This window comes from Lagopus leucura, unplaced genomic scaffold, assembly GCF_019238085.1.
Source record: "Lagopus leucura isolate 7727_CA_CO unplaced genomic scaffold, USGS_WTPT01 Super-Scaffold_100022, whole genome shotgun sequence".
NCBI classification, from domain to species: Eukaryota; Metazoa; Chordata; class Aves; order Galliformes; family Phasianidae; genus Lagopus; species Lagopus leucura.
Window position 1 is genome coordinate 4,707,585 of NW_024962275.1, and position 66,483 is coordinate 4,774,067.

The following is a 66,483-nucleotide window of genomic DNA, read 5'->3' on the forward strand; positions in this document are numbered from 1 at the left end:
ATTTTAGCTGCAGTGTTTTATTCTCGTGTCTGATGCACTGTCGAATCAGCAGCGAGGGGAGTTCATTTGCACCTCTCATCGTGCCATCTGTGTCAAACTTTTATCTAAGTTTGCTTTTATATATTTAATCTGGGTGGACAGTATATTATTGTCAGCCTCTGTGGAGCGTTGGGGCAGTTGCGGCGTCTGTTGTTCAGTAGCACTGTAGAAGGAGCGTTAGCTTTAGCTGCCTGTCTTTGAAAGAGTTGTATAAAAAAGGCCACAGATGGGGTTTTTATAAACTGGGTGAGCAGCTCCCTGCTGCCTGGATCTGCAAACTGAACACAAGAAAAACGATGGACAGTCGCGTATGTTGTAGCCTACAATCTCTATTCTGCTGCCTTCCTTCAGGGTAAAGAACGGGTAACCTTGGTCAGTTTACCTTATACAAAAGCAGAAGGACTGAATATGTGCACTGGTTTATCAAAACTCTGCTTGAACTTCTCCTGCCCGGAAGTGGGGACTGCACAGCTGCAAAACCCTGATGTCCCCAGCAAGTCTCTAACGCCCTTTCTTAACATCTGTAAATAGAGAAGAAACATATTTACTGATACTGAAAGTTGTGTTTAATGCTGAGTATTTTTCAGAAGTTCATTTAGTTTGATGCATATTGTTTGTTATTTTTTTCCTGCCTGAAGTGTCAAAAAACCTAAAAGAAGCCAAATTCTATTTTAACATGATGATGTCGAGCACTTTTTTATTTGTATATGTGTGTGTATGTGTGTTTGAGCACTGATCTCTAGATTTTGGTGGCATCTCAGTGTTGTGATTTCATTGCCAATGTAAAAGGTTCTGGTGTTGCCCATTTGTTTCTGGAGACAGAATTCAACCAAATAAAGTGCTTCCATTTGAAAGCAAATATTGACCTTGTAACAATGAAAGTCATCCACATATTTAAATAAACCTTTAATTCCAGAAGCACAGTTTCACTGCACCCCTTTGATCTTGCAGGGACAGATTAAAACGGTTTTGTTCCTTTTGTTTCCCCATAAAAAAGACAAAGCCTCTGCTGGGGGCTCTCTGATAGAGTGAGGCTTTGGGCCTACAGCTCCCCAGTGACCTTTCTGCCTTTCCACAGCCATTTCTAGCTGAGAAGGGCTCTGAGCTGCGACCTTCTGCTTCAGCCAGGTACCGGTGTGACAGCCTGCTGTGTTCAGAATGATGGCATTCTCATGGTACTTCTTTCTTGGTTTTGTTTTTCATACAGGAATTTGCAGGTGTTTGAGTACTAACGGGGCTCTGAGACGCACTGTCTCTCTTTGAGATGCTGTTCTATCAAACTGCCCAGCTAGCAAAAAGGTGGTGTGGTTTTATGGGTTGGTTTTTTGGTTGATTTTTTTTTTTTCTTCTGTTGTTATTTTAAACTTTCTGACTTCACCTATTAGCTCAGTTCACTGGAAGCAGCTTCAGCCAGGAGCCATGAAGGTGTGCAGCTCATGGTCAGTGATGCTTCACTTGAAGTAGCTCTGTAGAGATCTAAGGTCAGATTGCTGTTTCAACAATTTCATTTGTTCTTTGCCAGCACTAATTAACATCCCTGTCAATTAAGGACAGATCAGTACTGTTTATCAGTGTGCTAGAAAGGATGTCAAAAGCAGAGAGGAAACTGAGCTGAGAGATGTGCTCCATGTCTTGGTGCTTTTCGGAAAACAACGAGCCGGAGGGAGCATCAGTCTGGCTGTACCTCTGATTTATCTTCACCAGTAGAAGCACTGCTAACTTCACATAGAAACAGAACAGAATGACTGAAGACAGGAACCTGAAGCCAAGGTGAGCAGCAGCTAGGAGGAAAATGAAATTGAGCTTTACCTCCACCAGATGTGTTACTGAAGGTACAGGATGCTGTTTGGCCATTCAGGAGGGTGGAGATGCATCACTGGCAACCACAGGCACCAGGATCAGGCTGAGGCAAAGGATGGCCAAGGGAAGCTGTGGGGTGAAGTTCCACTATGCTGGCTGTGCACCATGGAAGGAAGAGCTGTTCCCCTTCCTAGGGGTCAGGTTAGTGCAGAGTATTTGTCATCGGTGTATCCCAGTCTCAGCTGCATCAGAATGAGGCTGCAGTCTAAGCCTGGGAGTAGTGAGCAGGAGAACAGCATGTAAATCAGCCCCCCTCCCCTCCTGCTGCTTCCATAGGACTGGGGAGGGAGCAGAGCATCTGAAATCATGAAGCTAGCTCCGTCATTCCAATGCATGAACAGTTCTTTTGCAGTCAGCAAGAGATCTGAGCTGATACAGCTCAGCCATAATATCTGGCTTACATTAACAGTGAGTCCCAAAGCTAGCTGTGCTGAGATGTGCTCAGAAATACCAGACACTTACGGTGGGGGTCTGAGAAAAGCATCAATGATGTCACGTTTCAAATGAAATATAGATGCAGGACTAAGCTCTGGGTATTTTAATGGACAGAGGATAACAAAAAGTTAGGTTTGGCCAGTGCAGCGTTTGTCTAGACGCTGTATAATCCCATCCCTGGGGAAGGGAGTTTGTTAATGTCTCCTGGAATGTTACAAACTGTTCTGCAGTTGCTGAGGTTACGGCGTTTGTTTGCTGGATGCGAGTTTTGACGGTTGATTTCAAGTTGCTAGAGAACGAGCTGCATGTCCTCACTGCCCCAGCTCCTTGGGCAGCCCAGGCTCCAGCTAATGCTGTGTTATTCACCCAGCTGGCAGCCACTGCTCGTCTCCCGCAGCCCCTTCACCCCGGGGTGCATTTCTATCACCTCCATCTTTCAGCAGCGCTGCTGGTCACCATGGCAGTGTGAGCCAGCCTGTCACTGAGAGCACCGTGTTTCTGGGCCTGCAGTCACAGTGCTGCTGGCTGCATCGTGCCCATGAGCAAAGCAACGCACACATGTGTTAGCAGGGAGTGTGTGGAGCCCTGCAGCCACACAGCACTGACAAGAACTGCACAGGCTCTGCTCTAGAAAGCTTGAACTTCTCAAGAAACTCCAGCCTCCTCCCCTCGCACGTGGCTTCCCTCACGCTGCTGCTCTCACCCAGCACGTGCTTCCCAGCCAGCCCAGCTTTCTGAGGTGAACTTGGCTGAACCAACAACAGCAGGAAGGCTTTGTGCACAGAGGCTGCCTGGGGAGCAGGCGCCCTCCTCTGCCCCAGCTCAGTATCAGCTGATGGACTGCTCAGGAGTTACTGCAAGGCCTCGTGGCAGCAGGAAGCTTGGGTGTTTTTTGGGTTTTTTTTTCATTAGCACCATGAACACGGAGGAAGCTGGCAGATGCTCGGGCCCTGCAGGCAGGCAGCAGTCGTGCAGCGTGTTGGAAGCACACATATTTATTGTAACACGTTTTCAGCACAAGTATAACACTGAAGCACAGGAGCATTATTACAATCTGTACAATCCTCTGAACGGCACGGACAACACAGACATGCAGCCCTACAGGCTCTGCAGCTTCCAAGAAGGCTGCAGTGGTGAACAAAGCTGAGAACAATGAGAAATCCCAACAGCAGCTCATTCTTTGACCTCCCCTTGGGCATATACAGGCATCCAATAAACAAGATAGTGAAATTAACATGCTGAACCATTTACAGGATTTATTTAAAGAAGGATTTGCTGTTTACAGCAATCTTTTGGTCTAAAAAAATTCTGAAGGCCACATTTTTTCCTTTTCAAACTCTTCTGCACTCTTCTCCACGCTCTGTGAGTGAAAGCACAGCCCTCCCTTCCTTTCTCTTTTCCATGGGCCCCCGAGCCCAGGCGTGATGCTGTGGAACCAGGCAGGTTCCAGCACTGTGAACGCACAGTTTTGGTCCCCAGCCCAAGAGAGGTCCCCTCTGCCTTGCCAGCTTTGCCTTACTGAGATTCCATTGAAGCTCACTGGAACGCCCTGGTGCACGCTGTTTGGCTGTGGCCTTGTCTTAGGTGAAGGAAGAACTGTGTAAGAATAGACCTGCTGGGATAGCTAGTGTTCACACTCCCTTGTCCTCCTGCCTCTCTCTGCTGGCTGTTATTACAGTCCACAGCAGCAGCAGATGAGGGAGCACATTATTTCTATTCATTAAATGAGCGACTGCCTACACAAAGGACATCTGTACTGAAAGCTAAATGACCTCAGCACACAGGTGGAGGCTTGTCTGCAGAAAGCAGCTCATTCTGAAGCCACTCCACCTGATCAGCCAGGCACCTTCTCCAGTGCTCCAAGAGGGCCCTGCCCACCTGAGCAGACTGTGCAAACAGTCACCCTCTTCAGACCCCACTCATCCTTTGTTTCTCATGACAGATGTGAGGACAGATCTGTGCTGACAGCAGGGTCATTCTGAGAAGGGGTTCTGGGCTTACATTGAACAGCTTTGCCCATTGAACAGCTTTGAGTCTAACCTGTAAGGCTGCATCCCATATCTAGCAAGCTGCCAGGAGCTTAAGGGGAAATAAGTACTGAGGGAAGGAGAACTCATCCTCCAGCTTTGTTCTCTGAAAACATGCTGAATGCATGAAATCAGATACGAGGAGCAGAAAATCCTGCCAGGAAGGTGAAGGTGTAACTTTAGGGCTTAGGGGAGAATGAAACAGATATTTCAAAATTAGTCACTTGCAACTGAAGTTGCAGGAATTAGATAAGGAGCAAAACTAGGAAGTTGTGACAACTGTGCACCATCAGCACAAAACTACCAGGAGACCTCGTGGCTTTAGTTAGCTTCAAATAAACAAGTTTCTCTAGTTGCAATGCTGCTTACTGGAAACCTAAATAGTATCTCATTATCTTTACACAGGGTTAAAAAAGGAAAGTGCCAAAAGCAAAACCTGCAAAGGAGCAGAGAATCAGTTTACTGAGGACAAGCTGAGAGTGCTGATTTGTTGTAAGCAAAGAAGAGGGAAAGGCTCAGGTCAAAACACAGGCTTAGTGAAATCCACCTGCAATCTCACCACCAGTTTTTTTCCCACTGAGGCTACAAAAACCAATTACAGAGAAACTGATTTCTCCCAGTCTTTCGTAGTACCAGCCCTACATCCAGAACCTCATGAAAGGATGGCCAAGGACACCTGCCTTCCCCAAAGTGGTGGTGGGAGCTGCACACGCCTTTGAGTACCACACAAAGGAATAGGTTTGACTCCTCAGGGTTCCCCGTCCATCCGCACACGCAGTTGTGCCGTACCTTCCCTGCCCCATCCTTCACAGATCACACAGCCCAGGTCTCTGCTTCGATCTTCTGCTCCCCATGCAGGTTATCCAGTTCTTGGACCTGGGCCACGTTCGGTCTGACTGCAATCTCTGGGCCGCCTCCATACAGCGTGCTTAAATAAATCCACGTCTCCTCGGAAATCTGCCCGTAATCAGCACCTGAAAAGGACAGCAGCAGTAAGCAGGCACACAGCCATCAGCTGGAGGGGCTGCTGCATTACACTGCGGAGGATGTCGTCCCCCACCACCTCCCCTGTACCAGAAGAGCAGGGCACAGCTGTATCTGTGCTGCCCAAAGGAAGCCCCTTAGCAGCAGCGCTCCCACCGCCCTCAGCAGTGCCACCTGCTGCTGGAAGCCACTGAGGCTCCGTGGCACTTCAGCCCACAATGGATCTTGTATCTTGAGAGGTAACTAAGATACAAATGCAACCTTCACCTGCCCAGCAGTGCAATGAGGACAGCCCAGACAGTGTTGTCTCACAAGCTGCACCGCAGCTTATGCTGAGTAAAGACAAGTCAAGTGCAACACTACAATAGTGGACAAAGGGAAATGATGGAAAGATGTGGGAATAGCAACAACAGGAGATGGAGGAGTGCAGGGCTTACTACACTAAGTCATATCAGCATGTTGGTCATGGGAGCTGCCACTGGAGAACTGAGATGGCACTCAGGGCAGTCAGCACAGGGATGTGCAGAGAGCTCCTCCTCTGTGACACCATCTTGTTCTGTTACTGCATAGTTACAGACACACAGATGCAGTGCAGTATTCTCCCTCACCTTTCAGGACGCTACAAGACAGCAGCACATGCCTTACCTTGTTTAACATGCATGTGGCCACCCGCTTTTGTGAGTGCAATCTTGCTGTTGTCAATTGGTCCAGGAGGCTCTGCGAGAGGAAGAACAAACACGTCCAGAACCACTGTGCTGCCACCCAATTCACATCATTTCCCATGCCAGTCCTCATTCATTATTTCCGTCCCAACCCAGGGACCTGCAGGCACATTGACTGGCTGCTGACTCCATGCAGCCTCAAGCTGAACCCATCAGGTGCACTGCTTTCTGAGGACACCTAAAAATGAACTTATTTTCATTCTACCTCTCAGCACTGACAGATTCCAGTGATCTCTGGCTTCTTACCATTATCCTTCCCTCTGACAAAGGCTTCCCACTCACGGAACCACTGCATGCTGATACAATAGATGACACTTGGAGACTCCTCTGCCAGGAAAGCCTTGTTCAGCTGGGAGAGCAGAGAACAGAAGTGCAGGAAAGATTCAGTCACTGCTGAGGCCAGAGGAGCCCCTTCCTTTAGCTGTAAGGCAGCCTTGCCACTCTTCAGAACAGTCTCTTATTCTGAACAATCCAACCACTCTCTCCACCACCCGTTTCCACTAACTAGTATAGGCAAGAGACTAGAATGGCTTCAAATGTTATTTGTCCATGCACCCACAGGCAGTGTTCCAGCTGCCCCTCCCCATGCTGACAGCACTGGGAACCCCACAATCCATCTCCTGTGAATCATATTCTGGAAAACAAAGGCAAGAGTTTTCCACTACCTGTCCACAACAGACTTCCATTTCCTACCTCCACTCTTCCATTGCCTCTGGATCCCTCCCATACAAACCTTGATGAAGGTGTCAATTTCAGTTCTCCTGCGTTTGGCAAGTGCTTCAATCTCCACTTGGCAAATAGAGCACACATACAGATGATTCACTGCAGGGCCACCCCCAAACCTGAGCACAAGAGAGGGAGGGGAATGCAGAACTGAGGAAAATAGAGTCCTTCCCAGCCCTGAATCCCACACAGATGGATTTTTACACTGCTCCAGACAGTGAGGAGAGGTGCACCTGCAGCTCTTTTCTGAATGGAGAGCATAGACTTTATGCAACACAGTGAGGTCACAGTACTGTTGTGAGACAACACACTGACACAGCTCATTTTGGTTTACATTAGTAGGGCCTCCCTAACACAAGTCTTGTCAGTCCACACCAAGTGCTGCTGCATGCCCTTGAGGTGCCATGGTAAGGCATTATACCTTGGATGGTGCCTCAGATGGAAAGACCCCAGGATGACAGACTGTCTAGGAAAACAAAATGGGACAAAGAGTGAAATGACCATATTCACCTGTTGTAGAGATATTCCCACACGTTCTGGGGCAGAATCACAACCAGGTCATCAATGTAATGGTATTTATTAGGAGGGATCCCTGGAGGAAAGGCAAGAGAGTGAACAACAGAATTCTACTGCTGGTTAAAGACAGAAACAGGAGAAAGACCTTCCTTACTGAAAACTCCCCCATTCCAGCATTCGCTTCCTCTAATGGAAGTCACTCAAGAGTTCACTGACTGTGGAAGTTTCTCAGTTCAAGGTGCTAGTTTCTAATCAAGTGCTTCCTTCCTAATTGTGAATACACACACACGAAGGCTCCCAGGCACAAGAGATGAAAGAGAGCACTAAAAATGTGGTATCAGGTCTCTTCAGGAGCGTGTGCTCCATTCTCCAAACACTGAAGGACAACCTTGCTGATAGGGTAACACAGATAAATGTTGCTTCATCTGCTTTCTACAGATTGGTTTTTAAAAACAAGCAGAGAATTGCACACTGTTGTTTCCCAGCACTAGGCATTCCTCTGTGCCTCTGATCAGGACAATGGAGCAACTGTCTCATTTCTCCTTGAGTGGGCTGAAGCTTTTGCCAGCGAGGCAGATTCTACCACAGCATGTGCTGTGACAGGACTACAGCTGGAGCTTTTTTTTCTGTGCTTGTTAAAGCACCAGCAAACAAGAAGGCATAGCTGAAAGTTGCTTTTCTGGGTTCAGCAGCACCGTCTTACCTCCATGAGAGCACAGAAAGGTGTGATTGGTGATGGGACCAGGCTCAGCAAATGTGTTAAATTTGTTGAGCCACTCTCGAGAGATGTAGAACTGGAGTAAACTGTGCTCCTTCATGCTGGCAAGGGACACAACTTTCTGACGCTCTCGCACAGCCTCTTCACTGCTTTTCCTTCAGTGGGGAAAGGAAGAGAAAATGAAGCAATTCTTCTACTCTTAGTTTTCCATACACATTTCTAAGTACTCTGCCACCAGGACAGAACTGCTGCATGCAGAGCACTGCTCACCTGTAGAACAAGACGTAGGCTTCTGCGTTCTGTACCACAGTCTCATGGACCTCAGTGACATACTGGTCATCAAACTCGTACCACTGGCCATTGATCACGTTCTGACAGTAGGCTATGTAATGCCCACCTGTAACAGGGAACACTGCAGCTGAAATCCAGAGCGCAGACGAAACTCAGGCTCTCCCAGAAGAGCTGCAGCCCAGCCCTTGAACACGCTTTCCTTTGCTCATACTCCTCTTGTTCTTGCTCACTTCTGCCATACACTCACAAGAAGGACTTACTGCCTGCTGTGCCATGATGGCAGATGACTGACAGCAGATCATAGGTGGTGATCTGGGAGACACACTCCTTGGCCAGGAAAGGCCGCAGATCCAGCCCTTCCAAGGGGAAGGAGACGTGGCTGTTGATCTTGAAGGAATACATCACCTCATGCCGGAACCGCTTCAAGTGGATGCACAGAATCTAAAAGACCAAAGACAGAATACAACAGTTTTGCTGTGGGCAGCATCCTGATCCAAAAGCTTCTCTGTGCACCTTATCTTTGCAAGGGTCTTTTTTTGCCTGTTATGAATCCTGCTGGCTCATCAAAAATCTCTTCTGGTCAATGCAGAGCTTTGTCACCGAAACAAACTGCTGTGTCAGTTCCACCTCTACCCTCTTTACCTCCTCAAACAGAGTCTGCTGAACGAAAAGTAAGAATCAAGGCACTCTTACTCACCTCTGGTAGCCGGAGGACTTTGCAGTACTTTACTCCATTCCTCAATCTGAGGCAGGAAGAGAAATCAGCTGTGAGAACATGCTCAAGCAAAGGGACACCAAAAGGCAAAGCAATTGGCTGGCTGCACCTTGCTCACTTCGAAATTCAAGACAGATCCTGATTTCAGCAGCAACAAATTCAGGCTCCCTGCAGCACCCTTATCAGATGAGGCATGGCATGAGCAGCTTGTCACACTTCTTCCTTCTAAGGCAGTAGCTACCAAGCTACATCCTTATTCATACCCTTCTTGTCTCTTTCCCCCCCTTGAAGCCAGCACTTTTCCTACCCCTCCACGTCAGTGAACTCCCAAGAGTGGAACTCTGGAGCAAGGCAAGGCAGACTTTACATCACACCCAGCAGAAGAGATGTGTGGGGAGAGGATGCAGCAAAAGGTTTAACAGTAGTATGAAGTAATAAAGTTCAGAAATAACCATGCAGATAACACAGACTTACTTTTTACACCTTTCACAACTGTACATGTTGTCCCCTATAGGTGAAGAGAAGAGAGCTGTTATGCACTTACTCAGAGCACACAACTCTAGAACTGATACATTTCCAGCCTGTGCAGAAAAATTACACTGAGTGGCTTCTTAGGGAAACCAGGGTGAGAAGAGATCAAAACAAGCATTTCCCTCAGTAAGGGTGGGAAGGACAATGTAATCAGCCAGCAGAAAAATCTACTGCTCACCACTGCAAGTGAGCAGCAAAACGTTTAAGATCCCTAGGGCCTAAGGAATGGACAGAGAAAGCAAAGAAGCGAGGAAGGCTGAAGAGCCATTGTAACTCAAAAAAGCCACCCAAGAGCCACACAAGCTTCTAGCTAAGAACACTCATTTGGATTCAAAATGAAAAAGCAACACCTCTGAGCAGATGGGAAAACTCATTTCTGAGTTTCTAAGAGGAGCTGAACTGTCAGGTTGTAGTAGTGCCAGTCCCTAAGTGAAACAAATGTTAAAGCAGGCTTTCTAGATGTAACGTGCCCCCAGAATGCTTGTGAAATATTCCTACATGCAGTTTTTCTTGGTTTTGGCTGTCAGACCCCACTGAAGCAAACTCACCCTTCAACTCATCCGCTGCAAAAAAGGCAGCAAGACAATCCTCCAGTGTCACAACAGGACCCCAAAACCAGCTAGGGATACAGGACACCACAAACCTACAGAAGAGAGGGAATCAGGAGAAAGAGTTGCATGAAAACAGGTGGACACTTTGGCTTACAAAACTCCCAGCAGATGGGCTTTCTTCTGGCTGCTGATTATAAGCACATCACCCAAAGGCACAGGGAAGGCTGATGTTCCCACTGTAAATGCTCAGCCTAGAAGTAATTTGCACAGCTACTCTGGTAATGTGCTCCAGAGGGCAAGACAGAGCTAAAGGCAGCAACAGGGGACCATCATTTGCACAAGAGATGTCAAGGGCAATTACAGAAGCAGAGCAACAGCAGCAAGTGGTTCATGTGAAAAAGAAAAGACCAAAACAGAACTGGGGCACCACACAGTGTCCTATTGCAGGGAACACCTCACATTTCTGCTGAAAGCACACAGGGCAAACCCCAGAAGAAAGAGCTCCCACAAGGTGAACCCACCTCCGGATGTACTCCATGATGAAAGCAATCCAGCCTTGCGAGGCGTAGTTGTCCCCACATGCCCCTGTCTTAGCTGGCACGCTTTGGTAGATGGCAGAGTGCAGCTTGGCCAGGTCCTCCTTCCCTGGGATTGGGAGTGAGAGGTCTTGGAATGTCTCCACTGTTGTAGAAACCTGGAAATATCCAAGAGGAAAAGGCCTGGGTTTCCTGTGCATGGAATGAAGCCAGGACTTGACTTCCATCACTTTTTGTCACTGCAGAAACCTGACTTGGCAGTAACAGCAACTTGCTCAGGATAGTTCTTCTTACCTACTGTCAGTAGGAGGACTTTCACCACCTTTATGCAGAGTTGGAATTTGTTTTCTGATGTGAATGTGACAGTGCTAGACCAACTCAGTGGCACAGATAAACAAACATCACTATAGGGGCTGGAAATTTCCTGGCATGGCAGGTCTCAAACACCTCCCACCTGCCAAGATTTTAGCAGGCCTGCTGCATCCCACAGCATGGAAACAAAAAGCTTCATTGCAATAGAAAAAAAAGAGTGGTCTATAAGGTCTATAGAAGACTGCTCTTTGACCAGCAGCTCTCAGGACACTCACTCTGTCACAGGTGAGGCACTGCACCAGGCTGAGAATGGAGCCATCAAAGATATCAGAGATCACACTGCGATAACGAAGTTCTTTCTTCTTTTTCCCAGAAGCCTGCATCTGGGCTGAAAGAGACACAGAGACATCATGTAGCAACACTCAGTCTCCTGTCTAAAGCAGAGTCACACAGTCACAAGACAGGCACTGATCCTGTATGCTTTGGACTATGCTTTGCTCTAAGCTTTACATTTTACTTCCTTTCTCCTTAGCCTGTCTGTGTACTTTGTCTTTTTTTTCCTCTCCTTTAGCATTGACACGTTTGTCAGGTTGTCAGAAGACTCTCCACAGCAGTGAGTGGCCAAGCACACAGTTTTGCTTAACAATAAACCCCCTCCCTATGCACACGTGCAGGGAGACAGAGTGCTTTTCATCAGGCCAGAACATCTGTGGCTGTGCTGACCTCAGCCAAGAGGCCAGGGCACAGTTCTGGAAAGAATGTTATTACTGAACAGCTGTAGAGACAATGGTGTAAGTACATGCCATTGTGTTTGGTGGCTTTGCAATACCAAGAGATTTTCTTCTGCAATTTGCTTGTGATTAAGAGGCCAGTTTGACAAGAACAGAAGCCAGGCTCCAGCCTGAAGCCTAACAATGCTTCCAGCAGCAGACTGATGTTTGCAGTCTATTACTGTGAGCTCATGATGTCAGAGCCCAGGAGCTCTCCCTCAGTAACTTCATCTTATGGTTCCTTGACTCACAAGCACTAAGTGCAGGTCTGGCAGACAAACGTTCACACATCTCCACACTCCCCTGAAGAGACAGAGCTGTGTTTGGGACTTCATAGCTCTTTCATCACTAACAAACACAGCATGCAAACACATCCTTGGAAATCATTTCATGCTCCAGTGGAAAAGCATACTAGAACAGCTTCTCTGTCCAAACCCTGACTTTACCTGCAAGTTTACTGTAGTCTTTACCTGGTACGACTTTAAAAAGCACTGATGTTCCAGGGGAATCAGCACTGCTTAGTACTGCTAATCAAGGATCGTGGAGCATTCTTTCTCTCTTCTGCAAACGAACCCCTCCTCCTCCACTCCACATGCTCCCTTCTGCCTCACAGCATGCACCTGACTGCCCTGCACTACCTTTCTTGAGTACATAGGAAGGTCCAAGCCTGGCAGGACTGGAGCGAGGAGGACTGCTGGAGAGCTTGGAGTGCATTTCGTGGTGGACTGGACTGCAGGGGCGCGAGGAGCAGCGCACATAGGCATCGTTGTCAGGTTCTGCTGGGAAAAAGAGAAGGCAGAAGATGAAAACCCATCCTGAAAGGCAACTGTGTTACAGTGGGTGTCAGCCCAGCTCTGTTCCAGCACAGAACCTTTCCCAGCACTCACAGTTCAGTCATTACTGACTGTCCTATTTGCACAGGTTGGTAGATACAGCACTCTCAGTGCATGGGTAAGAGTGCAGAAGTAATAATTATAAAAAAACCACCAGCCCATCCACCACTTTTTCACACTTGTGACTAATTAGGTTTTACAGCTTGCTCCTGTATCCCTTATCCACACAAACAGCATTGCTGCCTTCAGTGCCAGCTGGCAGAGTAAGGCTCTTATATAACGATAAGTGTTGAAAGATGGGATGTGTTCAGTTTGAGGTGCCTCCACACCTACGTCTTAACAGCTGCTCTTTTCTTTCCCCTGAGATACAGAAATGCACCAACTGTGCATCACCCTTTTCTCCCCACAAAGTCCATGATCCAAGATTAACCAACAGCCACTTCCACATCTTTCTCACAGCCAACATTTCCCCAGGCCAGTCTGTTAGATAAAGCCACATACGTACATAAAACCTTTTTCTCAGCTGGGAAAAAATACAGAAATATCACTTCTGCAGGTCTGGCAGAGACAGCTACCACTGCCTTTAGGATGCAGGCTGCACTCAGCCTTGTGAGCGCTCTAGCCTGGCTAAGCTCCCCAGCTCACTCTGCTTTTCTTACAGAAGCAACCGTGCACAAAGGCAGAACTGCTGCCAGGGACAATGCAGAAAGCCTTGGATGCAAAATCTTCTGAAACCCACTGAAGGAACACACCATTATGTGCTGTCGTTGCACCCAGTGCAGGAATACAACACGTCTTCTCACAAATAACACAACTGGCAGAGTTGTACCTGGTGTCCTGCATGGGCTGGCAGGACGGGGAGCTGGGAGCATCTCAGGTGAGGCTCTGCCATCCATTGCCATCATAGTGGTATCAACATCTGCATCCTCATCCACCTGCTCCGAGTTGCTGCGCCGATGGCCGCAGGAGAACTTTCTGTCCTTCATCCTCTCTTTTTCAGAGATCCCTCTCCCTCCTTCATCCTGGATCAACAGCTCTGTCTCTCCCATGCTCCCTGTGGTCCGGCTTTGACCATCTCCTTCACCCCTGTCACTGCTGGAGTCACAGGAGAGGAACTCATCCTCCGAAGGACTTCGGTCACCCTCGCGCTTGTCATCCTGGTCACCCATATCCAAATCTCGTGTCTCTGCAACAACTGGTTCCTTCAGTTCTTCATGAAGCTGGTCCATCAGACAGCGCAGGAACTCCTGAGTGTCCTGAAAACAGGATTCATTCTGTGTTAGTACACATCCATCCAGAATTCAGGCAAGTAAGAAGCCCAAAAGAAGAGCTGGCTCCATTCACAGCCTCAGCTCTGCCCACAAAAGTTATCAGCTTCTGCAACATCAGGAGACTCTCCTAAAGCAGAGAGTACCACAGAGATTTATCAACATGTCTGATCAGCAACTGTCTTTAATTCCTATTGATGAAAGAACCAATTTTTATCCAGATGCATTTATCTGAAAGACACGATGAAAGCTAGACAGCCATTGCAATGTGCAAACCATAGAATGGCTTAGCTTGGAAGGGACCCTAAAGATAATCCAGTTCCAAAACCCAAACTGTGACCTTATTTATCAGGGTGCTACCACTGCTAAGAGGCAAGAGACCTGAGGAACCAAAGGCAGCAGCCCACAAAGAACACATTCTGAACAACACAACTGTTTTCAGGATCACTGACTTCTGCTTATGGGAATCCCTCTTTTATAGAGGGCAGATTAAAGTCTTTAATAAATAGGCAGTGGAACCAGAAGCCAAAGACTGCACAGCAAGGAGCAAGCTCCTAAATTTACAATGCATGGTAAAAAAAAAGCTGATATGTTGGCTTCAAAGCAGCCGCTGGAAAGCAATCTGCTATTTTGACAACTTCAGAAAGATAATTATGATGTTTCTGTTACTTTAACGAAGCTTGACTCTCAGCCTGCTCTGCCTTGCTTTCAACTTTCTCTTTAGAGCTGACTTTTCCAATCCAACATACTTCACATCAAAGATAAATACAGAAATCCTCTCATTAGTCATTACTTTTATCTTCTGTTTTGACTTGCTGTCAGCACCACAGTTTAGATAGCCTGTCTACTGTCACCTCTTCTGTAAATTTTCTAATCAAACACAGTTTGATGTTTACATTTTATTCTTAAGAATAAACACTGGAAGCCACGATAAAAACCTCAAAGATATTATCTTTAAAGATTTAGTTAGCTGCAATTCCCCCCAAAAAAGAATACAGAACACGGGCATCTTTAGCTTCTTAGTACAAATGCATCCAGACTTCCCAGCTCTAACATGAATAACACCTAACTTCTGTGGCATGTCCCAGCAGATCTCCAAGCCCTTCACAAAGGAGGTCACCGTCACAACTTTAGAGGTGAGAAGGCAGGAAGGTGCACTGATGCAGTAACAGCAAGGTCTCCCACCCGAGGGCTCCATCAGATCATTAGGACAGACACAGAACAAGTGTGACACCCAGTACAAGCTCCTCTCTCTGAACACAAGCAGAGCTGCTGCAGTTTTTGCTGAGGCCCCACCTGCTGAGCATAGCCTCGGAACATGGGGTTGACGAGTTTAATTCCATGAGACAGACTGCTTGGAACAACATAACTTGGCCTGTGTAGATATGGAGGAAAAAACAACAAAAGTTAGTTTGCTTATCAGGCCTGGAGCCAGTTTGTGTAATAAGCAACAGAACAGGGTGTGGTAATTAGTTAAGGACAGAAGATAATTATGCACCCACAAAGCCTGGACTCCATTTATACATCACCCAGCGGACAGAGAAATGAAGAGAGGGAAAACATCTCCCAGTCATTTCACTCTCTCCTTGCAGAGAACCTTCCCTAGAGCACGCTGTAACTTGAAGCTCTGTGCACACCTGGAATTGTCTCCAGTGATTCTCCCCAGAGCAGCGAGTTGCTTGGTTTGATTTTGCAGCAGCATGTTTGACAGGCGGGCTGCTGGAGGACCAGCATTGAGGAAAGTCAAAACCAGTAAGAAATTGACATGATAGTGCTTCAAAGGCTACAGCCCACTGCATGAATACACAGTACTGCTCTGCATCTTGCTTATCCCTTGTTAATAACTAACACAAAGCAAACACACAATGCCATTCAGATTCCTAGCTTGATTTTTCCCCCAGTTTACTAGTTTCACAGAACAGACATCTTTAAATTTCAACAGAGCTGCATTCTTTTACACTGTGTTACAGCAGTCTAGAATTTGAACCAGTAGAAAGCATTTCTCAAAAAGTCACCTGTATTTTTCATTTTTTGGTAAAAGCTCAGTGTCAGATCTCTATCACTTCTTCCATCCAAATCATCAGTCTCTGATGATCACGAGCAGTTCCTTCAAGTGCTGATTAGTCCATGCAGTGTGCTCAGAAATAGCAGAGAATGTTCCCTCATCACACCATTTCTTACTGCATCACCAACAGAAAAGCTATAAAGAAATCTCTTCCTTTTTAAAGTTACAACATTAAGAATGCCTTCTTTCTATCACTTACATCACTGCCCATTTTTTATCACCAGCAGCATGAGATGGGATCTCCTAGACAAGAGGGAATCCCAGCACACCTGTCTGCATAGGATTTGAACTGTCTGCCTCAGAAGATGCACTTAGCACTGAAGATGCCATTTCTTTTTGCTGATGACACAGTTCTGAACTAACACAGATATGAAATCTGTACAGATGAGAACAGAGTGACCACTCACCGTTTCTTATGCCAAACCTCAGACACCAGCTTCTGGTAACTTTTGCATAGTGCTGGTTTCTTATCTGTACGGACCAGACCACCACACTCCAGAAAAAACTGTGTGAGAGGTGGGCTGCAAGAGAACAAGAAGAATTCAGAGCATAGCAATTTCTCCTCTGCCTCTATTTAAAGATTTATCAAAACTTAAATGCATCTCTTTTTGAAAACACACTTAAGACAGTGTTTTTAAACCAAGGGAAGAAGTGATTCTAGATGCAAACTTGATTTCTGCCTATAAATGAGAACAGAAGGCTGATCTGAATCACAGCACAGAGATCCAGAAACTGGTTTTCAGCAGAATGGCTAATGACTATCTTACAGTGTGGGTTGTTGGAATGATACCACTGTACAGAACAGAAATATCACACGTTTTCTCACATAGCAAATACGTTTCGGTCATGGTGTAAAGGAGTTTTACTTCCAGCATTCATCTAAAGACAAATCTTACACACAGCCACAAGTTGCTATTCACTCATTTTCCTACTGCAGAACTTCTGTTTTCCCAAACACTAAATTTTTCATGTTCCTTTTTCTGAAGCTAGCCTGGCTGATCCTTGCACAACTAAGGCAGGTGTCAGATCAGAGGTGCCTCTGCTGATACGCAGTGATGTCTAGTAAAAGACTCGACTAAAGGCCCTAGTGCCTACCAGTTAGAGAGAGCCTGAAGTGCTGCATTCATGTAGCAGGAGTTCCCAAGATTTTTCATTCCAGTAAGGCCTAAAGCACAAACAAGAGAAGCATGAAACACTTTCCAGAAGTGCTGCTTTCTGTATTCTTTCCCAAAGGAGAGATGATGGGACCCTTTCTGGGCTCTGCACTCTGCTGCTAGGATCCTCTCAGTGCAGGTCCTACAGATTGCAGAGTTACCCTCACAGCTCTTCCATCAACTTGATGCAGAGTTACCTCTTGGTTTCAAGTCATCATCCTCTGATTCGGATTCGCCTTCATCAGCCACTGCAATTGGAACAGCTTTCAAAGGGTGAGCAGGCAATGGAGAATCCTAAATTAAAGACAGAAAATAACCATCAGCAAGAGTCCTGCTTCAAAAGTTGAGCTGTAAATATCTTAGATGTAAACTTAGCCAGCCTTTAAAAGGGCACACTCAGAAGAGAAGAACCAGTTGTACTGCCTGTCCTTCTCAGTAATGCATGCAGGGAATGGAAATGGCACCCCTGTTGCTTCCAGTATTAATGACGAAAGAGGCACTGGGAACATGCAGCAGTGTTACAAGTACACACGTGTGGAGACTGACAGCTGATTTTTTATTTTAAATGAAGCTGTCACAGCTGTTGTGGCTCCTCCCAGAAACAGAGACCCCCCAGAAGAAGCCAGGAGAGGTTAAAGAAAAAAATCAAAATGGATATTCGAGTCAATGGAAGCCTTCCTGCAGGGAGATTCTGCAAGGCAAAGCTGCTGGTCCTCTGACCACAGGCAGCCACCTTCAGTGAAAGGGTTCCTGACGTGATAGCAGCCTGGGCAACAGTGGAAATTTCTTGGCTAATTTTGCAACAAGGAAACACAAAGTTTGCCAAGCATTCAGCCCTGCCAGGCTGCCACACACCCCCTGGTTCACTGAACTTTACCGAGGGCGACTGCGTGTGCGCTGCCAGCCGCTGGTCCAGGAACACCTCCTTCTCACAGGCGTAACACCAGACCCGAAAAGTGGTCAGATTCACTGTCAGGTTGTGCTTTTTGGCCTAGAAATTAAAAGGATGAGATAATGATTTGACAGCTGGGTGAACTCGAAGCACACAACAACCGAATTTGGGCAGAGAAGGATTAAGTAATGGGAATAATTCAGCCCTCTCTGTCTTAAGATGGACTGTAGTGAAATGCTTACCTGTGCATGAAGGGTGCTGTGGTCAGCAAAGGACTCCCCACAGCCAACGTAAGGACAGCCGATCTAGTGAGAGAAAGAGCAAAACTACAATGGCACACGAAATGAAACCCTTCACAAAATGGGTGCAGCCCCAACCCCACCAACAGCTGCAGCTTCAGAACTGATCTTGCTATTCTTCTCGACTGCTTTTCCTTCCAGGGCTCAGAATAAGACAGATAACTGGAACTGATGAATTTAAGAAAGAAAACCCAAAATCAGGTTTGCACCCACGTAAGTCCCCATTCCAAGCTAACTGCTCCAACAGGCTCATCTGACCAGACTCCAAAAGTCTGGGTACTCCAATGTCAAAGCAAACTGCCTCTGCCCACCCAAATGCCCCTTGTTGATCCTTTCTGCCCCACTGCCCCAAACACCATCCTCAGAGATCTCACACTTGCAGCTTCTCTTTGCAGCTGCCAGCAGAGGCACCCAATGCAGGGCATTCCTACCATGGCTATCAGGGAAAAACCAGCTGTGAAAAGAGCACTGTTACACCATGATATATTCTGACAGCATTAGCTTTTAATTTATGGAGACTTTTTCTTGGACTCCATCAAAAAGCAGTGGATATTTCTATTGTGTACACCCAGCTTTGCTTCCATCTCTTCTTTTCTGGTCCAATACATTTTTGAATATGTTGAACAGAAGTCCCACCATATCATCCACACAAGCAGCAAGCCGTTCTTACCTGAAGACAAGCCCAGAGATTTGGTCCCACAGCTCCACATGACTGGCAAGTTCCCTGAATATTCATGATTAAAAAAAAATAGGTTTGTTTGCATGTCTGTCTTTTAAGGAACCCCATCCTTCAAGAGCGAGAAACCCCTCTATGTGGCAGGCCTCCCCTGCCTGCAGCTCAAACCATTCCTTAAATCCATGCCTCCAATGACACACTTTGCAGTGTGTTAGATAAGTGACATGTTTGAGCAGGATAAAACATCAGTGAGAAATGCACCAGATGGAACTGACAAAGGCTCACTTGATGGGCCATGTGCAAGGTACAACAACGGTGGAAAAAGAGTTTCTGCCTCTTCTGTACAGTGATTGGCAGCGTTTTCTATGAAGAGCAAGCATGCAGAAGCATGTACAGCAGCAAAAAGGGAAGGGGCTGATAACCACAACACCCTGTACCTTGGATTTGAGCAGCAGATCATCCCTGGTCACCTCTCCTATGGAATCCAGGTGAGGGCAGATGTCTCTTGTATCCTCCATTCTCACTGCAGGAAGGTGTTGTCCTGGGACAAGTAAGGACAGCCCTGTTTTGTTACAGTCAGAACTGCTTTCACAGACAGCAAGAAGATAAATTAGCCTAGTTTTTATATCAGCAAATCAGAAATTAAGATGTAAGGTTCAAAGAGATCAAATCACATCTACGTGTGACGCAGTGCTCTCAGCTCATAGTTCCATATTGTTGTTGACTGGCAGTGTTTGGTACCTCAGCAGTGAGCAGGAAGACGCTCAGCCAGACCCAAAACCCACACCTGACCTCCCAGAAACTGGGTTGTAAAATGGTGGGGAAACAAATGTGGTGATCTGAACTTCATTCCTCTTGCCAAACATAAACACGCAGCACAAAGAGATGCAGATCTAATTAACTTGGTTGCATGAAACTTAGATTAAAAGCAAAAGGGCGCAGCAGCCCAGGACAAGTACCTGGCATCTGGGGGCATTAAAAACATGACTGCTGTTTAAATGAAGCTGCACAAGAGGGAATTGGACTTAGAAGATCTCTAACTGATACCCCATCTTCAGTCTCTGAGGAATTTATCATTCAATAGGTGGGTTTTGAACAACTCTCAAAGACCGATGGAGCTGTTCTGCACAGCGCTGCAGGCACAGAGGATTTCTCAGCTGCGTGCTTATGAGCACCACAAACACTTTCATGGTGCTCCACGGGTGTGTTAAAGACTGCAGACATGCCTCAGTAATGTGCAGATGTAAAAAGAAGACGAAAAGGTCATTCTCCTAAACGTAGCTCAAGTAACCTCGCTTGGGGCTGTTAAAATGAAAAGGGGGAAAATAAAGTAGAAGTGATATTAACAGCACAGACTGGGATCCACACTATTGCTATTGGCTGGAAGGGAAGAAGGTGTGAAAAGCTCAAATCATACAAAAACTAAACCCAAAATTCGGATGAACTTAGGAAGTTAACAACTCCAGGAGCACGGCCTCTGCTCTCTGTTTTCTCATTTCATTAAAAAGAATTTCCAGTGCTACCTGATCCAAATCACTGGCAGCAGGAGAATAATAATAATAACAAAGGGGATAAACACATAAACCATTGCAGCAACTCTTATCCTGGGAGCTGAAAAGCTTGCCCAGCACAAGACAAATCCCACAGATACTTTTATAACAGCATCTCTGCAGCACTCCTGAACTGAAAGAGCAAAGAAGAACTGGAAGGAATCACATTTCTGTACTGCAAACACAGCAGTGACTGCGGGCAGCATCCCAGCAGCCTGGGATGAGCTGCTTAACAGCAACTGGGAGAGCTCAGGAGCTTCACAGGGAAACGAAACGCTGCCACGTAACACACAGGGATTTAGAAGCCAAGTGCCAAGAGCGCAGTGCTGTGACTGACACACAGAACTGGGGCACTTTCAGGCTCCGTGTTCCTCCATCAGAATGGGCTCCTTTTCGCAGACACATCAGCAGACCCAACTCTAAAACAAGCCACCTATCCGTGCCATTTCTGCTCTTCCGGTTTCTCCCATTTCCTCACTCCCCTCCCTTCCCTCCCCCAGAAAATCGAATGAACAAAACCTTGTTTTAAAACTCCGGACCGCTTCAGCTCCCCCACCTGAGCCAAACGGGGGTTTTGTATTCAGAGCGCACAGCACGGCCTTACGGACTGTTACAGCCCCCTACCCGAGACCAGCACTGCGCCTCTCAGCCCGCCCGTGCCGGGATGCTGATGCTCCCGCCAGGAGTTTGCTTTTCTAAATAAAACGAGAAGCGTCACTTTCACCTCCCAGCCACAACGGAGAGCATCAGGAGCGTTCAGCGCAGGCCTTAGGGCCGCGTTGCCCCCAAGCGCAGCTCAGGAAACTCGGAGTTACACAATAAATCCCCGCCGGAGCGCTGAGCTCCGCCGTCAAAAAACCCCGGCGTGCGATGGGAGCGCAGCGCCCGCAGAGCAGTCTGTCCGTCCGTCCGTCCGTCCCGCCGATCATCCGTATGGGACAGCAGCCCGCCCCGCCCCGCAGCCCCGCCAGCTCCCACCGCCTCCCGCTGCTCGGTTCTTCGCTCCCTACTTGCACCGCAGCCCTCAGCCGCCGCCGTTACGCGGAGGGCCGCAGAGCGCAGCGCAGCCCACCCCGGGGCCTACGGGCAGCGCGGAGCGCGGGGCGCACCGCCGTGACACGCGGCTATTGCGGGGGACGCCGATCCCCGGGCCGCCCCTCTCACCTGCGGGGCCCGACCCCACCGCGGGCTGAGCGCCAGGGAGGCCGCGCCCGGCGCTGCGGGAGGCGGCGGTGGGGCAAGCGGAGCCGCGGGCGCCGGGCGGGCTGGGGGCGGGGCGGGGCGGGGCGGCCCTCGGCTCCTGGCTGCGCCGCCGGAAGTGCCGGGTGCCAGGCCGCGGGAACGGCGTCGGCGAGGAAGGGTGACGTCATCATCCCGCGACGCGAGCGAGAGGAGCGGGGTCCGAGCGATGGCGGCCTGCAGGGCCTTTCGGCGGCGCAGGGAGGAGCCCGAGGAGGATGAGGAGGACGAGCAGCTAGCCGAGGAGGTCAGGTGAGCACAGGGGACGGGGCCTGCGGGGCTGCCTGGCGCTGCCAAGCACCGCTCCGTGCCCTGCGTTCTTTCCTCAGCTGAGGAAGCTGTGCAGGAGCGATGCAGGGCAGGAGCTGCCTTGTGTACTTCTTCTGCTTTAATAGGTGGGTTGCTTAAGTGTGGTACAAGAGGAAATGCTTACTTAACCTCCGACCAGAAAAGGAGGCACTGATATGCAGAAACGTAGGGCAAAACCACTGTAGAAGGTTTGGTGTTAACTGCAGGAAATTAAACAAGGTGAATTAAAGGAAACCGAGGCACTGAGCACTAAGGCCACTGGTTTGGGTTTTTTTCTTCAGGTTAAAACTCGAGGAAGCCAAAGAAGTGCAGAGCCTCAGGAAGCGTCCCAACGGGGTGAGGTAAGGGGTGTGAAGGTGTGTTCTATCTGGCAGTGTCGTGCAGCAGCACGTTCTTCTGTTGGCACCCACCTGCTTTATGTAGAAGTAGCTCCATGTCCCATAGTGCCAGAGGTGTGTGTGTGGCAGAGGAGTTTGTGTCAAAGTCTGAAGATGGAGTGGGGGGTGAGTCAAGTGCAGGAACATGGGAATGTGGTGCCAGCCTGCAAAGTCTGTGCTGTTGTCCTAACTATGGGAAAAGAAAAAAAAAAAAGACTCAGAATTTATCATGAGATGTATTTAGTCAGATTGCTTCCGTACCGTACATATAGCAGAGCAGTTGGTTTACTTTGGGCCCTTTCATATCTTCTCCCTAGTTTCCTTCTCTCTCATATAGCAGTTGATGCAGTAGTTGAAACGTGACCAGCAGCCAGCTTCGTTTCTTACTTAGGTGATTCATTGCAAGGCACTAAAATCTCTCTGCCTGGACTTCTCACAGTTCCCCTGCCTGTAGGGAGAGATTGGGAAAATTGTCAGTATAGTATTAATACAAGTGTTTGAGACCTGATAGATCTGGAGAAGGGTAAAGAAAGACAGCGTTGTTGGTAATGCATTTCCTTCTACTGAATTTTGTTTCTTTCTTTATGGCTAACTAGTGCTGTAGCTCTGCTTGTGGGAGAGAAGCTGCAAGAAGAGGCAACACTTGTGGTAAGTGCTCGATATTTTCATCGCTTTATTGCTAAGATGAAAGGATGTGAAAACTTTGGTGTGCTCCAACTGAGCACTGTAGGAGTCTGCTTCTTACAGCCTAATGCTTCTTCTCCACTTTTATCCAGATTTTGAAGACTAGCATTAAACTAAAGGGGAGCTTCATGGTTTTGTATTTTATCTTGCTACAGGATGACCCTTTTAAGATAAAATCCGGGGGGATGGTGGACATGAAGAAACTGAAAGAACGGGGCAAGGACAGGTGAGTGCATATGAGCTCTAAAGATCTTTCCCTGGACTAGAAGTAAGTCACAGCTAGCAATAAATTAACCAAGAATTGTACTGCTTTGAAGAATTTAATATATTGCAGTTTCACTGGCTGCTTGTCAAATTAGTTAAACAAAAAAACAACTGCAACAGTGTGGTTTTCATTTAGGATTAATGAAGAGGAAGATTTGAACTTGGGAACTTCCTTCTCAGCTGAAACCAACAGGCGGGATGAGGATGCTGACATGTAAGTCGAGCTGCATGGAGTCTGATGTTGAATCCTGGGTTGGGTATCCTCTCTGTTTATTTATTTTATCTTGGATACTGAATGTCTCAGAACATCTCCTTGATTCTCACCTGCTTTTTCACCTTCTGGCTGCCAGACTTGAGAAGGCATTTTCATGAACAAAGTTGGGAGGTGCCAGTGGGGTAACATTAAATACCAGCAGCAGCCTTCCTTGATGGCTATGGAAGAGCCTGGAAGATCTTAATCTGAGTTGCAAATATCTTGTTTTATGCTCTTGATGTTAGCTGACTGCTTTTGGAGAAATGATTCATGTCTCTCTTAGCCATTGGGAGAGTGATGCAGCTGTGTTCAGCAATTAGGACCGAGTACAGAAAACAGAACTAAATACCACATATCCCTCGTGGATTATTCTTTAGGATGAAGTACATTGAGACAGAGCTGAAGAAGAGAAAAGGAATTGTGGAGAATGAAGAACAGAAGGTGAAGCTTAAGAACGCTGAGGACTCTCTGTATGAGCTGCCAGAGAACATCCGTGTCTCCTCTGCCAAGAAGACTGAAGAGATGCTGTCCAACCAGATGCTGAGTGGCATTCCTGAAGTGGACCTGGGAATTGAGTATGTTGTTCACAGATCTGTTAGTGATGGCCTGAGTTACAGGGATGAGGGCTGTGATTGGAAGCTGCTGATCGGCAGAGCACTGGTGTGGCTGCATTATATGACCCCCATTTGGCTCTGTGATGGGATTCAGTCTTGGTCTGGGTTGGTGGGGTGTTTAGCACTGCATGTTAAATTAAACACAGCAATAGGATTCCAGTGCAGTGTGACAGCATGACCTCTGGGAAGAGGCACTTACATTTTTGTTACTGCAGTCAGCAGCTCCCTGGAGTTTATCCATGTCTGTCGTGCATTAGAATAGGATGTGTGAAAGATGCTAGCTTCACTTTTATCTTTTAAACAAACCATGTAAGCATCAAAGTTTCTGTAGCCCTGCTGCCCCTCAAAAAAAAATTATGCCAAATACAATACGAGCACTATTACTACATGCAAATCCATTTGTTTCTAACATGTAGTTACTCTTCTTAAATATGAAGTTTTTTGTTCTTTATTTTTCTTCTAGTGCAAAAATAAAAAACATAATCTCAACTGAAGAGGCCAAGGCCAAGCTGCTGGCAGAGCAGCAGAACAAGAAGAAAGACAGCGAAACTTCCTTTGTTCCCACAAACATGGCTGTTAACTATGTCCAGCACAACAGATGTAAGTCTCATGTGGCTGTCCTGACCCAAGTCTGACCTGCCTCTCTGCTAGAGAAAAGCAGTCAGTTGAGTTGGAGTCTGTGCAGGAGAAATTAGTCTGTGTATCAACACAAGCAGCTGTCTGGTTTCTTTCTCTGGGATGCATGTATAGGCTCCATCTGGTGTGCCTGTTGGTTGGGTTTTTTTCCCCCCAATCCATCAGCAAAGAGAGGGGCTTATTACTTGTGACCTAACTTTCTGTTCTTGAACTCCCAGTTGACAGTTCCTCATAAATTTCAAGATTTTTTTTTCTTTAAGTTATGTCTTGAACGTGTGCTGGAAGTGTCTGCCTTGTCTGTGGTTATAAATGATGGGTTATAATTGAGAGAATCCATTTTGCGGGCTGCCAAAGCAGACAGGTGGTCAAACATACATAGATCTTAGTAGACAGGAGATAGGAATTAATTTCCGGGAGAGCCTCTCATACCACAGCCATCTGGAGGAAAGGCAGCCTTCTGCTGTGTCTGACCATACCTACAGGGGTGATGTGGTGTCAGGTTTGTGTTCTGAAGGAAATTAAGAATTTTTGGATGACTTCTGATGAAATAGTGCCTCTGAAACTTGGTATATCCCATCTTGCATGTATTGATTATCCATAGAAACCAATTACTAGAACACTTGTCGTGAGGTTCTGTTGTTTCTCCTAAAGATCAGTCGTAATAAGTGCCATAGAAATACATCTATATGAAGAATGCAGCTCTGAAATACTGTCTGATGTTTTCCTTCCTTCAGTTTATCATGAGGAGCTAAATGCACCAGTGAGAAGGAATAAGGAAGAGCCGAAGCCCCGTCCACTGAGAGTGGGGGATACAGAGAGGCCAGAACCTGAGCGTAAGTTCCTAATCTGAAATGTTTTAAAGGAAGGTACTGGAACAAGTTAGGGTCTCATACAGAGATGTAGGTCTCTTTGTGCATGTACGAGGTCCCCCAGGAAGCCAACTGGATGCAGGATTGCTTAGAGATACCTCTAGGTGGAGTAGCAAAGGTCACAACAGAAATGCATTAACCAAGCTGACTGATAGGGGTTTGCTGAAAGGTGGGGTGGCAAGGGAAGCTAGGTTAGGGAGCACTGACTGCTGAAGAATAAGCTTTCACACAGCAAAGGACTGCAGTTGTGTGGCTTTACAGGAGTTCATAAGGTTGCAGTTAAGGAAATGTCTCGGTTACATCAGGGAAAGGACTGGAAATGTGATCAGTCTCTCTCTCTTCTGAAGGCTCTCCTCCAAATCGCAAACGTCCACCCAATGAAAAAGCAACGGACGATTATCACTATGAGAAATTCAAGAAGATGAATCGGCGATACTGAAGGGTGTGGACTGAGGCCTCTGCAGGAGTGCTTGTTCTCTCTGTCTCTCATAGAGGATCTTGTGTCAGTGCCGTGAAATGGAGGACGGGAGCATCGCTGCCTCCCCGTGTTGGTGTCACCTGCAGAGCTTTTCTTGTGTTCTTGTGTTCACCTGTTTGCAGGTGGTTGTGAACTCTGGTTGGTAAAATCCTGTATATAACTTATTTTCCACTATAAAGCTTATTTTATCATAACATCAGCTTTCTCGGCGAGCATTTTTTCAGCGGGCAGACGAACGTGCTGTTACAGATTCTTTCACCTTCTTAAAAAGTGTGGAGAAAAACAAGTAAGGTATCCTTTAAAAGCAGCAGCGGGAAGGGGGAGCTGAAAGGCAGCAGGTTGGAACACAGCGTGGGGAGGAGCTGCTTTGTTCCCAAGGCTTCACTGTGCAGAGCTCTGTGCTGGGGGCCGGGGGTGATGTGAAGGAGCCTGAAAGCAAAAGGTGGGACTTAATAAAAACGTTTTGCATTGTAACAGACGTGTTGTTCTTTCTGCAATCGCGGACGGCCTTGTTCCCCGGCACCCTCCTGCAGGCACGGCGGCACACATCGCTCTTTTGATGCCTCTTTCTCCCTTCTTTCGACTGAGGGCGCCACGTTCCGTACTTCGCTATTGGCACAGGGGGACGTCTGTCACCCCCGCCCGACATGGCGGCCCCCAGCCCCGCCTCTGCCCTGGCTCAAGATGGCGGCGGCGGAAGCGGCGCTGCAGGCCGGAAGCGGCGGACCGGAAGCGGCCGGGCCGGCCATGAAGCTGTGGCGGGGAGCGCGGCGGGCGGCTCTGGGCCTGGCACTGCTGCTGCTCCTCGCGCCGCCCGCGCGGGCCGTGGAACCCATCAGCCTGGGCTTGGCGATCGCCGGGGCCGCCGCCTCGGCCCTTACCGGCATCATCTCCTACCCGCGGCTCTACTGCTACTTCAGGGAGTGCTGCCTCCAGCGGCACGAGCAGCGCGTCGCCGCCGGTACGGGACGGGCAGGGGGAGCGGGGAGGGGCTGGGCGGCCCGTCGGTTCTGCGCCGGGATGAGGCCGGGGGTTCTGCCCGCCGCTAACGGCTCGGTGTGCTGCGCAGCCCTGCAGGAGAGCCTGGACAGGAGGCTGTTCGGACAGCACCTGGTCAGCAGGGTGGTGGTCAGGGCCGTGCGGGGATTCCTCAGCAACGCCCAGGCCAAGAAGCCGCTGGCGCTGTCCCTGCACGGCTGGACGGGCACCGGCAAGAACTTCGTCAGCAAAATCATCGCCGAGAGCATCTATAAGAGGGGGCTGAAGAGTAACTATGTCCATCAGTTCGTGGCTACGCTGCATTTCCCTCACGCTCACAGCATCAACCTCTACAAGGTAGAAATGGGAGGGCGGTGGCGCTGATGGGGTGCAATGCATCGTTAGGGTGGGAAATGAGCTGGAAGATCTTGAGAGGATCTCAGAATATAGCACAGCCTTGGTTTGCGTGCTGTGTTTTAAGGAGGACTCATCGTTGTCCTCATTTAATTTGTGAGTGGTTTGAACTAAGGGCTGAGGGCTGAATTCTGCTTCTGCCTGTTCCAATGACTACATGTGGGGTTTCACAGTGTCAGTGTAGTTTTGATGCTGGAGGATGCTTGGACCAAAGCACTGCTGGAAGCACTTGGTTTGCCTCGCAAGGCTCTGCTCCATGTTGCTGTTCCTCCTGGTACTCATCCTTTGTCCTGATGTTCAGCCTTTCCTTTTTGACGGTGTTTCAGGAATATCTTTCTATTGAGATGTCACGCATGTCTCCCCCTGTCTCTGGGTATCTTCATTTTTCAGAACCTTTTTAAGTGTTATTTTGAAGTGTTAGTTGTGTTTCAGTCAAGAAACCAAGCTATTGCAATAATGCAATTGAAAGGAGTACAAAACACAGAAAGCAGAATTCCTGCCTTCTGTTTTTTCGATACAAACTCAGCTGCTCCTATTTCTATGGCACTCAGGACCAATTGCAGTCATGGATTCGAGGAAATGTGAGCATCTGTCCCAGGTCAATTTTCATATTTGATGAAATGGACAAAATGCACGCAGGACTCATTGATGCCATCAAGCCATTTCTGGACTATTATGAGCTTCTGGATGGAGTGTCGTACCGACAAGCAATCTTCATATTCCTTAGGTAAGGAGCAACTCTCTGGGTTTGCTGTCCTGTGCACGCAGTGCCTTTTAAAACTGCCTTCATTACAACCTTTGTTTTCTCTTTTCATAGTAATGCAGGAGCTGAAAAGATAACAGAGGTGGCACTCGATTTCTGGAGAAATGGGAAGGCAAGGGAAGATATACAGCTCACAGACATGCAGAACGCACTGTCTGTGTCTGTCTTCAATAACAAAAATAGTGAGTAAAGTTGGGATCGCTTTTGAGGCCGTCAGAGTCCCGTAAAAATGTCAGTCAGCCATCAGTGCATGCACTGTATTTCACAGTGGTGGTTTCTGCTTTATGTGGTCTCCAGTTTTCGGCCTCTGGAGCCACAGTGCAATCTGTGGCCAATGGGACAGCTCTTGTGATGAATTAGAACTAAGGACACCCATTTGCACCTTGTGTGATGGCTGTGGGGGGAATTCTGTGCTGTGCATCTATTGATGTTCTCTTCAGTACTGATGTGCTGAACAGAAAGCAAACAAAGGAAATATAAGGCTGGATGCAAGCTCTGGGAAAGAAAAAAAAGAGCAGGGCAAGCTGGTTTGTGAGAGCTGGTAACAGGAAAAATAGGATCTTCTCTGGGTGAGAGGTGAAGCTGTGAGACCAGCATCTGGGAGCAGGGCTTAAATGCAGACATTCAGAAGAGATCCAGCAGACAGAGTTTGTGTGTCTGAGACAATGCAGATGATGTCTATCAATGCAGATGACAATGAGACAATACCTTGAGGCTAATTTTAGATTGACTGGTGCTTTGTGGGGCCCTAAAAACACAGATGGATTCTTCCTGGTTTGTAGATATCCATCCCCTGGCAGTGTTTAACAAGAGGAGCAGTGACAAAGCCTTTCTCTTTCCTTTTGTAGGTGGATTTTGGCACAGCACCTTGATTGATAGAAATCTCATTGACTACTTTGTTCCCTTCCTGCCTCTGGAGTACAAACATGTGAAAATGTGTGTCAGGGTAGAGGTCGAATCCCGTGGCTATGCTGTGGATGAAGACATTTTAAGCAGAGTAGCAGATGAGATGACCTACTTCCCCCGAGAGGAGAGGATTTATTCAGATAAAGGATGCAAAACTGTGGATGCAAAGCTGGATTATTACTATGACTTATAAGGCTTTATTGCTACAACCTGCAAAGGAGCAAATTTAACTTAATCATGAAGTGGAGAACCCGGGACATTTCATTTGTAAGCACTTTTTAAAGGAAGGAACATTGTTTTAACTGGTATGTAAAGAAGCAGCAGCGCCTCTGCGTTTTTATTCTGTCACTGATCACGGCTCCCAGGCACATCAGCGTCGTGCCATCAAGGTAAGGAAGAGCTGCATTGTGAACTGAGGGCTCTGATGGTGCTGAAGACTTCTCCCACGTGCTGTGGATCAGCAGAACCCCAGGGCAGGCTGTTGGAAGGAATAGTAGGGCTGAGGGTATGGCCAAAGTGTAATTGTTTGGGTTCCTGTGGGTGGCCTCTTGGCAATGTAGAGAATCATGATTGAAGTCCCTGTTTGTGAAAGCCTTCAGTGGGCTCGTGAAGAAGCATTCCTCTAATGGCATGACAAGCAAGAGATGTGTATTTTCTCAGCTAGCTTGGCTCCAGCAAAGGGAAGAGCATATTGTGTAATTAGTATATTGGTATTGCACAGCATTGGAAAGAATATCTTTCTCAAAATAGCCATAAAAATGGGCTTTCTTTGAGTCAGAGTTAAGAGTATAAAACTCCTTGGTGTCAACAGAGTTCAGTAGGAGGACTTCAGTAGAGAGAGGAAATGAGTTAAGAATCCCTGTCTGTCTCCTCACTGTCATTGGTTCCAATTTTGGGTTATTTCTTTGATGGATGAAGTTGCCCACCATGTGCTCTCCCAGCTGTGATCTTCCTAGGAGGAGAGCAGTGTGCTTTGTGCCTGTTGAGCTGGCTCCAGGGAAAGGGTGTGTAATGGGAAATGTGTGCAGGTTGATTTTACACCCAGGAACTGGAAAAGAGATTTCTCCTCCCTGACATAGAGAATTCAGAAGGCAGCTTGCAGGGTTTTCCCTTCTTCCTGTTCTCACAATGCTGTATGCCTTTGAGGTTTGGGATGAAAATGGATCCAAATGCTTATGGAAAAGCTGTGAAATACATCACCTGAAGTTACTGCAGCCTGTCAGGCTTCTTTCTGAATGTGAGCACTGCAAAACCTTCTGCATTCCAGTTTCTTCCCCCCAAATAAATTCTTCCCATCAGAAATGTGTTTCTGAGCTGCCTTCTGCTGTTCTTTGCATTGTGTTCTGATGTTAATTTCTTATCCTGACCCCTTATTGAGAAAGAGCATGCAGTGTGGCTGGCTGAAGCCAGGTGAGTGGAGCACCCACGTTTTCAGAAGCAGCATCATGAAGTTTTCCCCGTGAAGAAATTAAAAAAGAAGCAGCTGTGAAGATTTCAGCATTGCAGTTCTGCTCTGAAGTTGGGTAACGCCAATTAACTTATCAGTCCTAGAATTGGTCAGCAAACACATGCTCTGAACTCAGGTACTTATCTTCCCTTGGCTTTATGATCGCAGAAAATGACGAGTTAATGGAAAAAAAGCAGACATGGAAATGATAAACTTTTACTACTGTCTGGTACCTTGTCATCAACAGAAGCAGCTCAGCCAAGCAGAGCCGGAGCTCGTCCAGCCTTAAATGTGCTCTTAGCTCTGCTCCATGTGCTTCAGCAGCATCAGTGGGTGCAGTTGTCAGACACTGTAGCAGTAGTTTATTGTATCATAGCCCTGGGTGGTTTAGGGTGAATGGGAGCTTCCTCCAGAGGATGCAGGAGTGATGTTCAGATTGGGGAGTCTGCTTCCAACACATCTTGTATCCCAAACCATAGAGCTGTCTAGGAGCAGAACCCACTGCCATCAGATCCTTCTGATCCTGCAGTTATTCCTCCCCCTTGAAGCGTGTGGTTTCAAACAGCGTTTGACCCTGTCTTGCTGTGAAAGGGTACTTTGGGCTGTTCTTTACTAATGTGCCACCTGAAATGGGAGCAGACAGCAGCAGGAGAAATGTCAAACTGGGGGAAAGGTCTGAGCCTGACAGACACGGTGTCTTGACCCGGTGGGAGCAGCTGAGCTGTCCCCAAGACTGAATTCTGTTTGCTCTTACCAAAGTCCAGCACAAGCAGCTGCTACTTCATTTAAACCTTCTACAGGGAAAGTTCCCAGATCTCATGCTGTGCTTGTAAAGCGAGACGTTATGGTTAAAATGCAGTGACCTACTAAGTGCTTCCTTAGGATCTTTCTCTTACTATCTATCTTAGATTAGATTTTTCCCTTGCTAGGAGGCAGCCTGGCCCTAGGGATGCATCTGCCTGACCCTGGGCTGCAGAGCTCTGTAGAGCAGAGCCTTTATGGCTTTTCTGGAGCTGGTTCTTAGACCCAAGCCTAATGAGCTGTGTTAGTGAATTTCTTACCGTGTTCTTGGACAGCTCAACCTGCTTTAATATGAGCAAGCTATTTAGTAGGCTTACCCAACAATTACATGATTAAGAATAAAGGAAGCACAGCAGAAAGCTCTTCAGGGCAGCTGGTTGAAAGCTGCATGCAGTACGACTTTTCTGTAGCTCAAAATGATTCAGGCAAGAGAGAGAAATGACTGAAGATTTATTCCAACTGCAGTACAGTGGTAACAGTTAGTGTTGAAGTAACAGAAAGCGGTGAGAACATTTACACTTACAAATAAGTCAGTTAATAAGCAAAACATTGCATATGGAAAACTGCAGTCCAATGTCCCAAGGTTAATGGCTAGCTAGCATTTGGCTCTGGAGATTGCATCAGCACCACCAGTTTGCCAACATTTGACAAACTCCACGTGGAGCTGTAAAAGGCAATTGACACTTCTAAAGTAGAGCTGAACATTAATGCTAAGGTCTCTGCTATCATTTCCATGGACACAGTAACAGAGCTGTAGGTTTGGCATCACGTCTGTGATGGAGCAGATGCTGTGGTTCAAAAATAGCCCACACCCTTAAAACAGTTCAAGAAAACTAATCAATGAAATGTTAGGCACTTCTGTCTTGCACCACTGTGTTTGACCCACTAGTGATGGGTGGATGGTGGAATAGTTAAAGCTGCAACAGCCTTCCAAAGCCCAGCCTGACCTGGTGGGGGAAGGCTCAGTCTTTCCCACCTTTCTCAGACATTGTTCAGTGATAAAAGCTATTATAAAAACACCCTCATCGCCCAGTGAGGTATGGGGTTAGTGGTGGTTGAAGCCCTTTCCCATACCACCTTCTCTGTGGTTCTCTCCAGCATTGCATTTTTGTTGCTTAAAGTTCAGTATAAAAATACACTATTAAAAATAACATCAGCCACGAAAGTGTCTCATAAGCAGGGCAAGGGGAGGAGAGCCTGCTCCTCAGCTGCAGGGGTTGCTGAAGACATCACAGCCTCCAGGCCCAGGAGCCCCACACTGTGACACTCAGGCCCTTGAGAGCAACTTCTGCCTAAGAAGCAGAACTGGCCCACTGTGCTGTAAGTCAGCCCCTTCCCATGTGTGCTGAAGAAGGCAGACGCCCTGGAGTCACTGTGCAAATTCATTTTGCCTCCATAGAAAAATATTAGAAGAAAAAAAATCACAATTTCTTTTTCCCCAAGAAAGGGGAGCAATAATTACGTTCTCCCCTTTCTCCACCATTTAGTGACAGCTCCCCCTGAGCTCATCTCGACTTTCTGTATTACTATAGCAGGATACACGATATGATGCAAGTCAGACAAGAACTATAACACCACCACTCAGTCCTTGAGTAGCTGAAATCTCACGTGTAGGAGCCACAACAGCATCAGTGTGTTGTGAAGATGGAAGCCTCCCAGCAGCCACCTTCTGACTGCAACGCATGGCGGTATGTGCCCGTCCTGACACCACCACAGGTCTGATCACAATATAAATCCTTTCAATTCACTGTCTCATAAGCTAGAGCCTCTCTGTACAACTGCCTGCAAGAGTTCCTCTGCTGCAGGTCTGTGGAAAGGGCAGTGAAGGATTTAATAATCCTAGCACTTAAAGGAGTGAATCAGGAAAGCTATCCAGTACCAAAGGTGTCAGGCTCATAAGTCTTCTAAAAGGTTAAAAAAATGGGAGCAATATTTGGATACCAGCCAGTTTAGAGATGAACAGTGGGATTTTATGTTAAAAAACAAAAGCTTAAAAGCCCACACCACTCACTCTAGGATTTTCACCACATTCCCTGCAGTAGTAAAAAACAAAACAAAAACAAAAAAGCTTAAGTGCAAATAGAAAGTTTCCAAAAGCTCTGAAAGTGCTTTGGAGAGGTGAAGGGTAATCAGTCCATGGCTTTTGCGATGTCTTCATGGATGTCCAGCTTGGCCTGTACAGTCTTGCAGCCTTTATCAGAGTAGATTCTTGCTTCTTTTGGGAAGTATGTCATTTCATCAGCCACTGCCTGAACAACCTCCTCATCGACTTGGTGCCCGCGGGCCATCATCTCAGCCCGCACACACATCTTCACGTGCTTGTGCTCCAGGGGCAGCAAGGGAACAAAGTAGTCAATGAGGTTCCTGTCGATGAGGCTGCTGTGCCACAGTCCACCTGCAGGATTGAAGGAAGGAAAAAGATACAGGAAGGACATTCTCTAAACTTGGGCCCGCATTGGGTAGGCTCTGCAGACCAGACTTGATACACAAAGAGGTTTATCCACCCGTGAGCAGCTGCTGTAATTCTGGGAGGGGATGACATTGAAGTGAAAGAACCAAAGGGCCTGGTGATGGGGCACTGAGGAAGGCAGGGGGCAGAAAAAAGCAGAGCAGAGTCAGGGTAGGTGAGGTGCAGATTGCTGAGACTAACCCTGTGCTGTGAAGTAAAGCAATTTCCCATTTTCTAGGGGGGGGACTTACTGTTCTTGTTATTGAAGACTCCTACAGACAGCATGGGCTCAAGGTCTTTCAGCTGAATATCTTCCCTGCGCTTTCCACTGGTCCAGAAGTCAAGCGCTGCTTTATTAATTAAGTCACCACCAGCATTACTATTCAAAAAAAGAAAAATTTACAGCAGTGAGCAGACACAATTAAGCCAGAATCTCTTTTCAGCTGGTCACGTGAACTGTTAACCTTGAAATCAAACAAGTTACTGAAACAGAAACCTGTAAGCCAAAATAACCACCCTCCCAGGCAGACCAGTGCCCAGCCAGCCTCTCACAGCTCCTCACCTTGGAAGCTGTTACCCCCACTTCTTTCTCTACCTCACTTTTTATTGCTGAGCATGACACTGTAGGGTGTGACACGTCCTCCATGCTAGTCCAGTTCAGCTCTCCTGGCTGTGCCCACTCCCACCCTTGCCTTTTGCCCACCACCCAGCGAGGGAAAAAAAAGAAATCCTTGAGGCTGTGCAAACAGCAGCCAAACACTGGGGTGTTATCAGTGCTGCTTTAGCCACAAATGCAAAACACAGGCACCAAACAGGCTGCCCTGGAGAATTTTAACTCCATCCCAGCTATACCCAGTGCACCTATCCCAAAGAACTTCCCCAAAATCTCAGCTCTCGTGCGAGCTGTGCTCTGGTCTCGTGAGTTTTCATATCTCTTCTGCTGTACTCTGAATGAAGTCCCATACGAACACCATTAGCATCATAAATACAGATTAGTTTTTGAAAAGATGCGACCGACCTGAGGAAGATGAAGATGGCTTTCCTGTAGGACACCCCATCAACCTGCTCGTAGTAATCCAAGAAGGGCTTGATGGCATCAATGAGGCCCTGGTGCATTTTGTCCATCTCATCAAAAATGAAGACAGAGTGGGGACAGGCGCTGACGTTGCCCCGAATCCAGTTCTGCAATTGCTCCTGAAACAAGGTGAGAAATGCTGCAAGATGAGGGTGTGCCATGAGGGGGTCATAGGGAGTCCAGACACCCCTCCCCAGCTGCCCCCATCCCACCTCATTGGTTGTGTCCTTTTTCCCAAAGAGAAGGCCATAAACACTGCAATCAATCCCTTGGCTGTAACACTGAATTGAAAGGTGAATTCTTTCTCTGCTCACAAATCAAACTTCCTCATTCTTTCTCCTTAGTGCACGGATAAGATGATGAGCTCTGGCTACAACAGTTTGTCTATTTGCTTTAAGTCAGTGTTTCCTCTTTCTTACAGAACCTCCACCTACAACTGCATCCATTCGAACACTGGAATGTGAAGACAAGAAACCCCCAGGTTGGAGAAATGCCACACGAAAACTCTCCCATCTACACTTTCATGGCACAGTGCGGTGGGGCTGAGCAGCAGTCAGCACCCCATGGCCACTTGTTTCTCAAGGATGCACAGAGTACGGAGAGTTACTGAATCACTGAGGTTGGGAAGGAGCTCAGAGCTCTTGTCCAGAGGAGGACCACTAAGATGGTCAGAGGGCTGGAGCAGCTCTCCTGTGAGGGTTGAGGGAACTGGGATTGTTTAGGTTGGAGAAGAGAAGGATCTGGGGAGAACTCATTGTGGCCTTCCAGTACTTGAAGGGAGAATATAAACAGCAGGAGGAACGGCTGTTTACAAGGGTGGATAGTGATAGGACAAGGGGGAATGGTTTTAAACTGAGACGGGGGAGGTTTAGGTCGGATATCAGGAGGAAGTTTTTCATGCAGAGGGTGGTGAGGCACTGGAACAGGTTGCCCAAGGAGGCTGTGGATGCCCCATCCCTGCAGGCATTCAAGGCCAGGCTGGATGGGGCTCTGGGCAGCCTGGGCTGCTGGTCGGCGGCCCTGCACACAGCAGGGGGTTGGAACCGGAGGATCACTGAGGTCCTTTATCAACCCAGGCCTTCAGCACCCGCACTATCGGCACCGCCGCAGCCACAACACGGCGCGGCAGGGCGGCCGAGCCTCCGCAGCGCGAACCCAACGGCGCGGCGCTGCCACCCCCAGCCCGCCCCGCGCTCACCTGGTACAGCGGCACGCGCTGCGGGTGCGGGAAATGCAGCGTGGCCAGGAAGAGGTGCACGAATTTACTGCGCAGCCCCGCGGGGTGCACGTGCCGGGCCAGCAGCTGGCTCAAGAAGTTCTTCCCGGTGCCGGCCCAGCCGTGCAGCGACAGCGTCAGCGGCTTCTTGGGGCTGGGGTTGTTGCTGAAGCCCGTCACCGCTCGCAGCACCACCTCCTTAGCCAGGTGCTGCCCGAACAGCCTGCCGTCCAGCTGCTCCCGCAGCGCTGCGGGAAAACACCGTCAGCACCGACCCCACCGTCAGCACCGACCCCTCCGCGCCCCGAAACCCACGACCCTCCCCGGTACCGGTGGCGTTGAGGCGGTGCCCGGAGCCGGGACAGCACTCCACGTAGCTGCAGTAGAAGCTGGGATGGGACAGGTAACCGGTGAGCGCCGAGGCCACGCCGATGGCCAACCCCACGCTGAGCGGCTCCAGCGCCGCCAGCCCCGGCAGCAGCAGCCACAGCAGCACGGCCGCCCGCATGGCGCCTCCGCACGGCCCCGCTTCCGGCCCGCCGCCAACGGCAGGGAAGCGCCGCGCCCCCCGGGTAACCGCCGCCGCCATCTTTGGGAAGGGCGAGGGGCGGTGCGTCCTCACCGCCTCGGGGCGAGCTGCGCCTCGGTGCCGCTGGCGCCATTGTGTGTCCCCTCAGTGCTCCTCCCCCCCGGTACTCAGTGTTCCCTCAGTGCCAGCAGTGGGGTGCAGCGCATCTTCAGTGCCACCCATGTCCCCTCAGTGCCACCCCAGCTGCAGGTGTCTGTGTGCTCAGTGCTACTTCTGCTGTCTGTTGTGTTCCTTCACTGCCACCCCCGGCTCCCAGTGTCCCCTCGGTGCCAACTCTGTCCCCTTGGTGTCTGTCCTCTCAGTGCTACATCTGGCTCCCAGTGCCTGTCCCCCACGCTGTCCCTCCATGTTCTCCCGCTGTCACCTAAAGGCCGTTTCCCTTCCCACGCTGCTGCCTTCAGCCTCCTCTCTCCCTTCCTTCATTAGAGCCCAAGGGAGAGGGCAGTGCGTCAGGCCTGGGGATATGACAGGCAATGGGGACATAGAAAGTGATGGGGAAGTGGTTGGTGACAGGGACATGGCAGGTGATGGGGACATGGCAGGTGACAGCACAAGGCACAGAAGTGCTGCCCCAAAGGGGTGTGCAGGAAGCTGGCCCTGCAGCCAACACCCAGACAGCGCTCTCAGCCATATGGTCTGCTTTACTGAGAGGCTCTGTGTGGAGCCAGCAGTTGGACCCAGTGATCCTCATGGGTCCTTTCCACCAACTTGGGATATTCTGTGATTTATTAAAAGGCTTCACAAAAGGCCCCTCTGGAACAGGATAAATCCGTCAAGGAAGGAGATGTAGACAGATGGGTATTGATACAAGTCCTTCTGCCTGGTTGGGTCTTGCAACAGGAGCACGAGGTACAGCTGTGTGGTGCCTAGGTGCTCAGAGCCACTCTGGAGGCCACAGTCTTGCAGCCTTTTCTGGAGTAGAGCCTTTCCTCGCTGGGGTAGTCCGCCATTGCCGAGGCAATCTCAGTGATGAGGTCCTCCTCCTCAGGATGCCCTTGAGCACGCAGCTCCTCCCGGACACACTGCTTCACGTGTTTGTATTCCAGTGGGAGGAAAGGGATGAAATAGTCAATCAGGTTCTTCTGGATCAGTTGGCTTTGAAAGAAACCGCCTGGAAGAGAGAGCACGGAGGGCTTTGCCATCAGCATACTCAGGAGGCAGCACTGCTTCATGCTTTGTGGAGCAGCCTGCAGAGAACTGACACACACACAGGAGGTGCTGTACTCACTGTTTGGGTTCCTGAAAATGTCCTCAGAGAGCAGATCTTGGAGCTCCTCCACAGGAATGTCTTCTCTCCTCTTTAGCCTTCTCCAGTAATCAAAAGCAATCTCTGTTATCTTATCTCCACCTGCATTGCTGTTAGGAAGGAGATTCACAGGCTCATTAGATTGTATCTTTGCTGCCTTTAGTGCTTGTGTCCTGGCAGTGATTTGAGTGACTATGTGATTCTGCACTGGAGTGGAGGTGATGATCCTTTGTGTGGGAATTGCCCAGAAGTGGGAAGTAACAAAGGCCACAGCAAGGGAGGGACCCTGAGCTGCTCAGCTGCGCTGATTCAGCCACAGACGTGTCAGCAAGTGGCACTCCCTTTGTCCCTGCTGTGTCTGTGGGGCTGTAACTCCTTCTTGGCCCTTCACTTTCCTTACTTTAGGAAGATGAAGATCGCCTTGCCATAATAAACTCCATCAATCTCATCGCGGTAGCTGAGGAATGGCAGGATTGAGTCTATCAGGCCATGCGGCATTTGATCCATCTCAGAGAAGATAAAAAGGGACCTTGGGCAGGCGCTGACATTGCCCCGAATCCAATTCTGCAGCTGCTTCTGTGAGAAGAAACAAAACAATCTGGTGTTTGCCAACTCCCAACTGCAGATAAATTGAAAGAAATGAGCTAAAGCTGCAGGTACCTTATACAGATGGACATGCGAACCATGTGAGAAATGCAGCACCGTGCTGAAGTGGTGCACAAACCTCCTTCTCCACGCACTGAGTCGGTAGAGGTTCTCTGCAATGATACTGCTGACAAACGATTTACCTGTGCCAGTCCAGCCATGGAAGGACATCACCAGGGGCTTCTTGGGCTGCTTGGAGTGAAGGTTCGTACTCAGAGCTCTCAGAACTATTTGGACAGCCAGATGCTGGCCAAAGACTTTTTGCTCCAAATCCATCTTCACAACTGGAAGAATAAGGGCAGAGTCGGAAGATGACATTTGTTCCTCCCTTTTCTCTGGCTGCAGCTGGATGGCCATCAGAGGGAGCAAACACACTGCCTGAGATCACGAACCAGCAGAGAACCAAACTCAGGAGTGGACTCATGAAACAGATCTCAATGGCATTTATAGGAACCAAGCTGCTTGCAAGAGAGTTTGCCATGAATTTTCATGGCACCGTACCACTGCCTTCTGTAAGGCTCTGGGATGGGGTCTTCTGTATATAAGCAGAGATACTATGCATGGGCTCAATTCTCGTTAGCTGTTTTCGAGTCCTCTAGAACACTTTCCTTTTATGGAAACCCATGCTTATGTTGCTATATGATGTCCTTTTAAACGAGAATCCCAACCGGTGTTTCAATGGCTGAAGTGTCAGGAAACAGCCTGTTTGTCACCGTCAAATGCAGAGCTGGTATGAAGCGATGTATTGCAGCATCAGGAGGCAAAGGGACCTCCAGTACTTGAGGGTTTCCCCTGAAATTTACATACCAGCTCTGAAAGGAAACATTTGCAGTCCTGTGGCACAGGAGTGGGGGATTTCCAAGTGACAGGCACTGGAATGCGTGGTTAGAAAGTAGCTCAAGGATTTTTCAGCCCCGCAGTTTCAGGATGAAATAAATGCCAGACTGCTTATCTGGAGGAAATGAAACAATGTTTTGAACCCTAGAGCTAGCACTAATCACTGCTCCTTATTCAGCACAGATTATAGGCAACGAGTGGCTGGGGTTTGGGATAAGCTGTGTTAGAAGCCTTTGCCTTCTGGAGCTTCTCTTTCCACAAGCACTCAAAAGATGCGCTGGGAATCCCGACCCCACCCCAGGAAGGGCCATCGCTGCCCTTCCCACTGCCTTACCTGAGAAGTTCAGTGTGTCCTTCACATTGCAGCACTCCAGGAGGCTGCACCTGAGCCAGGAGTGAGGGGAGAAGAGCTGCCAGCCGATGGCTGCACCCCCCACAATGAGGTAAGCACTGAGCGGATCCATGGCGGACGTCAGTGCGGGCGCAAGGATGGAGAGCACAGCAGCATGGAGAAGCTTCATGGTGAGAAGTGAAAAGAAAGGAAAGCAAAACTGAAACTGCAGAAAAGAAAAAAAAAAAAAAACAAAACAAAAAACAAAAAAAAACCACGCAAACTTCCTGGAGCATGAAGCTGTTTGTGCAAATAGAAACCACTTTTTCCGTGTGATGGATGTGTACAGTTATCACACTGTTCCTTGTGAAATGAAAGTGTCAGAGCAGGGTACTGCCTGGGATGAGGGGTATAGCATGGGGAGAACTCAAGCAGAACGTTCCTAGCTCTGAGGGCTTGGAACCTCATGGCAGCTGGAGCTGCTGCTTCGTTCACCAGGAACACAGCACTGCTTGTTTCAAGCTGAGCTGTGCATCACCCAAAGGTTTCTGCAGCTCTGCAGCTCACAGATGGGATGGGACACACCAGAAAGGTGCCTTTTCAGACCAGATTCTCAGAGCAGGTGTTTTGTCCTACCAGCTTTGTGATCCCTGCCCTTAAAACAAGGATTGCCTCGCACTCAGAGCCAAGGACATCAAGCACATGGGAAGCCATAGGGCTCCAGATTTGGAGTCCACTCTGCCCAAGTCCCATGCTGGGCACTGCTCCTGCTCGGGGCTCTTTGTTTTGGGGTGCTGGCGCGGATGGATCAGCTGCACAGTGAGTACGCAGAGCCCCCAGAGCCCCAGCAAGCTGCTAGAAGTGATGGGAAGAAGTTTTCTAGTCTGTGTTTCCTTGACGATCAGTCCTCTGCATCGGCCCGTGGTGGACGCTAGATGGGGTGTCAGACAAAGAGATTCGTCCAGGATTTACACGGTGAAACTTTCGCAGAAGTTGGAAGTGATGCCTGAGAAAATCAGGAGGGGCGCTCACGTCTGCTCACACAGAGCTCGTGTTATGAAATGCGATTTCTCAGGGCAGCAAACAGCGCGGTGCTCGCAGCTCTGGCTCCGCAGAGGGCGAGAGCCTCACAGGCAATTTCAGCCTGAGAGCAATGTTATCTCAACACGGGAGAGCTTGAATAAAGAGATGAGGCTGATGGTCGCTCACCTCGTGGATCTCAGCAGATGAAGGAACACAATGCGGTCCTGAGAGTACAGAAATGGAATGACAGCTTTTAATCTCTCCAGGGTAGAGTGCAGCGCCAAGCTGTGTCTTGGAAAGGATGAGTGGCTTCACACCTTACAGTCCACTCTTTCTCCTTGTATCTGGGAGCATGGAGCCTCTGCTGACTATGGAGACAATGAGGTGTCTGTACTAAATTCTTTGCTGTGATTTTGTGTCCTTCCACAACGCGCCACCAACCAGCACGTCTCCCTAAATGCGTGAAATGCAAAGTAATGTGCCAGAAACAGCAGAGAGGAGGAGGAGAACGACCTCATTTATGCGTAAAGAAGGAGCAGCATGGGACACATCTATAGATCTTTTCCTTCCCATATGGGAGGGAGGTGGCATATATTTCCTATACAACAATAGGATGTATGCTGCCTAACAGGTACCAGATGGGTGTTTAAATAACCTTCAGCTGCAACATGTCATGCTGTTATCTCATTATCCCTTACAAGTTAAATGGGTTCAAGCTGGGCCTGGACATGGCTGAGATGTCTAATAGCGGTGGTGAGGCTGACACTGATGGCAATTTCCTTGAACAGCTGTCTGGAAGCTCCAAGTGGAGCACAGACCTGCAACGTGCAGCCTGCAGAGCCTGAGCACAGTGCTCTGCCTTTCCCACCTCCCCACAGAGCCTCAGCACAGCGCTGCTCATCATCATCACACATCAGCACGTGTCCCCATCAGCACAGAGACCAGTGGGCAGGGGGTGGCAGTTGCAAAGGAGAAATAAGGTGTGCAGAGGTGGGCTGCTAAAGGCAAAGAGTACGAAGAGAAGAAAATCCCAGCCAAGAGTTCTGCCTGCCCTTTCTCTGCAGTCTGTATGTTGAAATTTTCTGTCACCCACCCATGGTCTGATTTGTAGGTTGTTGGTTTAAAGTCAGTGCTCCTGGCAGTTAGAGCTTGAGAGCTTGCAGCAGTATGGCACAGAGCGTGGAGGATTGGTGCAGCACAGGGCAGCATGCCTGACTGGGGGCTGGAGAGCCAGGGAAGGATGCGTGTCGCCAGCAGGGGGATGGGAATGGGAGCTGCAGCCCTGACTTCATGCAGTGGAAGAAATTTGCAGGTAAGAGTTTTAGGGTCAGTGAAGCAACACTCTCCTGAGAAAGCCTGTGGCTTTGGGTGTATGGGTTTCTCCATATTTCCAAGTACTTCAGCAAATAGGTTTGGGACACAACTGCCGTTGTCTGCTGCTGACATGAGGTGCTGGGATGGAAAGAGGATCTTGTGAAGATTTCTTGCCAGAGAAGTGGAAAACTCTCTTTCTCAGTGTTCATTTTTATTTCTACCCAAGCATATCTCCTTGCACAACACTTGTCTCGCTGCCTTCCGACCCTGACTGGACACTCTTAGTGCTCAGAGTCTTTCCAACAGGAGTGTTTTTATTTTTTCCCTCCCGTTTGCGTGGTTTGAGTTTGTTTTCTTTCCCTGCTTCAATTTCAGCATCACGTTCCAAGTTATCCTTGTCCTAAACACCAAGACTAGGCAGCAACAGGAAAAGGCTGTCGTTCTGACGTACTTTGGGATCTGTTCAGAGCCTGGCTAAGCTCTGAGGACGGCATTAATGCTGTGGGAAGGCTCTGACTCATGGAACATGGTCATTCGTTGACCTTTCTATAATGTGATGGTAGCAGTAACACCAAACACCAAAATCTACGTGAATGTTGAGCAAACATTGTCTAATCCTGGCAACACCCAAGGAGTCAAAAGACTGTCATCCTCCTCTTGCAGCTAGGGAAAACGAGCCTTAAAGATGATGAATGTTCTTAACGTGACATTTTATGGCAAAGGGATTGGCAGCTCTGCACTCTCTTTGGAATCTTTGCTGGAGAGCCTTGAGCAGATTAAAAAACCCTTGTCTGGGATACAACAGCCCAGAGCTCCTGGTGCTGGTGTGTGCAGCTGTGCTGTGTGAGGAGGTGCAGTCTGACAGGGAAAGGTAGGGATGGACGTGGGGTAAGGGTGGAGGGAAACATGGTGCATGTGGCCAGGCACATCTGTCCGTGTGAAATAGCTCCTTTGATCACAGCTGAATCCCTGTGAAATTCCAATGGACTCGCAGAGCTTTTGTTCTGAATGCTCCCTCTAGGAAACACAGCTGAGGCCCTACAGGATTTCCCATCTGGATGCCTCAAAGCCTTTTGCTCTGTCTGCAACGTAGGCTCAGGGAAGAGACTCACCGTAACGTGCAGAGGAAGACAAATGGGGTTTTAAAGCTGAACCGGGTGGTTTTCAGCAGGTGGGGCCAACCAGGTGGTGTTACCTGGTAGGGATGGGAGTGAAAGGAGCGGGAGGGGGGGTGCTTAACACCTTGCTGGGTCTGCAGCGCTGGTGTGGGTGAGTGAAGCTGCTGTCCCATGCTTCTCCCCTCCTGTGGGCACTTCCTTGAAAGGTAACGCTGTGTAGATATGTGCAAGGTGGCAAGCTGGTAGGGCACCTCCTGCCCTTTATAGGGCAAGAGCTGCTGCTGGCGTGTGTGTTTGATCTTTCAGAGGTATTAGCTCCATCCATCCAGCGCTAAGGAAGGAGATGGATGGGGAGCAGCTCTCTCAGAACAAACACAGGGAGGTTCTTAAGTGCCTGCAACTACAGTGGCTCTGTTTCTTCTCAGATCATAATGTACTTTTGAGGGGGAAGGAAGGGAAGGGGGGGAGGGGGAGAACCACCTCATTGGCTTTGGGGAAACTGAGGCACACTCCGAACTCTTCTAGTTTTGGGGCCAGGAATGAAGAGGTTGAGATACAGCTGCCCTGAGCTGTCTCTGCTCCCACCTCATTGCCTCTGGGCTCTGGTTTCAGGACTGGTGTCATGCAAGATCACAGTGAATAATGGATGGATTGGAAGTGATAGAGCCAGCGGATGGCTATCGGGTTGCACTTGCAGTTGAGATTGTTTTGTCTTGTAAACTAAACACTGCTCGTGCAGACATCTGTGGTTTAGTGATTAGATCTGGAATCCGGGCAAGGTGGTGTCACCCTGCATGGAGCAGCCCAGGGTGGATGTCATTAGTTGTGCTGCAGCCTCCTCTTCAGTGGGATGGGGATGCCACGAGACCTGGATTTCACCCATCTTAGGTTTGTTGGTTTTTTATTTTCTCCTTATTTTTTTTTTTTTTTCTTTCAACTAGAATCTGGCTTTCACTGGGTTCCAATCCGGGGCTGGGATCTGCAGACTGGTTTTGCTCTGCATCCAGGCTTGGAAGCAGCTGAAGCGGAGCAGCTCTCATGTGAGCCAGCCTGTGTGGCTGTACAGAGCAAGAAATAACAGGGAAACTCTACCCCTGTGTTTACTTCTCTCTTAAAACTTGATTTCTGTTGCAGATAATAATAACTTAGAGACAAAGCCTGTGTGAAGGGGACAAAAACATTCTGCTCCAGGGAGGGTTGCTACAGGAATAGGATTACAGGCCATGAGACAAACTGTTCCCCAGCCATGGGCCCTCTGATGTGGCCAGTGCCTTGTAGCTCATCCAACATACATACCAGTGGGGCTATTAGCCAGACATCCCCGTCCAGACCTTTGGGACCTTTAGCTGAAAGAAGGTATTAAAGTGCTCCGTAGGTCTGGAATTGGACTAGAATCAGAGGCTGTGCTTGGCTTGCAGCTCACAGAACAAAACACCCTGCTTTTTCACCCATCTCCTGTGGAAGAGACTTAAATGCAGCTCACTTAAATAAGTCCTGCAAAGCAGCTATTGCAAACAAGGGCTCCAACACGAGCAAATTCCTGAGGTGATGAGTTATTGTGCAGCTGCTCCAGTTATGCAAGAAAACTGATTTGTAGGGCCTGATGTTATCCCATTGGTGTGGCCTTTGGAAGCTCTGGGAATGGCTGTGTCCCTGCAGCCTGCTGTGCTGGGCACTCCTGCACGTGCATGCAAATGCCATCCCATGCAAACTGTGCAAAACGATCTCACTCAGCTGCTTTCCTCTGCTCTTCCTTCTGCTGATAGGAAAAAGTCTTGTCCAGGAGCATGGACTGGAGTTTCTGCAAGCAGAATCCCAAGCAGCTGTGTTGTGGCTCTCTGATTTTCGTTATCAGTATTCCACATCATAATATCACGTAGTGTGCTGGGAGTTAAAGAGTTATTGCTCCAGTTTGGTGGATTGTTGATATTTCCAGGTACGTGGTTCTCAGGAGAGAAGAACTACAAGTCCCAGAAGACCTCACTGTTCTGTTTCCATTTTCTGTTTGGAGGGGAAGATAAAAAGAGGACGAGACATTCCCTTATTTTACTGCTCCTCTCTGCTGTGTGTGCGCTCTCTCATCTTCAGCATTAGAGTAAGGCCTTCAGTTTTGGGTGCTCCCTCTCTCATTTATTTGATTTACTAGTTTCAATTCCAATTATATTGTATTATATTGTGCTATCTTGCACTCCACTGTCATATTTAGTAAATGTTCTCCCTTAGCTCGATGCCACTGTTTTGTTTGTAGGCACATCTCTCTGCCTATTCCCCTTTTTTCCCTTCCTCATCTCCTGGGGCATGAATGCATGGGTCCCCTATCAGTCACAGAACTGGGCTGAACTGCCCCAAAACAAGTGACAAGCTGTCACTCAGTCTCCTGGATGATTCTGCTGTTTGAGCAGGGCCAGCTGCACAGTGCTAACCCCTCTGCTCCTGCAGAATGCATGTGAAGTGCTCAGTGAGCACTTGTTGGGTTGTGCTCCATGTCCAGTGCTGAACCACTGGGGGGGAGTCACTCCTGTATATCAGACGTGGAGACATCGATCAGTGTTGACCATAGAGAGTCTGGAAAGTGTAGGTTCTCTTTCCAGGAGGTATGTTGTCTTACAGGGGGAGGAAAATAGAGCTCTGTGAATAGGAGGTTGCATGCAGGGCTTCGGTATCCAGCTAGATGTATTTGAAAGCTGGGAACCCCCTGGCTAGCGGTGAGCTGGAACAAATCAAAGACAGGAGGATGGACACGCTCCACAAAGAGCAGGGTTTGCTCTGTGCAACAGCATGCCAAGAGGGAGACCATGCTGGGGTGCAGAAAGACCCGAAGGAACAGAGCGAAGCAGATTGGTCAGATGGCTGTGGGGTGACGTCCCAGGCCTGTCTTCTGCAAGAACACAGTTGGAATTGCTTCGTTTTAGGAGCAGCCTTTCCAGAGCAATAAGCAGCTTGGTATGGAGACATCCTAGAGCCCAAAGAGAGGATCTGTGGCATTTAAAAGAAAAATGAGCCAAAGGAGTGCTGGAGTGTGGAGAGCAGTGAATTGGGAGTCATGTGCTGGTCATCTGCTTGCCTCAGCGTTGGAGGGAAATAAGAAGTATGGTTGGGATAATCAGAAGCATGGAGGAATCTCCTTTGAAGAGAGATGAAAGTGAATGGGGTGTGATAAAGCTGAGTAAGAGGTAATTTCACAGACGTATATCAAAGGAGGAGAATGCTAGACAAAGCTGAGCAATAATCGCCATTCTTCCTAACCCCCAGCATGTCTCCCCATGACATGAACAAGAGGGGAGGCAGATCCTATGAAAAGATTGTCGTCATCATGTTCACTTAAACTGTGTTTTATTGTGGGAATCATAGTCCCAGGAAGTAATTTAATTTCAACAGTTTGGAAAGTGAATCGACGCGTATAATTATTGAGCGCTACCGTCAGCTATGACAGCAACTCGGGAAAGAGAATTAAATCTAGTGATTCAGAGCTTAAATTAATCCTCAGGTTCTGAAAGGTCAATGAATCAGGGTGTGTATGAGGCCAGTTTGCTGCTCCCTGCTCCCTACAGGGGCTGTGGGGCCTTGGAATGGTGGTGGACACCAGGGCTGGTATGGCTGGGCACCTCCGTGCTCTTGTTGGAGAGCAGCAGTCCCCTCCCAGCACAAACCAGCACACTCCTGTCCCTTTCATTGCCTCACTCTCCTCGTGGGACAGCTCTGGCCTCCATCCCACAGCTCCCATCTCTTCTCGCTTCCCATGACTTCTTCCCAACCGGTTCCCATCTAATGGGTGAGCGCTTCTTGTTCATTTTTAGCCACGTTGATGGCACCATCAGTAGAAATGTCTGTGCTAGAAAGATGCCTTCTGCTGCTTTGTAAATATTTGTATGGAGAGCATACCTCCTCGTGGAAGGCTGCGTAAAGCAGTCGTGGTTCCATAAACACAGCTTGGGGCAGACCTCTGAGCACACGTCATGGCCATGGGGGCAGAGCCTGCAGGTCAGGAGAGCCATCAAAGCACGGGACCTGGGTTGCTGGTGCTGCTGGTGGTTTGCATGGAGAGAGAAGCCAGGACAGTAAGTCCAAGTGCTGGACTCCATGCTCAAGTTGTTGCTTGCAAGGGTTTCTCTGCTTCACTGCGTCATTCACACCACGTTCTACTCTTGTTAAAGATGGAATATTAGTCTGGATTGTTGTGTGGTCCTACATCCCTTTCTCTTTCCTCACTGTGGTTTTTGATTGCTTCGTAAATCCCACATGCTGTGCTGCACAGGGCGTGCGATCCTCGCTGCAATGTCCAGAAAGCAGCCTGTGAGCTACATTCCTTTCTCCTTATCTCCTGCTCCAGCACTTAAGATGTGACTCCTGGGTCTTGAGCTGTGAGTGCACAAGAAGAGCTCCCAGGCAGCGAGGGCTGTAAACAACACAGCTAAAGGACTCCCTGCTTTCCAGGCTGACTGCAGTGAGGATGCTCTTTGCATCACACATGAGAGGTATTTACTGATAAACGTCAGCATTCAGGACCTGGACCACCTTTCTCCTGGTTGCTGAGATGCAAACATGATGCTGCCAACATGAGACTGAATGACACATCGTGCCACCAGCCCAGGAAAAGAAAGGGAAAGTTTCAAAATCTGGAACATTGCGCACAGGCTGACTTCATCCAAACTGTGGAAAAAACCTCAAACCACCAAGAAGCTCTTACTGGTCTGAGTCAGGCACCCTGGGTTCTTAGCAAGCAAGCTGAAAGACTGATGGAGGTAAAAGTTGAGGAGCTGGGAGCTCAAATGTCTTTGCTCAGGGTTGCTGCAAAAGGGCTGCCCAATGCCTTGCTCTGAGAAGTGAGATCAGCATCGGTGATAAAGAGATTTAGAAAACATGACCTATGGGGAGAGGTGGGAGGGATTAGTGCTGTTTAGTCTAGGAGTGATGGAGGGGACAAAGAACTTAAGGCTTTGAAAATGAGGTCTGCGTTTTGGAGAGCGTCATGGGGAGCCAAATTGTGCCCCAGTTCCCCTTTCTTTGTCATGCAGTGTGTGGAGGCAGGGCTGTGCAGAACCCTTCACCTTTGATCTTGCTCAAGAGAATCCCCCCATGGCAACTGTAGTTACTTCATATGTTTGCAAATGCTTGCTTCGAGTCTAGGAAATGCTTCCCGATTTTGGAAAGCCCCTCTTTTGGTCAGTGACATAAGTGGTGTTTGCCTGTTGTTTATTGGCATCTGATTCAGGGGAAGAAACACGATGCAAGTTGCTGCAGTGGGATGAAGTGAGAGATGCTGGCTTCCCACACACCTAGCCCTGTCCCCAGCTCCCACCACGGCCCCGTGGCAGCTGCAGGTGCAGGTCTGCCTGGAGCCTGTTTGGACTGCTGGGTGGAATGGAGTGGAGAAGAGCATCCCTCCCAGCTGGGCTGTATCTCTGCAGCCTCGCCAAGGAATTCTTCCCTCTAAGAGACAGCTCAGGCGTGAATCCATGTGAGGCTCAGAACAAGAAAATCTGATCTGCCTCCCACATGCTCACAGCCTCTTGGCTGCTTTTCCAGCAGCCCTTCCTTGCTGTCCCACCAGCAAGGGACAGTGACAGCCCCGCAGTTGTGGTGGCTGGGAGCAGGGCAGCAGATGGATGGAGCTGGGGCTGCCCAAGGAACAGCAGCATCCTCTGCTCCTGCTGTGTCCCAGACCAGGGGATGCTGCATCCCTTCCCCAGGCCTCTCTGCCGCTGCCAGCATCTGGTCTTTGGGAGAGTCCTGTTGAGAGGCCTCAGACACGAGGAATGTGCGTAGCTTCTGCCAGTACAGCTGCAGGGAAGATGCTTTGCAGTGCACCACAGACAAAATCTCCTGGAGTTTGAAGAATTTGGAGCTTGCCTGTTTGTTTTAGGCTTTGAGGCGCTTTGCCATATCTCCTCCCATGCTTCATGCTGCAGTGAAGACCCCAGGAGCTGGGGAACAGGGAGCTGCATGTGAAGCAAGGGGATTTCACCCTCATGTGGAGCATGGGGTGCATCATGAGTAGGGTTAATCACCTCTTTCCTGATGTGACCTTTCTTGCGGGCTGAGGGAGAAGGGCAGGTGGAACACCTTTCTCTTTAATTAAGGAATATCTAAGCTGACTCATGCCTTTACTTGAAGCTGTGGTTGCATTGGAGCAGAAGCAATCTCCCATGGGCTGCCGGATTTCCCAGGGCTGGGCACAGCAAAGGGCAAGTGATGGCTGGGGCAGGGCATGCCTGCAAACTGTGTGACGGGAGACATGGGAGACAGTGGGGAAGGAGGGCACTGAACGAGCAGGAGTATAGCTGGGGGCCTACTGCAGTCATGGGCTGAGCTGCAGCCTAAGGGAAAACAAAATCTTCCTCTACCAGGCAGCAAAATGGAGAATTGTCCATTTGGGCAATGAGAAATGCCCTCTGCAGTCACAGCCGTGCCACTGTGCCACACACATCTGTGCCCCAGTGGGAAGGATTTCTGACACAAGCAGCCCTCTCACTTTTAGGTGCCACCAGGAAATGACCCAGCACAGCAGTGCTGGAAAAACACAGTTATAATGCTGTGGTGTAACTCAGCTGCTCAAATAAACAGTTCCCTGTGTGGGAAATGAGAGCAGCTTTTATCCCTTCTAAAGAACCTAAAGAAGGGTTGTTATTAAAGGCTTCTATTTTTAAGCACTTCTCTCAGGCACTTCCCATGAATTTTTCTTTCCTTCTTCCTGCTCCTCGTTCCTCCTCCAACAAAACCCTCCACCTTCCCACAGCTCCTGGGATCATTCTGACCTGATGGTGCATCTTCAACCCTTTCAGAGCCCAACCCTGACTCCTGTTAACCGTTCACCTGCAGAATGCAGTGCTTTCCACCAGCAGCATTGGCACAGGGCAGGTCCTTGGGCTGCGACCTCATGTGCTCGAGGCTTTGTGGCACAGCTGCATTATGTTGCCCTCAGGACCTGCTCTTGTTCAGGCAACAGCTCCATCCTAGCAGGATGTGCTCGGTGTAGGAGGATCAGCAGCCGCCTTCTGCCCCAGTTAATGGGGCAGCTGAACACAGTCCTGGCAGCTGCACTGCCGCAGGCCAGAAGGTGCCGCCCTGCCATGGACACGTCCAACAGCACGAGGCCCCTCAACGTGAGGCACCCCAGCAGCACCACATCTGCCCTCTGTGCTGCTCTGCCCCCTCATTCCTATCCAGATGGGTGCTGTGCCTCCCCTCTGCAGGGCTGTACACCCAGCACATCCGATGCACGTGGGGCTGGGGCTGCTCCTAGGCTCACATCCGGACAACCCATAGTTCTCCATCTCCCCGTTTGCTGCTGGAGAAGTCCTGGCTTGTCAGCAGCTGGTACTGAGCTTGTGCATAATTCCTGCTGCTCAGCAAGGTGTGCTGATCTCTGGGGAGGTGCAGAGGCAGATACAGAGAGAAGGCTGCCGGTGTCTGCTCTGTCCAGGGGGTGCCACCACTGTTGCATTGCTGGGACAGCTGTCCTTGTGCAGCAGGACCTGAGCATGATCCTGGGCCGTAGCATTCCTGCTCATTGCTCTGGTTTCTCTTGGAGCAAAGCGTGCTCATTTGGCAGTTAAAAAGCACTGCAGAACAAAGTCAGTCCTACAGGTAGCAATGCTTCGATGGATTCTTTTGCAAGGAGCAAACCATCCTACTCTGCTCATGGGCTTATTTTGTGGCTGGAAACAACTATTTTAGTCCAAACCAGAAAGAACTACTCACATACCCAGAACATTCATTTTCCAGTCGATGTCTGAAAGTATCCATTTGCTTGAAATAGATCTTTTTGTGTGCGTAAAGGAACTGAGTCCCCAGTCCAGCCCTTGTAAGCTCAGAGAGCTCTCTGCCAGCGCTGGGGCCGCGCAAGGGAAGGAGGAGTTAAAGGTTTGCAGTGCAGGAGCAGCCAAGCTCCGACCCTCCTTGCAGGCGTAGATCCTCTCACTCTTCCCTTCTGATGGCTGGGAAATCCAGCTCCAAACTCAGATGCCCCTTTTTAGGCTACAATCAGCCTGCACCCAGCTCCCCTGATTCGCGTTTTGGGAGAAAAGCAAGCGGAGCTGCCCAAGGGACGGGTTGGTCTGTATTTCCCTCTGCAGGCTGGGGGCTTTGGGGTTCTCTTTTTGGGTTTTGGGATCCTCTGTGGCTTTGGGACCCTCCCAGGGACAATCCAGTCTGGTGGGCAATGTGGGTAGCTGGAAAGAGGGCCAGATCTGTCCCTGTCCCCTTGGCAGGTGGTGCCGAGGGGAGGGGTGGCTGCCTGTGCAAAGTGCTCAGTCCTTGTGGGGCGGGACTGGGAGCACTGCCACGCAGGGCTGTGGGACTGGGACGGAGCTGGGCTGGGTGCAGCAGAGGTAGGTACCTTCTTTCTCCCGTCTCCTCCTCCCTGGGGCTGCCGATGAGCAGGGAATGCTCTGTGCAGCTCTGGGCATGAGCAGAAGGGGAGATCTGTGGGGTGTTGTAGGGCAGGCTGATGTATTGAGGGAGCTAGATCCCAGCTCAGAGCATCCAAGGAGCAAAAGCACACAGTGGGGTCCGGGTACCACTTGCCAGTAGTTCAACTCTGTTTTGCTCGTGGATGACCCTGTGGGGGCAGTGGGGCTGGGGGCTGACAGCTGAAGCATTGCCTTCCTGTCCCCCTCTGCAGGGCCAAGGCAGGAGCTCCCACAATGATGGGGAACACCGTGTTCCTGTCATTCACCTTCTACAGCACGATCCTGATTCTAAAGATGTATGTCGTTGCCATCATCACGGGACAAGTGAGGCTCAGGAAGAAGGTACGTCCCAGCTTCCTTTCCCTCCCTCGCCCCTCCTGCCTTTTGCTGGGGTTTCTGCTTGGATTTACTACAAACCCTTTCTTCTTTTCATCCTGCAAAAGCCAACAGGGTTTTGCAGAAGCAAGCTGAGTTTTCTTTGACTTCAGTTGAAAGCAAAACAGGTTTTCTAGCTGTGGCAGATAGCCATCTCGTTTCTCTTTGGCTCTTTCTGTTTGCTTCCACCATCTGCAGCTTGATGTTTATCATTTCTGAATCCTAATCTAAATAGTAATTTCAGATGTAAAATACCATGCAGGTGAGCTGCTGCTCTGTTTACATTCATTTGCCATGTCTGAGAGAAAAAGAGAGAGAAAAGTTTAAGGACAAATGATTGAAATGCCAGAAAAATTCTTGCAATGTGGCAGCAGGCTTCTGTGCTGCAGGAGAGCGAAGTCACAGGGAGCAGAAACAATAGCTGGAGGAAATGGCTCTTGGACGTGGGGACAGCAGCAGGGATTGGGGCACAGCTCAGCCCTGCAGAAAAAAAACCTGGAAGTATTTGAGGTGTTTCTGAACGCACCACCAGAGAGGGAGGGAAATGGTTCTGCTCCCAGGCCAAAGGCAGAAGCGGGTTCTCCTGCATCGTGGCGTCGCTGGAGCTGGGGATGTGGTTTTTCCTTTGTGTTTCTGAGTGATGCTGCAGCCCTGGCACTGCCTGTGTTGTCACACAGCCACAAGGTGAAGCTGTCACCTGGAAGCTGGTCCCTGCAGAGCAGTGTGTGTCCATTGTTTTCCTCTGGGAGGATATTGGCGGTGGATCCCATTCTTCCCAGGGAAAGCAGTAGTGCCAAGGAGCCAGACAGGGGATTTTCTGCCTCAGTAGGGCAAAGCCATCCATCATTTGCTGTTATCTTTTGGCTGCTGCCTTTGGTGTCTGCAAGCTCTGTGCAGGAGGCTGGCAAAGTCTCCCAATGGATTTCATGGAGAGAAATGCCTGTGCCGAAGGCACCCGGGGGATACCTGATGTACTGAGATCTGCTCCATTCATTACTTTTTTCCTGCTCCATTCTTCTTTTTTTTTTAACCTCCCCTTTTGAAAACTGCATGAAAATAACCCCCAAAGCCCTCTCAGAAATATCAGGAGCTGCATCCTTGACAGTTCTGCATGGGGACACTCTTTTGCAGGCGTTTGCTAACCCAGAGGATGCGCTGCGCAATGGAGGGCTGCAGTACTACCGTGAGGACCCTGATGTGGAGCGCTGCCGCAGGCGAGTACAGAGCCAGCATCCCGCCCCAAAAGGGCAGCAGGAAGCTGGAAGGCTCATTAATTAGCTAATTGCACAGCTAGGTGGAATGCCCTGAGGTCCGAGGCAGGACCCTGTGAACCAGGGCAGCTCAATCATTAATGGAAGCGTGCTGTGTGTGGAAGGATTGGGGCTTGGGGGTCAATGGGTGCAATGAGACTGAGTCCTCAGTGTTGAATTCGGGGTGACCCAGCTCTGTGCTTGCCTTCTGTTCCCTGGAGGAGGTGGCTGGGCACTGGCCCAGGCACTGCATGGGCTGGTTCTGCACAGCAAGGGAGGCTGGAGCCGTGCTGAGCCCTGCTGCCAGCTCTGCTTCACCAAACATCCCGTAGCACCAAGCCACAGGCTGCCAGGGAGAGGAGGAGGAGATAGATGAGCTGTTCCTTTGCTAAGAAAAATAAAATAGTAGTGATAATAATGATCACCCTCTTTCAATGAGTCAGAAAGGACCAGCTTCCATAAAAATAAATAACCGGAGCTGCAGTGGCGGCGGTGTACAGAAGTCTGGGGTTTGTGCAATGAGCACATGCCAGGTCAGACCTTGCTAATGTGTTTGCAGCCATGGAGAGGGCAAATCACCCTCAAGGTCGGTGCATGAACGGGAGGTATCAGGGGGCTGGGGGCTGTGTGGAGCCTCGCACAGATGGAGGAGAAGGGTCTCACAGCACAGCTCATCTTTCATTTCCCAAGTCTGGCCCCACTCGCATGCAGGGGGGCTCGGAGCCCTTCGGGAGCTGCGCTCACCCCATCAGCAGGCTGGAAGTCAGGTGGGAAGGAGCAACCTGTTTCTCTTCACAGGGCACATCGCAACGACATGGAGAACATCTTCCCCTTCCTCTTCCTCGGAGCTGTGTACTCTCTGCTGGAGCCCAGTCCTGCAGTGGCCAGGATCCACTTCTTCATCTTCTGTGCGGGACGCATCGTGCACACCGTGGCCTACCTGCTGAAGCTGAGGGCTCCCACACGATCCGTGGCATACAGCGTGGCACAGCTGCCCTGCTTCTCCATGGCCCTGCAGATCCTCCTGGCAGCTGCCCCGTATTGGTAGCACCCAACTGAGCAGAGCACCAAAGCCCCCATTCTGCTCTGTTCAGCTGTGCCAGTACTGAGACGTTCCTGGTGGGGGCATGAGTGGGTGCTGCAGGGATGTGTGGGGTGGCCTCGGTAAGGTCACTGGGCCTGCTGTTAAAATTGGGGCAGGGGGAGCAGGCAGGGGATGCCTAGCAGCTTTCCCTCGTTCCTGTCCTCGAGGAAGGGGTGTCATCAGAGGAAAAGACATTTTCTGCACCAGTGACCCAGCATGGGATGGGAAATGCTGCCCTTGATCAGCAGCAGAATCAGGAGGGAGAAACCACCACGGTCTCACAGCTCTGCAAGAACTCTTGGTTGGTGGATGTGGGTGTTTGCAGGGAGGGAGACAAGCTTTCGATCCGGTCCCAACCTCAACACAGGATGCAGCAGGGACTGCGAGAGCAGCCCGCAGAAATCACTGCCCTGCAGAGAGCTGTGTGCCTGCAGCCATGTGCTGCCGCTGCCTGGAAATGCTCTGAGAGATGCTTTCAATTTGCATCCCAAGCTGTGCCCTGGGAGGAGGGCTCTGCTGTTCTTCTGTGCTGCGTGAGGATGGCCAACCCTACTGTGCCACACAGCTGTCCTTAGGGATGATGCTGGGGCAGCCCCATGGAGGGCAGTGCAGGAGGAAGGCTCTGAGGACAATGCAAAGCTTTGCTAAGATTGCAGTGAGAAAGCAGAGTGAGCAGAAAATAAAATCCTGTCTTAAGCACTAAAGCTCTTCCCTTTGCTGTGCTCTCCTCTGGGATCCTCTCACCAAGACCCCACTGAGTATCAATGGGAAGCAGGGCAGCTCAGGTAGATGCTCAGAGCTTCACCCAGCTCACAGAGGGCTCCCAGCCCAGCAGTGGCCATGGCCTTGGGCTGAGCTCTTTGGGAGATTTGGAGCACAGCACTCTGCTCTCCTGGGTGCAGCAGGAGGGCTGCAGGTCCCACAGTTTGCTCTTGGTCCCCACTTGCTCACACAGCCCCAGCTCAGCAGATGTCTTCATAATACCCCTTTCAGTGAGCCCATGCTGCCTCACACGGTGCACAAGGTCTCCAAACCCCTGCACGTTTCCCTCCTGCTGCATATGCATCCTGGTGGCAGGAAGCAAGTATTCCCAATAAAAACAAATCATTGTGCTCTGCTACATCCTTCCTTCGAGAGCTGCCGATGCAGCTGGGCAGCAGCTGGGGCCGGGTCCAGCTGCAGGGAACGCTGAGCCTCGCAGGGCCAGGAGCGTCCTGAGGCTTCTGGAGAGCTGAGCACCCTTCCCCCAGCCCACCTGCAGCTCTTGGCATTATCAGGGCCAATCCTTTAAATTCAGAGATGCTGGGGCTTGTAGTGCAGCCATGCTTGGTTCTCCTGCCTTGAGCAGCTCAAAGTTTGGTGTGTGCCCAGCTCTCCTCCAAGCAGGCTTTTGCTATAAGATGCTTTTTCCAAGCAAGCTCTCTCTGTGCCCTGCCTGCACTTCTTCCCAATGGAGAAGCTTAAATCCTGGAGGGCTGGAGCTGTTCAGCTAAGGTGTGGTTGCTCTCCTTTCTGTGCTTACAGCTTCCAAAGGAGCTGCCTGTGTTTTCCATGCTCAGCAGTCCCTTCCTTCTCTAGGAAGCCAACACCTCGCTTCCTTGGTTTCCTCCTATTTTCTTTAGCTGTTGGTGTTTGGGAGGTGCTGCCTTTCTGTGTCTGCATCCGCATTAATGGCTGAGATGGACAAAATGGTCCCACGTGACAGATTTTTTTTTCCCTCACTACTTCTTGTTTTCCAGTAAGAAAGGCGGTGCTTTATAAGATGGACTCCATCCAGTCCGTGCTGCTGTGTGTAGGGATGTAGCTGTGGGGATTGGGGCTTTGGGATGGGAAGGAAAATCTAAGAGCCCCCTCTAACCCCTATCCAATGCCTGGGGGTGATGCCCTGCTCAGGGAAGCTGAGGTTATTTGCAGAGCTCTGCTTACTTCTTTCTTTATTAAAAAAAATAAACCCTGCTGTACTGGCTGCAGGGGGAAAAGCTTGGGAATGTGAACTCTAATGCCTTCAAAAAAACAAATAGAAAAGGCCCACGAGGCAAATTTCAAAGAGGCACAGCCACTGAGCCTATTTTGAAATGCTGGGAGCTGATGGGAGTGTGGATGGAGCCCAACTCGTCCCCGCATGGCCAGAACTGGAGCTGGGACTGCACCGCTGCGGTGCATCAACATGAGGAGCAGCCTCGTGCCCTGCTTTATTCCCAAGGGCATGTCAGGCTGCTGTCCCCCGAAGCAGGACGGTGTCCCCAGTGTCCCCTGCAGCTCTCGGAGGGAGGCACTGGTGGCTGTACCCACGAGTGCTTGAGCTGTGCCAACCAGTTGTTTCTCACACCTGGCTTACAGCTGAAATGGTAATGCAGCAAAACCCACCTGGGATCGCACGTCTGCCAAGTTCGGTGCTTAAAGATTTGGGTATGATTCACTCCACCAGCGTGTGTCTTCCTCTCCAACGTCACCGAGCCCGAGGAATCTGAAGGTGGGATGGGGGAAGCAAGTGCGGACCCAGCGACACATCCCTGCCCCTCCTGCACCTTCCGGACACCTCAGCCCAGGTCACCTCTAACCTCAGGCTCTGCTCTTACTCCTCCTCACGGTAGGGCTTCGCCATGCAAATCCCCTTGAGGAAATGCTGTTCTTGGGTCTTGCAGTCAGACCGACGACACGCCGCCCCATGGGTACAGGAATGCCGGCGGCACCAACAGCGTCCCCAGCCCCGCGTCCCGCCTGGGGACAGCGCTGAGCAACGCGGAGCCGCAGCGCCCCCGTGTGGCCGTGGGAGGCACAGCCCGGGGACAGCGCTGTGCCGGGGGGACGGCGGGGGTTTGGGGTCTGGGCGGCTCCGAGCTGGGGACGGGGAAGCCGTGGGGTGGCTTTTTGGGGGGGTTTAGAAAGAAGCTGTGGGTAACCTGGCTGGGATACCTGGCTTTTTTTGGTCAGTAGGGAAAACTCAGGCAGTACAGGGCTGCAGGATCTGGGACAAAGGGAGAGAGGTCCTTCATCAGCTGAGAGCTCATCTGGGAGTCAGCTGGATGCAAAGCAGCTGCTGCAGGGGAGTAAATGCAATCTGCAACCAACGTTCTTGCAGCCTTCCAACGAAAGCAATGGTGTGTGGACGGAGACCAGAAAGCAGAAGGAGGAGAAGTGAGTCTGTGCTGGATGATGGAGAGGTGGCAAATCCATCCCTGTGATCTACTGAGTCAGAAGGGACACTTAAAGGTCTTCTGGTTCAGCTCCTTGCAGTGAACAGGGACACCCACAGCTCCATCAGGTGCTCACAGCCCTGTTCAGCTCTGACCCTGGGTGTCTCATTGCAGGGAGTCGGGCTGTGGTTCTCCCTGCTCCTGTCTCCCAGGAGCCCTCAGACCATGGGTTGGGACCTCCTGCTCTAACAGGAGCTGAAGTGGAGCTGGGATGGCACAGGCAAGAAATAAATGACATATTTCTAGCAGCAAATAGTCATGAGTCAATGGAGAATCTGCCCTGGGAGCAGCAGTAAGATCTTCACCTCAAAGGGTCTTCTGCAGTTGGATCTGGGCCATGTTTTGCTGCCACAGTCCCACCCACCATTAACTTCTTGACCCTCTCCAAATCCATTTTGCACCTTTGACCTCTGCAACGTTTTGAGGTGATGGATTTCAGGCCATAGCTGTGCTGTGGCTTTCTATGACAGCTGTGAGGACACTTTCTAACCCTTTCCTGGGCACTCCTAACACTTGTTTGCTCGTTTTGATCTCTGTTAACCTGATGCTCCTGTGCAATAGCATCAGGTTCCATAAGCACCTCTTGCATTTTTCCTGCCACTTCATAGCTCAGATCCTGCAGCTCATTCCTATGTGGCTCACTCCTATGTTCCTGCCCTTCTGGTCCATGTTAGCTAGCAGGCTGCAGAACCTGACTCACTGTGGTGCTGCCCACCTCGGTGCAAAGGATGGAGTGTGGAAAAGCTGCACTTGGTGCTGATGTGAGCTCCTGGCACTGGAGATGCTCAGCCCTCGCTGAGTCCATGCTCTGAGCGCAGTGTGCCATGAGAGACCACCTCCTCTGAGCACGTCTACATCTCCTTTCTGCATCTCCTGTCTGGTTCTCAAGGCTGGGCCACATGCTGGTCTCTGCTGTGACTGCAGATGATTGCACATCCCAGCAGGACTTCTGCAGCAGATGCTTGCCCATGATGTCTGTTGAGCACTACTGAGTGCTCAAAGGCTTTCACCCATATTTGTGCTGAGGGATGGGACCTGACAATTTAGCAGGGAGGAGCTCTGCCCCTGGCCCCATCCTTCCTCAGCCCACTGCCACAGTGCTGGGGGAGATGTTGTTCTGATAGCATGGATGCCCAGTGCTGCTTTGGGGGGATCTCCTGGCTGTGGGGGTTCAGCACTTCCAGCCCCTGTGCCCAGCAGTAGGACTGGGATGTGGGATCGAGTTTCCCTGCCCCCATGGGACCCCAACATTGCCCCCCTCCCCAATGGTGTGAGCACTGCTCTGCATGCACAGACACATCTCTACTCAGTAAAATATTTATTCCTCCATTATTTCACAAGAGTTTTTTTTAAAAAAAAAAAAAAAAAAAACAAAACCAAACCAAAAAAACCTTTACAAAAAAATTCCAAAAAAATACAGACATGCAAAAAAAAAAATAATAATAATCAAAAGTCGACTGTGGATCTTGTTACAAGCCATTGCAATGTACAGATAGAAAAGGGAGAGAGCTCAGATGACATGACCACGATCCCTGATTTCCCTCTCGGTGAGGCTGTGATGCTGAGTGATGCTCCGCCTTAAGCAGCCAAGAGCGTGGCGAGGGAGGGGCCCAAAGATTAGGAACGCATGTTTTCAAATATATATATACATATAGATATTTAGTGAAGAAATATTTATTCCCTGCTTTTTTTAGGTTTACAGAAACGGCATCTGCAAACTATTAAATGGGTTTATTTTCATTAATGCTCTCAAAGAGGCAGCGACATTTATATCCCTGTGGTTTCGTCTTGTATAACCAAAAAAAAAAAGAAGAGCCCTATGCTTTCCATGGGAATGGGACCCCCCGGCCCAGTGCCGTTCCTTGGGGTGGGGGCTTTGCTCTGCAGGGGCTCCTCTGCCCACATGGCAGTGCTCAGCGTTGTGGGATCCCCATGAAGTCTCACTGCAGCACTCTGAGGAGCTCTGCCCTCCCCACTTGGCACATCCAGGGGACACCATGGCCATCAAGGACCAGATGTGGTTTTCCTTGGTAAGAAAGGGAGAGAAAGCTCCTGTGGGCAGGATGTGGGGGCTCTTGGGTGTGTATACAAAGTGGTTTGGGTGCTTTTGGCCTGGCATGGCATACTGATGGGTGTTGATCTCGATGGCTGTCGTGAGCCATCCTTGGGTCCAATGCTACATTCACTTGTTATTGGTCCCACCATGCTGGCTGGACAAAGCCCTCCTAGAATAGGTTTAGTTGGCTGCTTGGCTGCTGCTCCTTGCAGTGGGTGAGGGAGGAGCACTCCACTGGCTTTGTCCATGGAGTCAATCCCCTATTGCCCCAGCGCCGGCTCATCCCACGTTGCTGCAGGGAAGTTTTCTGCCCACCCTGCAATTGAGAGCCCCTTCACTGGGCTGTGTGGCGTGGTGGGGAATACAGTTTCCTTTATTCAGAAACATAGAAAACACCCCATGGAGTCTCCAGCCCCGCATTCTGTGGCCCATCTGCAGAGCGGCCGCTGGGGATGCTGTGCCTCCGGAAGACGAAGCCTGCTCTGCCCTTGGCACGAAGCACTGGGAGCCGCCTACTCAGCTGAAACCAACAGCTTTTTCCAATTTTCTCTTTCCCTGGGCTGGTTCAATGACCTGGGGCTCTGCAGAACTGCTGGCAAACCCGCAGATGTGGGGTGGTGGTGCCTGGATGGGGTGCGGCGATGTGTTCCCCCCTCAGTTTACGGCACCAGGACGCAGCTGTTGGCTTTCAATGGTCCCACTGAGCCCCATGGCTGGCAGTGCATGAGGAGGTGAAGGCCCAGCATAAAGGGGGGCTCAAAAAATTGGCATCGTGCAGCATCGCGATCGTCCCAGCGCTGCGTGCCGTCCCTGTGGGAGGGGAAGACCCAATAACTCTTTGGCTCTCCAGGCAAGATACCCAAATTGGTCAAATCCAAAAGTCCAAGATCCTTCCATGTTTGGAAGCAAATTCTTGTTCGCTTGGTAAGTCTGTTTGTCCTCGAAGAGCGCGTGGGGGGTATGTGTGTGTATATATAGCCTTTATTATAAGGGTGTGCAGAAAAGCAAGTTTCTAACCAAGTTTGCTCCATATGTGGCTATAGCGATGTGCCACTTCAGACTGGGACTTGACGCCACCTTCAAGAGGGAAGAGGAGAGGAGAGGTGCTGGGACATCAGACGAGCAGTGCATGGGGCGGGCAGCGGGTTGGTGCCGATCAGTACAGGATCCCCACGTCGAGTCCTGGATGAGGCCATGGGGATTTTCCCCGGTCAGTTCACAGTCGGCACTTGGTTCTGATGCAGGCTGAACTCTTTGGCTTTGAGGCGCAGGCTGGCGATGCTGTTGGCCATGTTCACCCCTTGGGTGGGCGTCGCGGTCCCGCTGGAGCTGTAGGACGGCACAGTGCTGCGGGGGGAGCGGAGCGGGGTGAGACACAGCCCATGGGGAGCCCACACATCCCGCTGGCTTCCCAGGCTGTGTTGATGGCTCCCTCTTGGCCGTCTCCCACAAGAGCTCTGTAGCATTTTTATGTGGCTGTATGCATGTGGGAACCCCTCAAAGTATGTGCCAGGAAGCCATGCCCTCCGCTTTTGGAGAGCTGGGAACTGAAGGGTCCCACTCCCCCTCTTGGGTTAGGATGTGGGAAGGGTCAGTGCAGGCCAACAGGGTCCCTCATGAGGACCAGGCGTCCTCCCATCCAGAAAACGCTTGGGGGGGGGGGCTGGCAGGAGTTCCCAAGGTAGCCCCCAGTGACATCCCACCTCTCATTTTGTTAGCCCTGCAAAGCTCTTTGCGTCCCCACCAACAGCACAGGGCTCCCAGGGACATGGGGGTGGTCCCACGTCCTGCACCCACCTGTACGGGGAGGAGCTGCTCCACGAGAGGTACTCGGGGCTGAGCGCAGTGGGCCGCGGTGCCATGGGCTGCTCGATGGCAGCTTCCTGGCTGTAGGACTTGAGGAGCGACGCCGATCTGTTGGCCAACATCGCCCTCTCGTTACGGCGAAACTTGGCCCTCCGGTTCTGAAACCAAACCTGAGAAGGGAAGGGGAGGTGTTAACAAGGCCTGGGTTGAGCGGAGATGTCCCCGTTGTCCTTCCCACCACCCAGACCCTGGTGCTGTGTGGGGATGGAGGTGGAGATGTCTATCCCACCTGGACTCTCGCCTCGCTGAGGTTCACCCTCCTGGCCAGCTCCTCCCGCACGAAGGCGTCGGGGTAATGTGTCCGCTCAAAGACCCTCTCCAGAGCCTGCAGTTGGCTGCTGTTGAACGTGGTGCGGTTCCTCCTCTGCTTCTTCTTCCTCTTGGCCACTCCACGGCTCGGGCTCAGGCTCTCACCTGGGGGAAATCACAGCAAAAGTCCCGTGAGACTCCGCAGAACCCAGCTTCTAAAGATTCAGTCTTCACAGACAGCAATGAATTCAACCATGAAACATCTCAGAGATCTCCCATCCCCATCTCCCATCCCCGTGGAGCTGCAGCATGTGGAACCGAACCTCATCCACACACCAGGAGCAAACACAACCACGGCTCTTGGAGCTCAGCTTCCTCCATGCTTATTTCTGCCTTTGCTTGCCTATGGAAGCACCAAGTGTACGACACAGATTGGTTTCACCACATCCACCTTGGGCTTTCTGCCAGGCTGAGATAAATCTGATTTTTTGTCGCTAAGGTCATCAAGTTTAGGCAAACTTACAGGAAAAAGAATTGATACCCAATCCCTGCCTTCACGGGAAAGACATCTTGCTGTTGGTATTCCTCGTGGAGGTACTGGGTAATTATTTTTTTCCATTAATAAAGCATCTGGATCCAATCTGTACCTACTGGTGGGAAAGTATTTTGGAATTATTTGAGATGTTAATAGTTTTATGGCATCGCTCTGATTCATAGCAGGGTTATATTGGGGTTTTCTGTTCTGTATCCATGCAGAGGCCGCGATGGCAGGAATTACTGCTCCCTGAGTGTGCAGAGGAAATAAATACTTGCTAATAAACTATCTTGGTAGTTATTAAATAGATGTGCAGCATTTGGGGATGATTCCTGAGCAAGGAACAAAATCTGCTGGATGGGATATTAACTCTCCTTCTTCGAGGCAATACCGAGCAGGAAGAAATTAGACGTTTTGAGATCATCTTGGCCTATAATTCTGAATAACCATAAAACCTCTGCCATCAGGTTCTCAAGAGACCCTCCGGTCTCTTTGTGCCAGGCATGGCCCATGCAGCCCGAGATGGGACACGATCTTCTCGGTAGGGTGAGGGCTGGTGCCTGAGATACGCACGGGTTCGGGGCCTCTTTCCCAGCTGGGAGAATGCAGGCTGCTCTTTGCCGCAGTCCGCGTGAAGGCTCACAAATAAAATTCCCCAGATTCCCTCCAGCTCTCGTTTCTGCTGCTCCAAATGCTCTGCCCATCTCCGCTTTCCAGTTGCCCCTTTTAGTTAAACTCCTTTTTTGGTCCTGTTTTTCCTCAGCGAGCGAACGAGATGCTGGATTAAAATACACGGAGTCCAGCCGTGGTTGATCCAGAGCTTCCCAGGGCTGGGACTGAGCTGGGTGCCATCAGCAGGATCCAGCAGTGAATGGGACCAAAGCTTGGGTCAAAACCCTGGGGTTAGAAGCCAACGGCCCTCAACAGAATCCGATGAAATGTATAAATAAAATTAATTAACCCCATTTGATTTTCATCCTGGTATAAATTCTGGCTGTTGGATCTGAAGCTCAGGTTGGATAGTAGGGAAAAATTGTGCCCAGAAAGAGTGGTGATGCAGTGGCACAGACTGGCCTGGGGTTGGGGGTCACCGTCCATGGAGGTGTTCCAGTGGAGATGTGGCGCTGCGGGCATGGGGGGGTGGGCTGGGCATGGGGATCTATGAGGGCTTTTCCAACCCGACTGACTCTGTGATTTTATGACTTTTCCATAAGTGATGGCTTCTCTTGCCTGCCTTAAATTGGCTGAGAGAAAATAGGATTTCTTAAATCTCCTCTCCTTAAATGCCCACGTCCTCTGCTGTGCTTGGAGATGAGGCTCAGTGATGAACGCGCATCTTGTCCCCATCAACCCCACCATGGAGCCCTTCCCAGCCATGGGACCACAGGACCAGATAAATGCTGCCCTCGCTGGCGGCAGTCACCACTTCCATCAAGGATAAACAAGGATAGATTTACAGAGGTGAGCATCACAAACCGCCCTGCTACTCACCAGGGGAGCAAAATTCGCCACAGCCAAATTCACCATAACCTTCACGGGGGAATAACATTTCTGCACCCTGAATTTCTGCACCTCTTATTTCCAAGAATAAGAGCCGTTTAGTTGCCCAAAGTCAATAACAGCTCAACAACGTGTCGCTTTCGCCCCCAAAAAAGCATTACTTGAGGTGGCTGGGGGGAGATTTTGGTGAAAGCCAAACCCTTGCATTTGTCAGCTATAATTTGGGGGGGTTTGATGGCAGTGTGGTGGAGGCATTGGCTTGATTGTCCAAGCAGTGGTCAGAGGGGACCTCTCAGCAACTCCTGCTTTCCCTTTGGTGTATTTACTTTCCACTGATTACAATTTCCGCCAAAGGGAGAAAAACGAATGCAGGGGAAAGGGGGAAACGGAGGGATAACGTTACTGAATAATGAAGGATGACATTGGGGATGGAAGGATGGGGGGGGCTCAGCAGCCCCATGGCTCATGGCAGGACGTGTCCCATGGTTCCAGCCCCCAGGACACCAAGACCACAGAGAACAGCCCCGCAGAGCAGAGCGGGGAGCGCATGGTCATGCACCATTTGCAAAACCAATGGCCCCAGTGCTGCTGGGTCAGGGTTTGTTGATTTAGCTGAGCACGGAGCAAGCTCGCTTTTCCAGCTCTTGCCCTCTTTCCCTGTGTTTTCCATAGCAATGATGTGTCAGGAGCCCCAAACCGGCCACCGGTGAGGGCTGTAAGTGGGTGATGCGCACTGCAGCACAGATGCTGGCGCTGGATTTCCACCCCAGCTCTGCTTTGACTTCCAACCTCCAGCACCCAGTGATGCCGTCCCCACCTCTCTGGGATGCTCACATCTTCCATTTCCCATCGCCAACCCCCAGAGCCCCATACAGGATGCAGCTTTTTGCCGTTGCATTATTTCGCACGTTCCACTTGTTTGCCAAAGACCTTTAAGCCTGAAATTCCAACCTCCCCCCCCAGATGATCCAATCTGTAGTACCATTTACTTTCCTGCTCCTCCTGGAATGGCATTTTTGTGTTGGCTTTTTTTTTTTTTCCCTTCCTTCTTTCTTCTTCTCGGGTATAATTTAAGGGTTGAAATAGCCTGGAGGGAATTAGCTGTAAATTCTTCCTAAGACAAATAAATTCAGCCCTCTAAGTTTCTACGTTTTTCAAACTGTTGAGAGACGTTTTGGGTTTGTTTTACTTGAAATAATGATCATGGCATATCTGACCCTCAGGCTGCAGCCGGCTCTAACCAAATAAATAGCTTTTATTAATTAAGGTTTATCCTTAACAAATAAAACCCCAATTTGATCTCTGCCGGCTGAATTAGCAAAAATAAACAACTGGTTCTCCGGGCACTTGATGTGGATTTAACAAATTAACGCTGGGCCTTCATCAGGGAAGCCGCAGGGTGGTGGAGGACTTTTACAGCCAAGAAATCCTTTGGAAAAACAATGTCTTTCGTTTCTCCCATGGTCTCTCTCGGTAAACATGTGGACTCCCTTCATCCCTTTATATACTCCAGGGAAGCAAGGCGTGCTCCAGCGATGACGTCCAGCGAGCTCCATGTGCTCCATTAACCGGTTCCTTGGAAGCACTGCCCATGAGGTCGTGATGGGGTTGAGCAGAGCTCTCTGCCCTGGGAATTTCCACCCCCCGGGGGTTCCCCGTGCTCCAGATCCCTTTTCCCCACAGCTCACGGGCTGAAGGTGTGGGCACGTTGCGTTGGTTTTGTGCTTGGCCATGAGCGTGGCAGAGGATGGAGACACAGCAGGGATGGGGTCTGTCCCCTGGTGGGGCACAGGAGCAAAGATGGGAAGCACCCACCCCACTGCTGGTGCTGATATCCCCAAATCACCTCCAAAAGCCCAAGGAAGGTGAGAAGCAGCCTTTGCTCAGGACCCTTTGCTGCATCATCCAAACCCACCTCAGGAGCATCCCAAGGGCACGGGGATGGAGGTCTGGGGCTGCCAACCTCCTTGGGGCTCTCCTGCTGCCCCATCCCATCCCACAGCCACTCCCTGTCCCTCCAGCCCAGCCCCAGCTCCCTGTATCCCAGAAATCCAGCAGCTCAATGGGAGCAGGAGAGACTGGGGGGGTCCAAATGTGCTGAGTCCGAAGGAAACTTTCTCGGATCAAGTGGCGGACGTTAAAAATTTAAGAGAGGGGTAAAGTCTCAGCTACCGGAGAAACATTACAGCGAAATGTTTCCGAGGATGTTTCACCTCATTAATTGTGAAAAAACTGAAACGCTGACACGTTTTTACAGGCTGCCAGTTTTGCTGGGGGAAAAGTGTCTCTGTTATAAAGGAGCAGCAAAAAGCCCGTACCAAAAAAGAGGCCAAGGCCGTCCCGGGAGGGTCTTAGCTCCACTCACTGACAGGCAGCAGCTGGCTGCTTTATGGTCGTGGGGCTGCCGCTGCACCAGCCAGCAACCACCCAGCACTGCAGATGGATGGGTTTGGACAGCATCCTGCACAGAGGTGCTCTGGGAGCATCCTCCATCGCTGGCGATGGTGTGGGCACCCATCGTGGCCCAAATGCCCAAATGAACTGGGGGGGTCCTTGGCATCATTCTGCATCCCTGCAGGGCTGTGCTTGGAGCCTTCTGCCAGCTGCTGTGCAGCACA

The 66,483-nt window shown here is 49.9% G+C and overlaps 8 protein-coding genes across 21 annotated transcripts in view; 4 read left to right on the forward strand and 4 right to left on the reverse strand.

The window, feature by feature from the left end:
* FNBP1 (formin binding protein 1) overlaps positions 1-898 on the forward strand; it is an 87,231-nt gene extending 86,333 nt beyond the window's left edge. For all 7 annotated transcript variants that reach the window (XM_042878753.1, XM_042878754.1, XM_042878755.1 and 4 more), the window contains one exon: positions 1-898. This exon is cut by the window's left edge and continues 2,091 nt beyond it. The gene's annotated coding sequence lies outside the window, so the exon portion shown is untranslated.
* A 2,415-nt stretch (positions 899-3,313) lies between these two features.
* On the reverse strand, positions 3,314-21,713 carry USP20 (ubiquitin specific peptidase 20). 4 transcript variants are annotated; one of them, XM_042878750.1, is made up of 24 exons: positions 21,632-21,713; positions 19,355-19,458; positions 18,912-18,965; positions 18,185-18,247; positions 17,928-18,041; positions 17,248-17,344; positions 16,992-17,061; positions 16,304-16,417; positions 15,128-15,206; positions 13,393-13,819; positions 12,369-12,506; positions 11,236-11,348; positions 10,634-10,806; positions 10,110-10,204; positions 9,505-9,538; positions 9,013-9,058; positions 8,576-8,756; positions 8,295-8,421; positions 8,010-8,179; positions 7,301-7,382; positions 6,801-6,909; positions 6,314-6,416; positions 5,991-6,062; positions 3,314-5,335 (listed from the first exon to the last, which is right to left on the reverse strand). In XM_042878750.1, the coding sequence occupies exons 2-24, from the start codon at positions 19,433-19,435 to the stop codon at positions 5,175-5,177; spliced, it is 2,703 nt and encodes a 900-aa protein (XP_042734684.1). In that variant the 5' UTR covers positions 19,436-19,458; positions 21,632-21,713; the 3' UTR covers positions 3,314-5,174. The 4 variants fall into 4 exon arrangements, with proteins under 4 accessions (XP_042734684.1, XP_042734683.1, XP_042734685.1 ...); XM_042878749.1 differs by having other exon boundaries at positions 12,369-12,509; XM_042878751.1 differs by lacking the exons at positions 17,928-18,041; positions 18,185-18,247; positions 18,912-18,965; positions 19,355-19,458; positions 21,632-21,713 and adding an exon at positions 15,469-15,550 and having other exon boundaries at positions 12,369-12,509; positions 17,248-17,339.
* Positions 21,714-21,824: 111 nt separating this feature from the next.
* Positions 21,825-26,664, forward strand: CUNH9orf78 (chromosome unknown C9orf78 homolog). Its single transcript, XM_042879027.1, has 9 exons — positions 21,825-21,958; positions 22,297-22,356; positions 22,989-23,040; positions 23,232-23,302; positions 23,477-23,554; positions 23,971-24,168; positions 24,671-24,807; positions 25,578-25,676; positions 26,060-26,664. The coding sequence occupies exons 1-9, from the start codon at positions 21,876-21,878 to the stop codon at positions 26,149-26,151; spliced, it is 870 nt and encodes a 289-aa protein (XP_042734961.1). The 5' UTR covers positions 21,825-21,875; the 3' UTR covers positions 26,152-26,664.
* A 273-nt stretch (positions 26,665-26,937) lies between these two features.
* TOR1A (torsin family 1 member A) lies at positions 26,938-30,557 on the forward strand. The gene is made up of 5 exons (XM_042879157.1): positions 26,938-27,151; positions 27,260-27,525; positions 28,134-28,309; positions 28,400-28,527; positions 29,194-30,557. Exons 1-5 carry the CDS (start codon positions 26,938-26,940, stop codon positions 29,442-29,444), a joined length of 1,035 nt encoding a protein of 344 aa, XP_042735091.1. The 3' UTR covers positions 29,445-30,557.
* A 1,375-nt stretch (positions 30,558-31,932) lies between these two features.
* Positions 31,933-36,828, reverse strand: TOR1B (torsin family 1 member B). The gene is made up of 5 exons (XM_042879253.1): positions 36,570-36,828; positions 36,222-36,487; positions 34,967-35,142; positions 34,200-34,327; positions 31,933-33,894 (listed from the first exon to the last, which is right to left on the reverse strand). Exons 1-5 carry the CDS (start codon positions 36,826-36,828, stop codon positions 33,629-33,631), a joined length of 1,095 nt encoding a protein of 364 aa, XP_042735187.1. The 3' UTR covers positions 31,933-33,628.
* Positions 36,829-37,536: 708 nt separating this feature from the next.
* On the reverse strand, positions 37,537-40,077 carry LOC122184292 (torsin-1A-like). The gene is made up of 5 exons (XM_042879152.1): positions 39,891-40,077; positions 38,735-39,003; positions 38,475-38,650; positions 38,057-38,184; positions 37,537-37,939 (listed from the first exon to the last, which is right to left on the reverse strand). The coding sequence occupies exons 1-5, from the start codon at positions 40,075-40,077 to the stop codon at positions 37,695-37,697; spliced, it is 1,005 nt and encodes a 334-aa protein (XP_042735086.1). The 3' UTR covers positions 37,537-37,694.
* A 2,845-nt stretch (positions 40,078-42,922) lies between these two features.
* Positions 42,923-55,166, forward strand: PTGES (prostaglandin E synthase). Of its 5 annotated transcripts, none has more exons than XM_042879029.1 (4): positions 42,923-43,095; positions 51,966-52,095; positions 53,260-53,342; positions 54,177-55,166. In XM_042879029.1, exons 1-4 carry the CDS (start codon positions 42,938-42,940, stop codon positions 54,424-54,426), a joined length of 621 nt encoding a protein of 206 aa, XP_042734963.1. In that variant the 5' UTR covers positions 42,923-42,937; the 3' UTR covers positions 54,427-55,166. The 5 variants fall into 5 exon arrangements, with proteins under 5 accessions (XP_042734963.1, XP_042734966.1, XP_042734968.1 ...); XM_042879032.1 differs by lacking the exon at positions 42,923-43,095 and adding an exon at positions 44,178-44,230; XM_042879034.1 differs by lacking the exon at positions 42,923-43,095 and adding an exon at positions 51,223-51,393.
* A 3,880-nt stretch (positions 55,167-59,046) lies between these two features.
* The window catches only part of PRRX2 (paired related homeobox 2), a 16,359-nt gene continuing 8,922 nt past the window's right edge, over positions 59,047-66,483 (reverse strand). Inside the window, exons 2-4 of the mRNA XM_042879028.1 lie at positions 61,811-61,995; positions 61,513-61,691; positions 59,047-61,062 (exon numbers count right to left, since the gene is read on the reverse strand). Coding sequence (XP_042734962.1) covers positions 60,927-61,062; positions 61,513-61,691; positions 61,811-61,995 — 500 coding nt within the window. The 3' untranslated portion in view covers positions 59,047-60,926. The remainder of the gene's footprint in view (positions 61,063-61,512; positions 61,692-61,810; positions 61,996-66,483) is intronic.

Bases quoted from the DNA above. Each gene is read 5' to 3' on its own strand.
- USP20 (XM_042878749.1), bottom strand. From the start codon at position 19,435: ATGGAGGATACAAGAGACATCTGCCCTCACCTGGATTCCATAGGAGAG. The intron at 10,205-10,633 runs GTGGGTTCACCT...TCTCTTCTGTAG, and splicing joins ATCATGGAGTACATCCGGAG to GTTTGTGGTGTCCTGTATCC. The intron at 8,757-9,012 runs GTGAGTAAGAGT...TTGGTCTTTTAG, and splicing joins AAGTCCTCCGGCTACCAGAG to ATTCTGTGCATCCACTTGAA.
- CUNH9orf78 (XM_042879027.1), top strand. From the start codon at position 21,876: ATGGCGGCCTGCAGGGCCTTTCGGCGGCGCAGGGAGGAGCCCGAGGAG. The intron at 21,959-22,296 runs GTGAGCACAGGG...TTTTTTCTTCAG, and splicing joins CAGCTAGCCGAGGAGGTCAG to GTTAAAACTCGAGGAAGCCA. The intron at 23,303-23,476 runs GTGAGTGCATAT...GTTTTCATTTAG, and splicing joins AAAGAACGGGGCAAGGACAG to GATTAATGAAGAGGAAGATT.
- TOR1A (XM_042879157.1), top strand. From the start codon at position 26,938: ATGAAGCTGTGGCGGGGAGCGCGGCGGGCGGCTCTGGGCCTGGCACTG. The intron at 27,152-27,259 runs GTACGGGACGGG...TGTGCTGCGCAG, and splicing joins CGAGCAGCGCGTCGCCGCCG to CCCTGCAGGAGAGCCTGGAC. The intron at 28,310-28,399 runs GTAAGGAGCAAC...CTCTTTTCATAG, and splicing joins GCAATCTTCATATTCCTTAG to TAATGCAGGAGCTGAAAAGA.
- TOR1B (XM_042879253.1), bottom strand. From the start codon at position 36,828: ATGGCGGCGGCGGTTACCCGGGGGGCGCGGCGCTTCCCTGCCGTTGGC. The intron at 36,488-36,569 runs GTACCGGGGAGG...GTTTTCCCGCAG, and splicing joins GCACCGCCTCAACGCCACCG to CGCTGCGGGAGCAGCTGGAC. The intron at 35,143-36,221 runs GTGAGCGCGGGG...ACCTTGTTTCAG, and splicing joins AGCGCGTGCCGCTGTACCAG to GAGCAATTGCAGAACTGGAT.
- LOC122184292 (XM_042879152.1), bottom strand. From the start codon at position 40,077: ATGAAGCTTCTCCATGCTGCTGTGCTCTCCATCCTTGCGCCCGCACTG. The intron at 39,004-39,890 runs GTAAGGCAGTGG...TTATTCTTCCAG, and splicing joins GGACACACTGAACTTCTCAG to TTGTGAAGATGGATTTGGAG. The intron at 37,940-38,056 runs GTGAGTACAGCA...TCTCTCTTCCAG, and splicing joins CATTTTCAGGAACCCAAACA to GCGGTTTCTTTCAAAGCCAA.
- PTGES (XM_042879029.1), top strand. From the start codon at position 42,938: ATGGCAAAGGGATTGGCAGCTCTGCACTCTCTTTGGAATCTTTGCTGG. The intron at 43,096-51,965 runs GTAGGGATGGAC...CCCCCTCTGCAG, and splicing joins GTGCAGTCTGACAGGGAAAG to GGCCAAGGCAGGAGCTCCCA. The intron at 52,096-53,259 runs GTACGTCCCAGC...ACTCTTTTGCAG, and splicing joins AAGTGAGGCTCAGGAAGAAG to GCGTTTGCTAACCCAGAGGA.